The sequence below is a fragment of the Coregonus clupeaformis genome, chromosome 14 (genome assembly GCF_020615455.1).
Source record: "Coregonus clupeaformis isolate EN_2021a chromosome 14, ASM2061545v1, whole genome shotgun sequence".
Taxonomy (NCBI): domain Eukaryota; kingdom Metazoa; phylum Chordata; class Actinopteri; order Salmoniformes; family Salmonidae; genus Coregonus; species Coregonus clupeaformis.
Genome location: NC_059205.1, coordinates 19,851,020 through 19,923,108, shown reverse-complemented (window position 1 = coordinate 19,923,108; position 72,089 = coordinate 19,851,020). Strand labels below are relative to the sequence as shown.

Sequence of the window (72,089 nt, the reverse complement as noted above, 5' to 3'; positions counted from 1 at the left end):
GGAAATGTTGGACGGGCAATAAGGCATGGCTGAGTCAAATAGGAATCCTGACTTAATGAAGTGGTGATTAAAGAGCTCTGCCATGTGCTCCTTGTCAGTAACAACCACATCATCAACATTAAGGGACATGGGCATCTGTGAGGAGGAGGAGGGTTTGTCAAAGACTCCAGTCACCCAAGTCATAGACTGTTCTCTCTGCTACTGCAAGGCAAGCGGTACCGGAGCGCCAAGTCCTTAACAGCTTCTACCCCCAAGCCATAAGACTGCTGAACAATTAATCAAATGGCCACCCGGACTATTTACATTGTACCCCCGCACAGTACTCGGTACCGGTACCCCCTGTATATAGCCTTGTTATTGTTATGTATTCTTATTGTGTTACTTTTTATTTAATTTTTTACTTTTACAAATATTTTCTTAACTCTATTTCTTGAACTGCATTGTTGGTTAAGGGCTTGTAAGTAAGCATGTCACGTTACGGTCTACACCTGTTGTATTCGGCGCATGTGACAAATACAATTTTATTTCATTTTATTCTCAAGGTCTTTAACTGTTTTCCAGAACTTCTTGGGGTTAGACCCACAGAGAGAGAACTGCTCCTTAAAGTAACTAACTTTGGCTTTGGATAGCCTGAGTGCACTTATTTCTCATTTGCCTGAACGAGAGCCAGACAGCCTGAGTATGCGTGTGCCAAGCCTTTCGCCAAATGGAATTCTTGAGGTGGAGTAACTCTACCAGATCACGGTCGAACCAGGGGCTGATCCTGTTTTTAATTATAATTATCTTTATGGGAGCGTGTTTGTTAACAATACCACTGAAAATATCAAAAAAGAAGGTCCAAGCATCTTCGACAGAGGGGATCAAGCTGATTTTATATCAATTTACAGAGGCCAGCTCATGAAGTAAGGCTTGCTCATTAAAGTTTTTTAGCAAGCGTCTATGACAAATCAGGACAGGTCGTTTCATTGAGCAGCCATTACGAACATAGGCTGTAAAACAGTGATCACTAAGGTCATTACAGAAAACACCAGACTGATACAGTTGAAGTCTGAAGTTTACATACACCTTAGCCAAATACATTTAAACTCAGTTTCACAATTCCTGACATTTAATCCTAGTAAAAATTCCCTGTCTTAGGTCAGTTAGGATCACCACTTTATTTTCAGAATGTGAAATGTCAGAATAATAGTGGAGAGAATGATTTATTTCAGCTTTTATTTCTTTCATCACATTCCCAGTGGGTCAGAAGTTTACATACACTCAATTAGTATTTGGTAGCATTGCCTTTAAATTGTTTAACTTGGGTCAAATGTTTTGGGTAGCCTTCCACAAGCTTCCCACAATAAGTTTGGTGAATTTTGGCCCATTCCTCCTGACAGAGCTGGTGTAACTGAGTCAGGTTTGTAGGCCTCCTTGCTCGCACACGCTTTTTCAGTTCTGCCCACAAATTGTCTATAAACTTGAGGTCAGGGCTTTGTGATGGCCACTCTAATACCTTGACTTTGTTGTCCTTAAGACATTTTGCCACAACTTTGGAAGTATGCTTGTGGGTCATTGTCCATTTGGAAGACCCATTTGCGACCAAGCTTTAACTTCCTAACTGATGTCTTGAGATGTTGCTTCAATATATCCACATCATTTTCCTTCCTCATGATGCCATCTATTTTGTGAAGTGCACCAGCCCTCCTGCAGCAAAGCACCCCCACAGCATGATGCTGCCACCCCCATGCTTCACGGTTGGGATGGTGTTCTTCGGCTTGCAAGCCACACCCTTTTTCCTCCAAACATAACGATGGTCATTATGGGCAAACAGTTAAATTTTTGTTTCATCAGACCAGAGGACATTTCACCAAAAAGTACGATCTTTGTACCCATGTGCAGTTGCAAACCGTAGTCTGGCATTTTTATGGCGGTTTTGGAGCAGTGGCTTCTTCCTTGCAGAGCGGCCTTTCAGGTTTAAAAAAAAATTAAAATATTTCACCTTTATTTAACTAGGTAAGCCAGTTGAGAACAAGTTCTCATTTACAACTGCGACCTGGCCAAGATAAATCAAAGCAGTGCGATAAAAACAACAACAACACAGAGTTACATATGGAATAAACAAAACGTACAGTCGATATAGGACTTGTTTTACTGTGGATATAGATACTTTTGTACCTGTTTCCTCCAGCATCTTCACAAGGTCCTTTGCTGTTGTTCTGGGATTGATTTGCACTTTTTGCACCAAAGTACGTTCATCTCTAGGAGACAGAACGCGTCTCCTTACTGAGCGGTATGACGGCTGCGTGGTCCCTTGGTGTTTATACTTGCGTACTATTGTTTGTACAGATGAATGTGGTACCTTCAGGCATTTGGAAATTGCTCCCAAGGATGAACCAGACTTGTGGAGGTCTACAATTCTTTTTTCTGGGGTCTTGGCTGATTTCTTTTGATTTTCCCATGATGTCAAGCAAAGAGGCACTGAGTTTGAAGGTAGGCATTGAAATACATCCACAGGTACACCTCCAATTGACACAAATGATGTCAATTAGCCTATCAGAAGCTTCTAAAGCCATGACATCATTTTCTGGAATTTTCCAAGCTGTTTAAAGGCACAGTCAACTTAGTGTATGTAAACTTCTGACCCACTGGAATTGTGATACAGTGAATTATAAGTGAAATAATCTGTCTGTAAACAATTGTTGGAAGAATTACTTGTTTAATGGACAAAGTAGATGTCCTAACCGACTTGCCAAAACTATAGTTTATTAACAAGAAATTTGTTGAGAGGTTGAAAAACAAGCTTTAATGACTCCAACCTAAGTGTATGTAAACTTCCGACTTCAACTGTATGTTATGTAGGAAAAAACAAGTTGGTTAAAAACAAGTTGTAATCCAGTAGGCTTTGATTACATTTCCAATATCCTCAATTATTTGATGGTCCGGCCGCATTCTGTCCCCTAACAACACTCTTTTAACTTTTGGTCCAGTGAGAATGACATAAGAAAGTAGTCAAGACGACTAGCTTGATTGAGCCTCCGCCATGTACATCTCACTAGTTCAGGATGTTTAAGCCTCCATATATCCACTAGTTCCAGTATATCCATGACATTTGTAATTTCCTTAAGTGCATGAGGGTGATACTTTGTATTGTGATTTCCTTTACGGTCTATTGAGGAACTTAAAACCATATTATAATCTCCCACCATAATAATTGAGTCATGTAAGCTTGATAAATTATTAAATACATTTTCAAAGAAGCGTGGATCATCATTTCTTGGACCAAATAGATTAATGAGCCAAATCCTTGCGGATCTGTTTGAACGGATCTGCTTGAACATTCGGATAAAAATTATTGTTAATTAATATCATCACTCCTTTTGAGTTTCTTTGCCCATGGGAGAAATGTATTTAGCCCCCCAGTCCTTTTTCCATACAACTTCGTCTAAAGGTGTAGATTCAGTTTCCTGTAAACAATAAAAATGTATGCACACATGACTGTAAGTCGCTTTGGATAAAAGCATCTGCTAAATGGCATATTATTATTATTATTATTATTAACAATAAATATTATATTCCTTCTCTTTTAGCCAGGTAAAGACTGATCGTCTTTTCTTAGTATCTGCTAAGCCATTACAATTATAACTAGCTATGTGTATTTCACCACTTACCATAATGAGATACACGTTTTAATTATACTTAACATAATATATGTTTGTAAACTTACCATTAAGAAGTACCATGATCATTTAGTGTCCATATAGCTGTACCATGTTATTTGCACTGTTAAGTGTACTGTAGCTGCTATTAAGTAAACCTCTAATTGTCCTCCAATATTCCCCCCGCTAAAACCTCCCCTCATCCCAAGTTGGGTTGTCCATCCAGTGACTGTCTGACCATCCCTGTGCACATCATTTCGAACGCCCACGCCTCGGTTGTAGTGCGTCTAGTTATAAAAAAATAAATACTGAATATATACAGTACCAGTCACAAGTTTGGACACACCTACTCATTCAAGGGTTTTTCTTTATTTTTACTATTTTCTACATTGTAGAATAATAGTGAAGACATGAAAACTATGAAATAACACATATGGAATCATGTAGTTACCAAAAAAGTGTTAAACAAATCAAAATATATTTTATATTTTGATTCTTCAAAGTAGACACCCTTTGCCTTGATGACAGCTTTGCACACTCTTGGCATTCTCTCAACCAGCTTCATGAGGTAGTCACCTGGAATACATTTCAATTAACAGGTGTGACTTCTTAAAAGTTAATTTGCAGAATTTCTTTCCTTCTTAATGCGTTTGAGCCAATCAGTTGTGTTGTGACAAGGTAGGGGTGGTATACAGAAGATAGCCCTATTTGGTAAAAGACCAGGTCCATATTATGGCAAGAACAGCTCAAATAAGCAAAGAGAAACGACAGCCCATCATTACTTTAAGACATGAAGGTCAGTCAATCCAAAGTTTCCTCAAGTGCAGTCGCAAAAACCATCAAGCACTATAATGAAACTTGCTCTCATGAGGACCGCCATGGCTAAGGAAGACCCAGAGTTACCTCTGCTGCAGAGGATAAGTTCATTAGCGTTAACTGCACCTCAGATTGCAGCCCAAATTAAATTTTCACAGAGTTCAAGTAACAGACACATCTCAACATCAACTGTTCAGAGGAGACTATGTGAATCAGGCCTTCATGATTGAATTGCTACTAAAGGACACCAATAAGAGGAAGAGACTTGCTTGGGCCAAGAAACACAAGCAATGGACATTAGACTGGTGGAAATCTGTCCTTTGTTCTGATGAGTCCAAATTTGAGATTTCTGGTTCCAACCGCCGTGTCTTTGTGAGACGCAGAGTAGGTGAACGGATGATCTCCGCATGTGTGGTTCCCTCCATGAAGCATGGAGGAAGATGTGTGATGGTGTGGGGGTGCTTTGTTGGTGACACTGTCTGTGATTTATTTAGAATTCAAGGCACACTTAACCAGCATGGCTACCACAGCATTCTGCAGCGATACGCCATCCCATCTGGTTTGGGCTTAGTGGGACTATCATTTGTTTTTCAACAGGACAATGACCCAACACACCTCCAGGCTGTGTAAGGGCTATTTTACCAATAAGGAGAGTGATGGAGTGCTGCATCAGATGACCTGGCCTCCACAATCCCCCGACCTCAACCAAATTGAGATGGTTTGGGATGAGTCGGAACGCAGGAAAAGCAGTCAACAAGTGCTCAGCATATGTGGGAACTCCTTCAAGACTGTTGGAAAAGCATTCCAGGTGAAGCTGGTTGAGAGAATGCCAATAGTGTGCAAAGCTGTCATCAAGGCAAATGATGGCTATTTGAAAAATCTCAAATTTAAAATAAATGATTTGCTTAACACTTTTTTGGTTACTACATGATTCCATATGTGTTATTTCATAGTTTTGATGTATTCACTATTACTCTACAATGTAGAAAATAGTTTAAAAAAATAAAAAATAAAAATTGGAAATAACTTGAATGAGTAGGTGTTCTAAAACTTTTGACCGGTAGTGTAGGTGTTTCTCTTGTCCAGGTGGGTGTGGGAAATATGGAGTGTAATTGAGATTACGTCATCTGTGGTTCTGTTGGGGTAGTATGTGAATTGGAGTGGATCCAGGGTGTCTGGGATGATGGTGTTGATGTGAGCCATGACCAGCCTTTCAAAGCATTTCATGGCTACAGTTGTGAGTGCTATGGGTGAGTCATTTAGACAGGTTACCTTGGCGTTATTGGACACAGGGACTATGGTGGTCTGCTTGAAACATATAGGTATTACAGACTGGGTCAGGGAGAGGTTCAAAATGTCAGTGGACACTTGCCAGATAGTCAGCACATGCTCTGAGTATGCGTCATGATAATCCATCCGACCCTCTGGCAATGTGAATGTAAACCTGTTACACACATCGGCTACGGAGAGCGAGATCACACAGTCGTCCGGAGTAGCTGGTGCTCTAATTCATGGTTCAGTGTTGCTTGCCTCGAAGCGAGCATAGAAGGGATTTAGCTCATCTAGTAGGCTTGCGTCACTGGGCAGTTCACGGCTGGGTTTCCCTTTGTAATCCTTGATAGTTTGCAAGCCCTGCCACATCCGACGAGCGTCAGAGCCGGGGTAGTAGGATTCGATCTTAGTCCTGTATTGACGCTTGCCTGTTTGATGGCTCATCGGTCGTAGAGGGATTTCTTAAAAGCGTCCAAATTAGTATCCCGCTCCTTGAAAGTGGCAGATCTTGCCAGCCAGTTCAGCCGCCACCCGTACTCCAGCATGTCCGGTGGTCACCAGCACCACAGGAAGTTCTCCAGCCAGTGCCCTCGTAGGGTGACCACATGTCCCGGATTGTGCGGGACAGTCCTGTATTTCGGCCCATTGTCCCACCTCCAGCAACCAAACAATAATGTCTTGCATTGTATCAACAAATTCCAGGCCTCAAACCAGCAGTCGCCAGAGCTGCCCCCAGGCGTCCAACGCGCTCTAGCCAGCCAACTCGACACCAGTGATGTAGCCAGACCAGTGACTGCCAGAGCTCAGGCCTGCCTAGCAACAGCCACCAGAGCCCAAGCCATTCCAGCAGCCGGCCTAGCTCCTCACCGCACCCCAGCCGGTTCCACCATGAGCAGCACTCGAGCCTTGATGAGTGATTGCCAGTGCTTCAGCCTGACCAGCAACCAACAGAGCTCCAGGAAGCAGAGATGTCGCCAGAGCTGCAGCCCGACCAGCAACTGCCAGCACTCCAGCCTGCTCCACCTGTAGACTGCCAGCCAAACTTGCAGCTACCGGTGCCCGAGTCAGCACCACAACCTACACTAGCCATCGCCGGACATAACTCTGGTGCTGGTCCCTACACTGCCTGCTGCCCTTGCAGACCTGTTCAGCCGGGACATGATGCCCAAGCCGACTCTCCAACCAGAGTCCCACTCAGTGCCTTGGGTTCCAGCAGCAGATGCCAGACCCAGCACCAGCTCTGGGCCTGATGTCCGGCTCTGTCCTGGACCCACCGGCCGACCAGATTACAGTCCTGGTCCAGACATCCACTCCCGTCGACAGACCATCTCCATTGGCCGACCCAGCACCAGCCCTGGGTCCGATGTCTGTTCCTGTCCTTGGCTCATCAGCTGCATTCCTAGGTCCATCGCCTTCACCAGCTCCTGAGGATACATCACTGCTAAACCCACAACCAGCACTGGGTCTGATGTCCAGCCCTGCCCATACAACACTGCCTGATCCAGCACTGGACCAGATCTGGGCCTACCGCTGGCTCCGGATCTGGATGAACATCGAGCCCCCGTGGGAGAGCCACCACCTAACCAAAGCTCTCTCCCTGTTCCGGTCAAATAGGATGCCTCCATGGGATGGCCTCCTCCACCAGCCTGGACACCTCCGGCAGCACGGGCATGGACCGCCCTGAGTCCGGCTGGACAGCCCGGCCTCACAGTCACTGTGAGCACCTTGTCCTTCACTGCCTGCTCCATTCATGCCACGGAAGAAGTCCGATTGCACATTCTGATAATCAAAGCAACTAGATCACATGCATTTGACTGACTGGTCACATAGCTCACAGTGTATACTCTTAGAAAAAAAGGTGCTAAGTTGAACCATATAGGGTTCTTCGGTTTGTCCCAATAGGGGAACCCATTTTGGTGATAGGTAGAACCCTTTGCAGACGGTTCTACGTAGAACCCTTTATGCAGGGTTCTTCATAGAACCTCCTGTAAATGGTTCTACCTAGAACCCTCTATGCAGGGTTCTTAATGGAACCCCCTATAAATGGTTCTACCTAGAAACTCCTGGTTTACAGGCCACATCAGGCCTGCAAGTCACATTATGCTGGCTTGCAAAGTTATGTGTAATTCCTATTGGAATCCAGCCAGAGTGAGGAGATTCAACAATTTGAACTTTTAATCACTTGCAATCTACATTCAAAATGACTGCCAGGGTAGGGAAGATTGACTAATGGGACGACATAAGTCATCTCAACTAGAACAACTACAGTGCATTCGGAAAGTATTCAGACTCCTTGACTTTTTCCACATTTTGTTACGTTACAGCCTTATTCTAAAACATTTTTTTTATTTTTTTATAATCCTCATAAATCTACACACAATACCACATAATGACAAAGCGAAAAACAGTTTTTTTAGAAATGTTTGCAAATGTATTAGAAATAGAAAACAGAAATACCTTATTTACATAAGTATTCAGACCTTTTGCTATGAGACTCGAAATTGAGCTCAGGTGCATCCTGTTTCCATTGATCATCCTTGAGCTGTTTCTACAATTTGAGTCCACCTGTGGTAAATTAAATTGATTGGACATGATTTGGAAAGGCACACACCTGTCTATATAAGGTCCCACAGTTGACAGTGCATGTCAGAGCAAAAACCAAGCCATGAGGTCGAAGGAATTGTCCGTAGAGCTCCGAGACAGGATTGTGTCAAGGCACAGATCTGGGGAAGGGTACCAAAAGATTTCTGCAGCATTGAAGGTCCCCAAGAACACAGTGGCCTCCATCATTCTTAAGTGGAAGAAGTTTGGAACCACCAAGACTCTTCCTAGAGCTGGCCGCCCGGCCAAACTGAGCAATTGGGGTAGAAGGGCTTTGGTCAGGGAGGTGACCAAGAACCTGATGGTCACTCTGACAGAGCTCCGGAGTTCCTCTGTGGAGATGGGATAACCTTCCATAAGGACAACCATCTCTGCAGCTCTCCACTAATCAGGCCTTTATGGTAGAGTGGCCAGACGGAAGCCACTCCTCAGTAAAAGGCACATGACAGCCCGCTTGGATTTGCCAAAAGGCACCTAAAGACTCTCAGACCATGAGAAACAAGATTCTCTGGTCTGATGAAACCAAGATTGAACTCTTTGGCCTGAATGCCAAGCGTCACGTCTGGAGGAAACCTGGTACCATCCCTAAGGTGAAGTATGGTGGTGGCAGCATCATGCTGTGGGGATGTTTTTCAGTGGCAGAAACTGGGAGACTAGTCAGGATCAAGGGAAAGATGAAAGGAGCAAAGTACAGCGAGATCCTTGATGAAAACCTTCTCCAGAGCGCTCAGGACCTCAGACTGGGGCGAAGGTTCACCTTCCAACAGGACAACGACCCTAAGCACACAGCCAAGATAATGCAGGAGTGGCTTCGGGACAAATCTCTGAATGTCCTTGAGTGGCCCAGCCAGAGCCCAGACTTGAACCCAAGCAAACATCTCTGGAGAGACTTGAAAATAGCTGTGCAGCGACGCTCCCCATCCAACCTGACAGAGCTTGAGAAGATCTGCAGAGAGAAATGGGAGAAACTCCCCAAATACAAGTGTGCCAAACTTGTAGCGTCATATCCAAGAAGACTTGAGGCTGTAATCGCTGCCAAAGGTGCTTCAACAAAGTACTGAGTAAAGGGTCTGAATACTTAAGTAAATGTGATATTTCCGTTTTTTATTTGTAATAAATGTGCAAAAATGTCTAAAAACCTGTTTTTTGCTTTCTCATTATGGGGTATTGTGTGTAGATTGATGAGGGGAAAAAAAACAATTTAAAACATTTTAGAATAAGGCTGTAACATAACAAAATGTGAAAAAGTTAACGGATCTGAATACTTTCCGAATGCACTGTATCTCAGTAACGGGTGTTATTTATCTTTGTGTAGCATAAGGTTAATCAACCAATCAATGTACATGCAAAAACACAGATATTGAAACTATTATGAAAATCAACCTGCAATAGAGCATGCTGGGAAATATGATATTGATGGGCGTGGTTTTTAGTGTTTTACTCAACACAGCAACACAGAGTAAAAATGACACTCACACAACTCTAGTTATTAACAACAACACTATTGTTATTTTACACCACTGAGTGTTAAGTTAATTTAACTCCTGAATCAACACTAGAAATGTTACACTGAAAAATCAACACTAGGTAAAACTGGCCAATTTGAAAAATCAACACTAGGTACAACTGGCCAATTTGCTGTGTACCATACAGTACTCCATTCTATTATCCTACTCTCTGCTCTATGAAATCACAGTAAGTCGCTCTGGATAAGAGCGTCTGCTAAATGACTAAAATGTAAATGTAAAATGTAAAATACAAATTTCAAAGACAGAAATCATGGCAACGATATCAACTATGTCAGTACTGTATATGTGATTAAGGGAATACCAGATACATGCACAAATATTCCCATATTGGTACAGTTAAAAATATTCTCACACCTATCTTACTCAAACTCCTGATGTTACAGTTTAAACACTGAAGTAAACAATAACACACTATTTCAAATAGAGAAAAAAATATTACAATAAAAAAGCTTATTCAGATTCAGAAGGGTTCTATGCAGAACCCATCTTACCTTCCAAATAATCAATTTTGCCTTCCATACAATCGTCAAAGAGCCCTTTCTTCAAAAAACGGTTCTTCAGATAAAAACGGTTCTTAGTTTAACCTTATCCCTCCGCAAATAACCTTTTTCTTTACCCTTTTTTTTTCAGGTCTGTGAGAGCCATAAATCTTGCTTGTTTGTAGGTGACCAAATACTTATTTTCCACCATAATTTGCAAATAAATTCATTAAAAATCCTACAATGTGATTTTCTGGATAATTTTTTCTCATTTTGTCTGTCATAGTTGACGTGTACCTATGATGAAAATTACAGGCCTCTCTCATCTTTTTAAGTGGGAGAACTTGCACAATTGGTGGCTAACTAAATACTTTTTTTCCCCACTGTACAATACCGGTCAAAAATTTTAGAACACCTACTCATTCAAGGGTTTTTCTTTATTTTACTATTTTTGTAGGATAATAGTGAAGACATCAAAACTATGAAATAACACATATGGAATCATGTAGTAACCAAAAAAGTATTCAAATAGTCACCCTTTGCCTTGATGACAGCTTTGCACACACTTAGCATTCTCTCAACCAGCTTAACCTGGAATGCTTTTCCAACAGTCTTGAAGGAGTTCCCACATATGCTGAGCACTTGATGGCTGCTTTTCCTTCACTCTGCGGTCCGACATATCCCAAACCATCTCAATTTGGTTGAGGTCGGGGGATTGTGGAGGCCAGGTCATCTGATGCAGCACTCCATCACTCTCCTTCTTGGTAAAATAGCCCTTACACAGCCTGGAGGTGTGTTGGGTCATTGTCCTGTTGAAAAACAAATGATAGTCCCACTAAGCCCAAACCAAATGGGATGGCATATTGCTGCAGAATGCTGTGGTAGCCATGCTGGTTAAGTGTGCCTTGAATTCTAAATAAATCACAGACAGTGTCACCAGCAAAGCACCCCCACACCATAACACCTCCTCCTCCATGCTTAACGGTGGGAACCACACTTGCGGAGATCATCCGTTCACCCACACGTGTCTCACAAAGACACGGCGGTTGGAACCAAAAATCTCCAATTTGGACTCCAGACCAAAGGACAAATTTCAACCGGACTAATGTCCATTGCTCGTGTTTCTTGGCCCAAGCAGGTCTCTTCTTATTATTGGTGTCCTTTAGTAGTGGTTTCTTTGCAGCAATTCGACCATGAAGGCCTGATTCACACAGTATCCTCTGAACAGTTGATGTTGAGATGTGTCTGTTACTTGAACTCTGTGAAGCATTTATTTGGACTGCAATTTCTGAGGCTGGTAACTCTAATGAACTTATCCTCTGCAGCAGAGGTAACTCTGGGTCTTCCATTCCTGTGGCGGTCCTCATGACAGCCAGTTTCATCATAGCGCTTGATGGTTTTTGAGACTGCACTTGAAGAAACTTTGAAAGTTCTTGAAATGTTCCATATTGACTGACCTTCACGTCTTAAAATAATGGTGGACTGTCGTTTCTCTTTGCTTATTTGAGCTGTTGTTGCCATAATATGGACTTGGTCTTTAACCAAATAGGGCTATCTTCTGTATAACCCCCCTACCTTGTCACAACACAACTGATTGGCTCAAACGCATTAAGAAGGAAAGAAATTCCACAAATTAACTTTTAAGAATGCACACCTGTTAATTGAAATGCATTCCAGGTGACTACCTCATGAAGCTGGTTGAGAGAATGCTAAGTGTGTGCAAAGCTGTCATCAAGGCAAAGGGTGACTATTTGAATACTTTTTTGGTTACTACATGATTCCATATGTGTTATTTCATAGTTTTGATGTCTTCACTATTATTCTACAATGTAGAAAATAGTTTTAAAAAAAGAAGAAAAATCCTTGAATGAGTAGGTGTTCTAAAACCTTTGACCGGTAGTGTATGTGTAAACTTTAAATGTTATCTAATGTTAGTAGCTAGTAGCCTAGTCAAGGATACATCATCATGCAATATTGGCACTCTACACTTGAGACATACCAAGCGGAACAAATGTAAACCTTGAAATTGGAGGTTTAAAATATCCCTCCAAGTTGATCTATTTTAAGAAAAGCAATTGGTTGGTGAATATAAAGTCCAATATCTTTGATCGGCTGATGCAGAATTTGTTACAGGTAATAATCACTGTCAGCTGGTGAGGTTAGTAGGGCTAACGTGTGCCAGGTTATCTGATGGGACCAGCTACAATGCAGCGTTCTATCACGTGCAACTATGTCGACGATTGTAATTGGCTGATGCGCATTTTGAGACGGAGGTTCAGGTTAAACGTATGCTTATTCTAATGTTCGCAAGTAAAGACCCGCGCTGTTCACACGTCAGCCTGTCCATCACGTGTGCCCTTGTTTATTTTGGTGCCTAAGCAGCACCGTGGTCTTGTGAGAGGAAACATAGCCTGTGCTAGAGGTTACATTCAGCAATTTATTTTGAAGAAGAAACCCCTGTGTTCTGTGGGGACTGGGGTCTGTTTTGGATTGTACATTTGTGTGATGGGGGGGAGATTCATAGGGATCCTGTTTGTTGCTGTGTTGGCTGCCAGGAAGGTGGGTGAGGAGAGGAGAGGAGGGAGAGGGAAAGCGAGCACACACACACACACTGGTGGTAAACACTGGGTGACCTCTCTCTCTCCCTCCATCAGGCAGCCACTCAGCTAACACGTTGCCTTATTAGGGTTGTCTACTGGGAGTGGAGGGAGGCAGGTGGACTGGGGAGGGGCAAGGGTGAGGCAGAGTTAAACATGTAAACATTGCCGTCTAAGCCCACGCGGTGCAATTTAAGAGAGACAAATCATGTTGTCTTTATAAATGCAAAGCATTGACAATATCCAAAAAGACAGTGACAGTGTTATGTTCGGGGTGTGTGTGTGTGTGTCAGTGTCTGTGTGTTGCTACACTTTGGTTCTGCTTTTTTCAGGAACAGAGATTGCGTCTCAAATGGCACCCTATTCCCTATGTAGTGCACTACTTTTGACCAGGGCCCTATGGGGAATATACAGTATATAGTCTCTATACACTGAGTGTACAAAACATTAGGAGCACCTTCCTAATATTGAGTTGCACCCCCTTTTGCCCTCAGAACAGCCTCAATTCATCGGGCATGGACTCTACAAGGTGTCGAAAGCGTTCCACAGGGATGCTGGCCCATGTTGACTCCAATGCTTCCCACAGTGTCAATTTGGCTGGATGTCCTTTGGGTGTGGTGGACTATTCTTGATGCACGGGATACTGTTGAGCATTAAAAACCCAGCAGCGTTGCAGTTCTTGACACACTCAAACCTGTGCGCCTGGCACCCACTACCACCTACTACCAAAGGTAATTAAATATTTTGTCTTGCCCATTCACCCTCTGAATGGCACACGTACACAACCCATGTCTCAATTGCCTCAATCCTTCATTAACCTGTCTCCTCCCCTTCATCTAGCACTAACTAGCTTTCATCTGGGTTTACCTGGTCAGTCTATGTCATGGAAATGTTTTGTACACTCCCTTTATAGGGAATAGGGTGGCATTTTGGATACATCCCTACTGTTTGGTACTGCTGCCCATGTCTGCGTGTAAGTTATGGTATTAGTAGTCGACACCCCAGATTATAACTGCTTTGGAAACAGACAGTAGATATTGCCAAAGCAGTATATTGGTACAGCATTGCAGTAAATACAGTACAATGCAATGAGGATAATGAAATACAGTTAATTTCAGTAGTAATAATAACAGTACATATAGTCATGTATGCAGGTACAACACTATTGCTGTTGTATTGTGTAATGTTCGGTCGATACATTTAATTAAAGAAAAATAAGATTATAAAAAGAAAAAGAAAGAATGGCTAATAAATACACAAAATGTACATGGATGATGGTTACACTATGTATTACTTGTAAGTTACTGTAGATACAATGTAAATACTTCAGGGAATTAATGGTCATGGGATTTCCCTCAGGCTATGGCATATCTGGCAGTAATATTTGCGGTTTCTCTCTCACCCAGAATAATTCACAGTTTTAGGTCATTAGTAAATGCACAGAAGTTGGGAATTGATTTAGATATCTTTAAAACGATGATCTTATTTGGGAGTATTTCTCACAGTAGAGGAAAAAGTGCATCTCTGTCTCTACCTCCACTGTCATGCAGTAACCACATAGACGCTTCTCTTTGGGTAGCCATGTTTTTTTGTGTTTCTATAGCCAATTGCTGGTCCCTGAGCCTGTATTTGGTCAGGCTCTGTCTCTGTTTTGTATCTCTGTCAGAGTAGAGATATTCTGCCAATTTATATTATCTTTTGAGGGCCAAATAGCATTTTAGTTTATTCTATGTTTTTTTTTGTAAAATAGGAGGTTTTCATTTCTGCAACAATTTGATTGATTTCTCTGTGTGTTTGGATAATAGGGTTGTTTAGTGTTTTTAACAGCGGATTTAGGAGACTATTGTCAGGATTCAGCTCTTGGGTTTCCAGTGCTTTGAATTGTAAGGATGTTTTGGGGCTTAATTTCAAATGGTGCCAACATTTTTGTGTTGTTTTCTTTATATGGACAATTAAAGGTACATATAAAGAGTTCAATTAAAGGTACATATAAAGAGTTCCGCTCTGCATGCATTATTTGGTACTTTCTTTGGGATATTTAGGATATATCTGCAGAATTCTGTATGTAGATTTTCTATTGGGTGTTTCTCCTAATGCTTATAATCGTAATTACAGATTGGACCCCAAACCTCTCTTCCATACAGTGCAATTGGTAAAATTACACTATTTAATATTTTGCACCGGATTTGGATAGGAATATTGATTTTTGAGAATTTTATTTTTATGGAGTAAGATGCTTTACAGGCTTTTTCTTTTAGTGCATTCACTGCCAGACCAAATCCACCAGAGACACCGATTTTTTTGGTCCCAGGTAGTTGTACCATTGGGCATGTTCAACCATGGTATTTCCTCATTTGAATGAGTGTCTGCTGCTCTGATTCCTGGCCTTTTTCTGGAAAATCACGACTTTGGTTTTCTGAAGTTGATGTTGATTGCCCAGTTAATGCTGTATTCCCAAAGAATGTTAAGTTGTTCCTGTAGATCTTGCTCTGTTGGTGACAGTAGGACAAAGTAATCTGCGTAGAGCAGGAATCTGACCTCATCTTTGAGGGTCAGTCCAGAGGCTGCAGATCGGTCCAGCAACACTGCTAGTTCGTTGATGTAGACGTTGAACAGGGTTGGACTTAAACTGCACCCTTGACTCACCCCCGCCCTATTTTATTGTTCAGTTTAATACTACATGTGTTGTTCGAGTATATCGATTTTATGATGTCGTATACTTTGCCCCAATCGCCGCTATGGAGGGTTTTGTAATATACTGAACAAAAATATAAATGCAACATGTAAAGTGTTGGTCCCATGTTTCATGAGCTGTAATATAAGATCCCAGAATTTGTCCATACGCGCAAAAAGCTTAATCTCAAATGTTGTGCACAAATGTGTTTACATCCCTGTTAGTGAGCATTTCTCCTTTGCCAAGATAATCCATCCCCCTGACAGGTGTGGCATATCAAAAAGCTGATTAAACAGCATGATCATTACAAAGGTGCACCTTGTGCTGGGGACAATTAAAGGCCTCACTAAAATGTGCAGTTTTGTCACACAACACAATACCACAGATGTTTTGAGGAAGTGTGCAATTGGCATGCTGATTGCAGGAATGTCCACCAGAGCTGTTGCCAGAGAATGTAATGTTTGTTTCTCTACCATAAGCCGCCTCCAATGTCATTTTAGAGAATTTGGACGTACGTCCAACCGGCCTCACAACCGCAGAAAAAAGTGTAATTACGCCAGCCCAGGACCTCCACATCCGGCTTCTTCACCTGTGGGATCGTCTGTGGGGGTGCTGAAGCGTATTTCTGTCTGTAATAAAGCCCTTTTGTGGGGAAAATGAATTCTGTTTGGCAGGGCCTGGCTCCTCAGTGGGTGGGCCTGGCTCCCAAGTGGGAGGGCCTATGCCCTACCAGGCCCACCCTTGGCTGCGCCCTTGCCCAATCATGTGAAATCCATAGATTATGGCGGCCTAATTTATTTATACAGTAAAATCTTTGAAATTGATGCATGTTGCCTTTATATTTTTGTTCAGTATATAATCATATATATATATATATATATATATATATATATATATATATATATATATATATATATATATATATACACACTACCATTCAAAAGTTTGGGGTCACTTAGAAATGTCCTTGTTTTCCATGAAAACATACATGAAATGAGTTTGAATAGGAAATATAGCAAAATGCATAGGAAATGTAGTCATTGACAAGGTTAGAAATAATGATCTTTAAATGAAATAATAATTGTGTCCTTCAAACGTTGCTTTCGTCAAAGAATCCTCAATTTGCAGCAATTACAGCGTTGCAGACCTTTGGCGTTCTAGTTGTCAATTTGTTGAGGTAATCTAAAGAGATTGCACCCCATGCTTCCTGAAGCACCTCCCACAAGTTGGATTGGCTTGATGGGCACTTCTTACGTACCATACGGTCAAGCTGCTCCCACAACAGCTCAATAGGGTTGAGATCCGGTGACAGTGCTGGCCAATCCATTATAGACAGAATACCACCTGACTGCTTCTTCCCTAAATAGTTATTGCATAGTTTGGAGCTGTGCTTTGGGTCATTGTCCTGTTGTAGGAGGAAATTGGCTCCAATCAAGCGCCGTCCACAGGGTATGGCATGGCGTTGCAAAATGGAGTGATAGCCTTCCTTCTTCAAGATCCCTTTTACCCTATACAAAGCTCCCACTTTACCACCCCCAAAGAACCCTCAGACCATCACATTGCCTCCACCATGCTTGACAGATGGCATCAAGCACTCCTCCAGCATCTTTTCATTTGTTCTGCGTCTCACAAATGTTCTTCTTTGTGATCCGAACACCTCAAGCCTCGAATCGTCTGTCCATAACACTTTTACGGGGCCTCTCACTCCTCTTTCTATTCTGGTTAGAGACAGTTTGAGCTGTTCTGTGAAGGGAGTAGTACACAGCGTTGTACGAGATCTTCAGTTTCTTGGCAATTTCTCGCATGGAATAGCCTTCATTTCTCAGAACAAGAATAGACTGACGAGTTTCAGAAGAAAGTTCTTTGTTTCTGGCCATTTTGAGCCTGTAATCAAACCCACAATTGCTGATACTCCAGATACTCAACTAGTCTCAAGAAGGCCAGTTTTATTGCTTCTTTAATCAGCACAACAGTTTTCAGCTGTGCTAACATAATTGCAAAAGGGTTTTCTAATGATCAATTAGCCTTTTAAAATGATAAACTTGGATTAGCAAACACAACGTGCCACTAGAACACAGAACTGATGGTTGCTGATAATGGACCTCTGAACGCCTATGTAGATATTCCATTAAAAATCATGCGTTTCCAGCTACAATAGCCATTTACAACATTAACAATGTCTACACTGTATTTCTGATCAGTTTGTTGTTATTTTAATGGACAAGAAAATAGATTTTCTTTTGAAAACAAGGACATTTCTAAGTGACCCCAAACATTTGAATTGTAATATATATATATATATATATATATAATAATCATGCCTTGTGGAATCAAAAGCATTCTTAAAATCAACAAAACATGTAAATACTTTTCCGCTGCTTTTCTGATGAGTAAGCTGGTTTACTAGTGTGTGTAATTTGTGTATGTGGTCTGTTGTTCTGTGTTTGGGTAGAACACTAATACATTTTTTGCTGAGAGCGTTATGTTGTGTGAGAAAGGTCTGTATTCAGTCATTGAGAATACAGTAGAATAGTTTCCTCATGTTACAGGTGATACATATTCCTCTATAGTTATTAGGGTCTAATTTGTCACCTTTTTTATATATGGGGGTTATTACCCCCTTGTTCCAAATATCAGGGAAGCAGCCTCTCTCCAAAACCAGGTTGAATAAGTATTAATTTGTCATCCTGCAGCTCAGGAGTACTATGTTGAAGCATTTCATTCCTGATGCTGTCAGGGCGCATGCCTTCCAGGTTTAAGGCTTTGTATTGTCTTCGAATGTTCAGCCTGTGTAATTTGGTATTGGTAGTCAATTGGGTTCTGGTTATTTTTAATTGTGTGTTCTAGGGAGCTTTTTCTTGCACATTTTAAAGTAAGGTCTTCTGATGGTAATATTCCATAGAGACTTTCAAAATGATCTTTCCAAATGTTGCCATTTTGAATGGCTAGGTCATTTCTCTGTTTTCCATTTAGACCATTCCATTTCTCCCAGAACTGGTTTTATCAATGGAATCTTCAATCTCTTTCAGAGTGTTCCCAAAATGCTTCTGTTTCTTACATCTTAGGTTTTGTTTGTATTCTTTCAATGTGTCACAATATTGTTGCCAAACATCCCTATCCTGTGGTTGGTGATGTTATCTACTTGATAAAGATCTAAATTTTTTCCTTATGAGATTACATTCCACATCAAAGCATTTCTCTTTTTGAGGTTTCCATAAATATGCAAGATAGATATAATGTAATTTATTCACAGCCAAATGTATTTCACTAACTCCTTTCCATTTTTGTTCACTACCTGGTCAGAGCTATTTCTATTACTACTGATGGAAATCAGGTATAAGGAGGGATGTCCAAATATACAGTGTGTCTATTACCCGTTTCTACACATTCAGGTTCAGAACCTGTTCTAGCATTAAAATCCCCCCACAAAAGTACATTTCCCTCAGCTTGAAACTGGTTGGTCTCTCTTTGGAGATTATCATAAAACTGATCATCATAGTAAGATGAATCTGAGGGAGAAGCATACACCACACCTATATATAAATCATTGTCACTAAGGATTTTGCCTTTGTTGAGTTTTTACCAAATATGGGTTTTACCCTTTTTCATTTGGCTCAGTGAAAGGTCCTGGTTATACCATATGATCATTCCTCCCGAGACCCTGCCCTGTTTTATGTTTTTATGTTTTCAAAATGGAAGTGGAATTTCTCTATAGCCTGAAGGACATTGAGTATCACCACTTCACCATTTTTCTAGAAGTATTATTATGTCTTGACCTTTGGTGTTGTCAAGACCTAAGGTAGAGGACTACAAGCCCTGGATATTCCAATAACTTATAGTTAATGATCTCATTTCATATAAGTATATACATCTAATTATATATAATTTGGTTAGAGTAAAGTACATAGGAAATTAATACACAAGCAAATATAGAACAGGAAAATTAAAACGTGTGTGTGTGAGAAAAACAAAAACATAATAAATACAAGTGTGTATTAATAATAATAATAATAAAAGGTTATCTCTCCCTCCCTGCTCTCTTTGCCTCTCTCTCTCCCTGCTCTCTCTCCCTGCTCTATCTGCCTCTCTCTCTGCCTCTCTCTCTGCCTCTCTCTCTGCCTCTCTCTCTCTCTCTCTCTCTCTCTCTCTCTCTCTCTCTCTCTCTCTCTCTCTCTCTCTCTCTCTCTCTCTCTCTCTCTCTCTCTCTCTCTCACACCATCTCTTTCCCTCCATACTCTCTCTGCCTCTCTCTCTGCCCCTTCTCTCTTCTGCTTTCCCTATAGTCTTACTCAATTTGTGATGACTTAGACAAGTGGTATTTCTCTCTCTCTCTCTCTCTCTCTCTCTCTCTCTCTCTCTCTCTCTCTCTCTCTCTCTCTCTCTCTCGCGCTCTCTCTCTCACACACTATCTCTTTCCCTCCATGCTCTCTCTGCCTCTCTCTCTCTTCCCCTTCTCTCTTCTGCTTTCCCTATAGTCTTACTCAATTTGTGATGACTTAGACAAGTGGTATTTCTTGCCCATTATTGGACATTGTGTCTGAACTATTTCACTATTGTGCTGCACTATTGAAACCTGTCCAGGTTTCTAACAAGTCTATGCCAGTGTGTGTGTGCATGTGTGAGTGGGTGTGGTTGTCTGTGTGTGTGTGCGCTTGCATCTCTTTCCTGCTCCACTCCTCAGTCCTCCTGGCACCGTCCTCCAATCCATTTTCATCGTTTTTATCATCAGGGCTAATTTCTGTCTGTAATCTGATTAGGGGCTCTGTGCAGCTTTAGCACCCTGCCTGCCTGCAGCCTCTCTCTCTCTCTCTCTCTCTCTCTCTCTCTCTGTCTCTCTCTCTGTCTCTCCCTCTATTTGCGCTGAGCTCCCTGGCTGAGCTCACTCACTCACTCACTCACACACACACACACACACAGAGAGTCTGTTTGTCTTTCAGGTTGCTGGCCTGAGCTGGGGATCCACTCAGTGTGGTCAGGCCTTAATGCTATTTGCCTCGATGTTTGTCTGTGTAGTACCTCACTGTCACAGTCTGTCAGTCTGTCTGCATCACTGCTGCTGTGACTGTCTGTGAACAACGCTAGCTGCGGGACAACCCGAGCCTGTCAGCAGCGTATGTTCTGTCCGTCTTCAGCCTCCCTACAAACATGTTCCGGAACCCATGGATCACTAATTATCTGTGCCATGTCAAATACGGTGTCGGTGGGCAAGGTAAGGGCAAGGAGGAGGAGGGGACTCTGGAGTGTGTGTGTGTGTGTATGTGTATGTGGTAGGCTTTGACTTAGTAGTTAGCACTTATTGTCCATTCATAGTAAAGAACTGTCCTTGTGTTGTGCAGTGAGTGAGAGATTCCAAGGACATGAGTTACTTTGATTCGGTGCATGCTCTGTTAGGGACTCGACTGGCTTTGACTGTGTGTGTGCATGCGTGTGTGCATGTGTGGGTATGTGTGTGTGTGTGCGTGCATGGGTATGTGTGTGTGTGTGTGTGTATGTATGTGCGTGTGTGTGTGCGCACGCGCGTGCGTGTGTGTGTGTGTGCAAGGGCTGCTACAGCTGCAGTAGCCCCATTGAATAATGAATCAAGTATCCATTTGTCCATGTGGACTGAAGAAGTGTACCTGTTGCTGTTTCTTTGTTACTTTCTTCTCATCTGATAAAAACTTCCCAAGTAGTCAACAGGTGCTTTATCCTTGGTACATCATTACTGTATTGCTGCAAACCATTATACCCCCCTCATCCATGCACTTCAGGCTTGTATGTATCAAGCGTCTCAGAGTAGGAGTGCTGATCCATTTAGATTTATGCTAGGATCTGTTAGGTCTTTTAGATTATAATGAATGGAGAGGGGGGACCTGATCGTAGATCAGCACTCCTACTCTGAGACCCTTTATGAATACGTGGCCCTGATATCAGACTATGAAGGCTGATAGAGAGGGTGGTTTCCATGACTTTAACTGAGGATGGACACATTCTCTCAAGTCTATTCGCTCCTGTGATGCCCGCCTGCCTTGAGACGAGACGAGGGGCAGTTTGTTTAACAGGGTCTATTTTTCAGCTTGTCCTTTCCTCTGTGTATTAATAGAAAACCCCTTTCTTCACTGAGCTCACTTTTGAAAGTCAGTCTCCTAAGCTCGTCTTTGGCATGTCCTTTTCGCTCGGCTGCCCACGAACCAACTGGACATTGTCATGGGTGGGCGACTGACCTGTCTCTGATTAAGATGACCTGATTGACACATTCACTCTCAGGCCACCACCCATGACAACACCAGGGGACACTATTTGGCATGACAGCCTTTTGGTGGCCTGTCATGCCAAATAGTGTCCCCCTGCCAAAAAGTGTCCCCCCTCGCGTCACATTGGGATTCGATAAGCCATTAGTGTCCGTTGCTATATCAATGGTGTGATGACCTAATGTGTTGAATTTTGGAGATCATTACAGCCTAAATGACGTTCTTTTCATCCCCACTATGTAAACAAAGCTGATTTCCACTACAATTTCGTTGTTTAAAGAAGTTTTGTTTATCTCATGAGATGAAAACAGTACTTCAAACTAGAGGAGCCTTGTCCCGTAACATGACCTGCCTCCTATACTGGGGAGAAACTTTACAACAGGGTCATGTTTCTGCCTGCCTGGGGTAGAGGGAGGGTCAACCATGCTATGGGCTATCTACCTACCCAGAACTGGATGAGAGCTGTTTTCCCATTTTACCTTTGGGATGACAGTGGAAGTTGATAAAAATGCTTCTTCATGGACCTTGGTTGGAGAGCAAGGTAGCAGCAGTGTTATTAGATATTTCATTGAAAAAGCAGTTGTTTCGCTCTCATTTTCCAATGGTTATTGATTGATATTGAAGGAGTGAATGCCTTATTTAGGCTGGAGTCTAGAGTTAGTCACTGTAGCAGGCATGTGCTGGTTATCTACAATGTGTAATTCCATCATGTTTCCATTTAGATTATGATGATGACATAATATGCTTTTTGTCAGATTGCAGTGGAAGATTGAGTCATTGTAAAACATGGTGGAGTCCTGTTTTGGTCCACTATGACACATTCTTGATATGTCTTTGTAATATTTATGTAATCAGTCCTTTTTTATCAGGTAATTCATTTGGAGAGTTTCACCACGCTGTTTCACCACACTGTGTGACAGGAACAATCAAACCAATTAACTTACACAGAATTATTTTTCTTACATATTTTCTCTCTCTGTTTCTCCAGGCTTTGGAACTGAGGCTCCAGTCAAACTCTGCACTTCAACCTCATTGCCAACAGAAGCTCTAAGGTGGGGGAAGTCATTTTGTGTGCAGTTCTCGCGTGTCATATTCTAACATATACAGTAGACCCATTTCACAGTCGTGTTGTGGCACGCACAATTATGCGTCAGAAAGAGTATTTTTTATCAAAGAAAGTGATTGAGCCAACATTAAACTTCAGATGTAAGTCAACAAATGTAAGATAATTTGATTAGGTTGTTATTGCAAACATTACATATTGTAATCCTGAAGAACATGCAATCGGCCCCATGTTGTTATACAGTTGAAGTCGGAAGTTTACATACACCTTAGCCAAATACATTTAAACTTAGTTTTTCACAATTCCTGACATTTAATCCTAGTAAAAATTCCCTGTCTTAGTTCAGTTAGGATCACCACTTTATTTTAAGAATGTGAAATGTCAGAATAATAGTAGAGAGAATTATTTATTTCAGCTTTTAATTCTTTCATCACATTCCCAGTGGGTCAGAAGTTTACATACACTCAATTAGTATTTGGTAGCATTGCCTTTAAATTGTTTAACTTGGGTCAAACGTTTCGGGTAGCCTTCCACAAGCTTCCCACAATAAGTTGGGTGAATTTTTGCCCATTCCTCCTGACAGAGCTTGTGTAACTGAGTCAGGTTTGTAGGCCTCCTTGTTCGCACACGCTTTTTCAGTTCTGCCCACACCTTTTCTATAGGATTGAGGTCAGGGCTTTGTGATGGCCACTCCAATACCTTGACTTTGTTGTCCTTAAGCCATTTTGCCACAACTTTGGAAGTATGCTTGGGGTCATTGTCCATTTCGAAGACCCATTTGCGACCAAGCTTTAACTTCCTGACTGATGTCTTGAGATGTTGCTTCAATATATCCACATAATTTTCCTTCCTCATGATGCCATCTATTTTGTGAAGTGCACCAGTCCCTCCTGCTGCAAAGCACCCCCACAGCATGAGGCTGCCACACCCGTGCTTCAAAGTTGGGATGGTGTTCTTCGGCTTGCAAGGCACCCCCTTTTTCCTCCGAACATAACGATGGTCATTATGGCCAAACAGTTCTATTTTTGTTTCATCAGACCAGAGGACATTTCTCCAAAAAGTATGATCTTTGTCCCCATGTGCAGTTGCAAACCGTAGTCTGGCTTTTTTATGGAGGTTTTGGAACAGTGCTTCTTCCTTGCTGAGCAGCCTTTCAGGTTTCGTTTTACTGTGGATATAGATACTTTTGTACCTGTGTCCTCCAGCATCTTCACAAGGTCCTTTGCTGTTGTTCTGGTATTGATTTGCACTTTTCGCACCAAAGTACGTTAATCTCTAGGAGACAGAACGCATCTCCTTCCTGAGCGGTATGACGGCTGCGCGGTCCCATGGTGTTTATACTTACGTACTATTGTTTGTACAGATGAACGTGGTACCTTCAGGTGTTTGGAAATTGCTCCCAAGGATGAACCAGAATTGTGGAGGTCTACAAATTTTTTTCTGAGGTCTTGGCTGATTTCTTTTGATTTTCCCATGATGTCCAGCAAAGAGGCACTGAGTTTGAAGGTACACCTTGAAATACATCCACAGGTACACCTCCAATTGACTCAAATGATGTCAATTAGCCTATCAGAAGCTTCTAAAGCCATGACATCATTTTCTGGAATTTTTCAAGCTGTTTAAAGGCACAGTCAACTTAATGTATGCAAACTTCTGACCCACTGGAATTGTGATACAATCAATTATAAGTGAAATAATCTGTCTGTAAACAATTGTTGGAAAAATTACTTGTGTCATGCATAAAGTAGATGTCCTAACCGACTTGCCAAAACTATAGTTTGTTAACAAGACATTTGTGGAGTGGTTGAAAAATAAGTTTTAATGACTCCAACCTAAGTGTATGTAAACTTCCGACTTCAACTGTATCTCATACATCATCAAGATAGGGATAGTTAAGGATAAGGGTAGGTTCTTCAGACTGGTTTAAGACTCATCTTGCCCAGTAAGCATTAAAAGCTGGACATGCTTGGAGCAGCTTATCCTAAGATGCTTTGTTCAAATGGCAGAACAGAAGAACTGTAATACCTCCATTAGGATTGCTTTGTCTCCCCTATTCACTAGTCCCTACCTTCCTATCCTGATGGAATTAGTGTACTTCTGTAACTGACAGCTCCTTTGCTGTATCCATTCAATGCTAGTCTATGTCAAGATTCTCCACCCTTTTCCCAAAGTGTGCACTTGCAAACTTCCTGAAATGGATTTAATAATGTTAAACATTCTTTCTAACCAATGCTCACACCAATCTAATGTTATTAAATATATCATACTAAAGCAGTCGAACGTAGCATATCATACTAAAGCAGTCGAACGTAATATATCATACTTACGCAGTCGAACATAATATATCATACTAAACGGGTCAAAGCAAACTGTCAAGACGTAGGATACTATACGTCCTACAATTCCTATTATATTGTACGACCGCTATTACATTGGTAGGCAAATGTAATGTAACGCAACGTAAAGTAACATATCATAATAAATGGAATGGCACAGATTTTAGTAAAATATAATACGTTTTGCTCTGAGGCCAGGTTGGGGTGGAGAATCAGAGATACTATAAGTAGAGATACTATCATTCATTTAATTTGTGAATTATAGGATTTCTATGGTCATGTGGTCATTCAGTAATGTTTCATAGAGTTGTACTGTTTCACATCGGACCATTGTGAGATCTTTTGTTTGACAAGTAAGAGGGTCAGAATGTTCCATTGTGACAGCAGAGATGTTTAGAAGATACTTGCCTGGCTTTGTGTCCTTTTGATTGCTCTGGATAAAGCCACTAGGACATGATCCTGACAGTTTCCTGGAGGTGTGCCATGTTAGGGTTAGGGGTTAACCTAGTTCTTAGCTAGATCCCTCTTCCCTCACGGAAGTGGAAGCACAGTACAAAATTACCTAAACTGACCCTGGGGACTGACAGTATGTTTATCCCTTTAAAGGCAGTGAATACAGTAATAGTAGTAGACACAACTGTGCCTTCACAATCTTAAAATGGTTTATTAGAATCACCAACTTAGTGGCCTTGTGGTTAGAGTGTCAGCTCTGAGATTTGGAGGTTCGATCCCAGTTCGAGTCATACCAAAGACTCAAAAAATGGAACCCTATGCTTGGCACTCAGTGTTAAGGAGATGGATTGGGGGCCTGCGATAGACTAGTGTGCTGTCCAGGGGGTGTGCTTGTACATCAAGCTACAGAAACATGAGATATTATAATTTCTTTAGCCATTTGATGTCCATATGTCCAATATGTGAGATGATATATCCAGTATGAATTTGTTGGCACCTCACTGAAGACTGGTATACAACTTATATACAGTACATCTTGAATAGCAAGTCTCATGATAAGATGCTAGATTCATTTGAACTCTTTTACTTTCAGCTTTCAGAACGACTTTTCCTTCAGGGACAAGACCGAGCTGGTCAAGAGTGCTACTGATATCGATGCCAATCTTCTGGCAGTACTACCCAAGGGTGAGCTGCTTCCCAAACACAGACTGCGTCCCAAATGGCACCCTATTCTCTATACAGGGGATTTGGGACGCACACCTAGTTATTGCGATAGGAATAATGAACTGACTAACAAACAGATTGCTGTCGTGCCATGTTTTGTAATTTTTTATATATATTTTTTCCCAGTTTCAGAATTAAAGAAACATTTTGAAAGCGTTGTCTCGAGTGGTTTGGAAATGAACAGGTATGTTTGCATATGTCGAAATCATAACCCTTGACAACCCTCCCTCTGTCCCTCCTTTCCATACATCCTTCATTTCTCATCAACTCTCGTAGTTACCTCAGACCGTTTCATGTTGATACTGTGTAGGGCTGCAAAATTCCGGTAACTTTCCCAACATTCCCAGGTTTTCCTTGAAAATCCTGGTTTGAGAATTCCGGATGTCTTGCTTATTTCATTCTAATTCTGGGAATGTTCCAACTGGGATTTTTGGAAAACCTGGAATTTTGTAACCCTCTTTCCTGAGGAATGTGGTTGTTTTTCATGATTATGTTATATTTTTCTGGTGTATTTCCTATGCTCCTATGCTGCCTTGATTGTGTAATTGTCATGTAACTGTTGAGATATGATAATACAGTCATCTCTATACCCCCCCCGTCTGTCTCTGCCTGGTATGAAGCAGGAAGGAAAGGATATCCAGGCGTCTGGAGGGTATAGAGAGTGAGGTTCCTCTTGCCCTGATACCTAGCTGTGCCGGCCTGGTGGCCAACCGTATGCTGGAGGAGGACCCGCCACGATACACCCGGGTCTCAGACCCCTGTGAGCCAACCATGGGTACGCATACTGACCACAGAAGGCAATGTAAGCCCTGTATGAAACATATACTGTAGACTTGGCTTACTGTACTTGTATGCTAGTGAGGGGGAATGCATATGACACCTAGACCCTTATTCAGAGCATGGGTTGTTAGGTTCTGATTATATTTGGATGGAGAAAGGTTATATTTGGGAGAGAGGCATGGTAGGCCTGCCTGTATGTTTAACTGTGTGTCTGGGTTTCTCCTGGTTCCACAGTGAGACCATGCCATGTTTGAGACATTGTTGTGTTCATATGATTTAGGCTACGTCCCAAATGGCACCCTGTTCCTTATATAGTAGTGCCTATGCGGGTCTGGTCAAAATGTGTGTGCTATAAAGGGAATTGGGTTCCATTTGGGACACATCCTTACTGTGTGCTTATCTCCCTCCTGGTTCCACAGTGAGTCGTTACAGCAGAGAGCAGATGGAGGTCCCACAGATGCCGGTGTCCTCCCCAGACAGACAGTCTAGGGCCCGGGGAAGACCGGGGGACCATCCTGGTCCGGCCGCCCACCCCCATGCAGAGCCTGCCCTATCCCCTTCCGGTGGCCCAGTGGATCCAGCCAGCCTCAGTTCCAAGGCAGAGCGGATCGCCCGCTACAAAGCCGAGCGCCGGCGCCAGCTCTCCGAGCGTTACGGCATCCTCTTGGATCAGGAGATAGACATGGACTACAGTCCTCGCTACTTGTGCTCACGTAGAGAGTCTGATGCCTCGGATAGAGGGGCCCCAGCAGTCACAGAGCGTAGGAGAGACAGAGATAGAGAAAGACTAGAGGTGGAGGAGGAGGAGGAGGAGGGCGGGAGAGTTCCCGCAGAACTCCCTACAGCTCTGGAGTGGGCAGGGTCTACATGCAGGCTCACCCTGCTGAGCCTACTCCTGGACACGCTCCTGCCCCAGGTCATGGTCCAGCCCATGCAGGCCTTACCCATACTCAAGCCCCTCCGCCCACCTGGGAGAGGGCCGGCACCTTCTCAGAGCAGGAGAGGATGATGAACCTGGAGAACCACCGGCGGGCCCAGGAGAGGACGATGACAGGGGGCCTCAGAGGAGCCAGCAACAGGCCCCAGGATCATGCCCATGACCCCTCCATCCAGCAGCTCAGCCATCCTCCATCCAGGGCCTCCTCCAGAGAATCCTACAGCGTGGCGGCCATCCCCAGCTCCCCTCGTACGGCCCGCCGGGCCTCCCTGCCCTCTACACGCTACGGAATCTCCCCCGGGGACCTGTTCATCGAGCAGCAGGCTCAGGCCATCCTCGGCAGACAGGGGTGAGTTCAGATCAGCTTTGCTGTCATAATGCACTCTGTCTCCAATTAGTTTGATCTCTGTACTCAGGTTGCTTTTAGTATGAAATAGTTTCAAACGTAGTTTATGCACATCCAATGACTTGCAGGTGCTGGGTACAAAAAAAACTAATGTAAAGATAGATATTGGCACACTGATGAATGTTCCCACTATCTCTGGGGTGGGCGGAGGGGCTTGGGTAGGGTTATAGCCATTATAATGTTTTATTTCTGTATCAAAACAGGTTGCTTTCAGTAGTAACTGACCACTTTAAGGAGTAGTTGCTGTATTTTGCTGCCCTTGTGCTGTTGTTGGTAACAGTGTTTTTAGTGGTGCCAGTGGGGGTTGTATCCAGACTGTGGACTGTTCTGGTTTCATAGAGGAGGTACTCTGCCTGCCTGGGTATCTCATCAGGGGCCGCAGAGGGGGCAGAGTGGCTACATGGTGGGTTTGTGTGGGGGTAAGGGGGCCATCTATGATGGGGGATTTGTTAAGTTGGTTGGGTTTCACAGCTTGCCCTGTAAGGGCAGGCCCATAGAGTTAGATAGAGTGCTCATCTTTGCCCCTGAAAACAGGCTTTGTGCCAAGTGTGCCCTCTATCTAACTCTATGGCTAGACCTGAGGCCAGACCAGAGACGGTAGAGAACGCGAGACATCTCACTGGCTAATTTTTTTTTGGCAGGTCAGGTGAGGCGAGCGGGGAGGTGACAATAAGTAGACCAGAGTCAGCTGTTAGTGGTCCTCTGTAGCTCAGCTGGTAGAGCACGGCGCTTGTAACGCCAAGGTAGTGGGTTCGATCCCGGGACCACCCATACACAAAAAAAATGTATGCACGCATGACTGTAAGTCGCTTTGGATAAAAGTGTCTGCTAAATGGCATATTATTATTGTTATTATTTGGCAGTTTCCCATTGAAAAAAAATCCTGTCTGTGTAAGTGGGCGTTCCCTCTCTCGCATGAACATGCCAGAGATTATGGAGCGAACCGTGAGCTCACGCAGGAAAGCATGCTCACGTGAGAGAGGGAACCTTGAACATTTTTTCCAATGGTAAACTACCTGAATAAGACATCTTCATTTATCCGCAATTTTTGGCCAGACCAGACCAGAGAGAGAGAGAGAGAGAGAGAGAGGACAGGGTCCAGATGTCTTCTTATAGCATTGATTAATATTGATATTTCCGACATAGTGCACTACTTTTGGGCCCTGGTCAAAAGTAGTGCACTATATAGGGAATATGGTGCAATTTGGGACAAACCACAGTATTATAGTCCTAATGGCCCAGCACCATTCTAAGCTATGTCGTCATCTTCACCACATTGCTCCTGTAGCCTGGCAGTGTTGTCTCAGAGCGACTGGTCTCTCCAGACAGACTCAGAAGGTGATGCTGCTGCCACTCAGTTTGTCATCAGTTGGCCCTCCAGGTACAGTGGTAGGAACATACTGTAGGGGCAGACCTGAGTTCAAATACTTTTTGTAAATCTTTCAAATACTTTTAGCATTTGCTTTAGCCTGCAGGTGGGCAGGGTTTGTCCTTTTGAGATTTGATTATATGTTCTATTGCAACAGGCAAGCTCACTCAAGCACAGATTTGAAATGATGTCTAATAGTATTTGAACCCAGGTCTGTGTACCATATGGGTGTGTCTGTAGACCCCAAAACATCTACCTAACACATCCTCCCAACAGATAGACAATCTATATAATTTATATTATAATATATCCCATATAAAATATTACTATATAATCATAGTAATCATTCCCCTTTGTCATCTCCAAGTTAACTGGTGTTTTTTAGTTCTCAGTGTGAGGTTTGGATTGCAGTTCTTTAACTCTCCTTCCCAACCCCCTAATTTTTTAATCAACGTTTTGGACTTCTCATCCATTTTAATTATCCTTAAAACTTCTAAGCCTCCTCATCGGGGAATCGGATGGAAACCTGAATGCACACAAGTAGTAGAAGTGAATGCTTTGGTAACTTCTAAGAATGTTATCTCTCAAATGTCATCAAAACTGCTCATCAGGGAATCAGATGGAAACCTGGATGCACACAAGTTATAGAAGTGAATGCTTTGGTCATACGTTAGTTATTGGTCAGATATGTAGTATACAGTAGCAGGGCCCTGTTTCCCAAAACCCTCCTAGTGCTACAATCATCGTACAGTAAGAACCAAAATTATTTTCCAATCGTTTCATTCTGAACAGAACCATATTTTTTTTGTTCCGTTCCACTGTTCCGACCAGCAAAATATAGTTCTGAACCAGTTCGAACCCAAAAAAGTACCACTTCATATCATTCCTTTTTTGTTAATATTTATTTTAAAATGTATTTATTTTATTATTATTTTTAGTAAACAAAATAGGGGGATATATCAGCTTTAATATTGCTGATAGATTGTGGCTTCTGTCAATGTAATTGTCTGCATAATTTCCAATCCCCCATATATACACTACCAGTCAAAAGTTTGGACACACCTACTCATTCAAGGGTTTTTCTTTATTTTTTACCATTTTTTACTTTGTAGAATAATAGTGAAGAAATCAAAACTACGAAATAACACATATGGAATCATGTAGTAACCAAAAAAGTGTTAAACATATCAAAATAGATTTTATATTTTATATTCTTCAAATAGCCACCCTTTGCATTGATGACAGCTTTGCACACTCTTGGCATTCTCTCAACCAGCTTCATGAGGTAATCACCTGGAATGCATTTCAATTAACAGGTGTGCCTTCTTAAAAGTTAATTTGTGGAATTTCTTTCCTTTGTAATGTGTTTGAGCCAATCAGTTGTTTTGTGACAAGGTAGGGGGGTGGGGTATACAGAAGATAGCCCTATTTGGTTAAAGACCAAGTCCATATTATGGCAACAACAGCTCAAATAAGCAAAAAGAATCATTATTTTAAGACATGAAGGTCAGTCAACACAGAACATTTCAAGAACTTTGAAAGTTTCTTCAAGTGCAGTCTCAAAAACCATCAAGCGCTATGATGAAACTGTCTCTCATGAGGACCACCACAGGAATGGAAGACCCAGAGTTACCTCTGCTGCAGAGGATAAGTTCATTAGAGTTACCAGCCTCAGAAATTGCAGCCCAAATATATGCTTCACAGAGTTCAAGTCACAGACACATCTCAACATCAACTGTTTAAAGGGGACTGTGTGAATCAGGCCTTCATGGTCGAATTGCTGCAAAGAAACCACTACTAAAGGACACCAATAAGAAGAAGAGACCTGCTTGGGCCAAGAAACAAGAGCAATGGACATTAGACCGGTGGAAATGTGTCCTTTAATCTGGAGTCCAAATTGGAGATTTTGTGTTCCAAGCACCGTGTCTTTCTGAGACGCAGTGTGGGTGAACGGATGATCTCCGCATGTGTAGTTCCCACCGTAAAGCATGGAGTAGGAGGTCTTATTGTGTGGGGGTGCTTTGCTGGTGACACTGTCAGTGATTTAGAATTCAAGGCACACTTAACCGCCATGGCTACCACAGCATTCTGCAGCGATACGCCATCCCATCTGGTTTGGGCTTAGTGGGACTATCATTTGTTTTTCAACAGGACAATGACCCAACACACCTCCAGGCTGTGTAAGGGCTATTTTACCAAGAAGGAGAGTGATGGAGTGCTGCATCAGATGACCTGGCCTCCACAATCCCCCGACCTCAACCAAATTGAGATGGTTTGGGATGAGTTGGACAGCAGAGTGAAAGAAAAGCACCCAACAAGTGCTCAGCATATGTGGGAACTCCTTCAAGACTGTTGGAAAAGCATTCCAGGTGAAGCTGGTTGAGCGAATGCCAAGAGTGTACAAAGCTGTCATCAAGGCAAAGGGTAGCTATTTGAAGAATATCAAATATAAAATCTATTTTGATATGTTTAACACTTTTTTGGTTACTACATGATTCCATATGTGTTATTTCATAGTTTTGATGTCTTCACTATTATTCTACAATGTAGAAAATAGTAAAATAAAGAAAAACCCTTGAATGAGTAGGTGTGTCCAAACTTTTGACTGGTACTGTATATATTTGTAAAATATATTTTCCTTCTTTATTATTTTATATCATTTCTTTCTGTTCCTTTTTAAAACTGTATAGGAAAGTCATTAAGAGCAAATTGTATTTTGCCATTACAGCATTGTTAAATCATAATGAAAGACAAACACACACTGTGCTGCCAGTCACAGTGTAGGGCACAAGATGCAACTGAAACTTTGAGGGTGAGAGAGCGAGAAAGGATGGAGGAAGCTTGCCTTGAAGCGCTGGGCATCTTGCTATGACATGCATTATCTCAATTATGGCCTATTGTATAGATAATAGAAGAAAAATGAACAATCACCTTGATTTAGCACCACAGTTTCTTTATGAAAATATTTAGCGAACTCCATGACAGTAGCTAAATCAAGGGGCTATAGCAGCACACAAGTAGACTACAAATGCATGCTGGGTCGGGCATGCCCTGAGCTCGTGAAGTCAGTGCTACTGGAGCGCTACTGGAGCAAAATTGGAGCGGGTGAGAAGGTCAACGCTCCAGCCTTTGGGAATCTTGCTCCACACTACAGTCAAATTGGGCACGCTCCACTCCTCTTTCCACTCCAATTCCGCTCCAGCTCCGCTCCGCTCACATACACTGTAGCCTACACACACCCACTGGCAAATATTTCCAGCTGGCAGGCAGATGCTGGAATAGGTTTCTGAGTGACAGAGTGAGAGCTTTGTATAGATGCTTTGTTGCGATTTTTGTAGAAAGAAAAAAAATGCTGGAATGTTAAATAACGTTATTCGCCGGTTCCCATGCTTTTAAAATAATGGTTCTTTTCCGGAACAGTATAGATCAATTTCGTTTTTTGGTTTGGGTTCTGTCCCTCAAATATATATATATATATATGTATATATATATATTTTTTTTTTTCGGTTTTCGTTTCTGTTCCCTGAACCTGTACCAACCCTTGGTAAGAACCCTCAGGGGAATTCTCTGTATGTACTCTGTTGTACATATATATGTACGTATATTCAGATTTTAATGACAGGGTGACACAGTTCAAGCAGACTCTACCTGTGTCCCAAATAGCACCCTTTTCCCTATATAGTGCACTGCTTTTGACAAGGGCCAATGGGGCTCGGGTTCTATTTGGGACACATACTATGTGTGTCCTGAGTTTGATAGGCAGAGGAGTTGGGCTGTATGAGAGTGAGTACTGAGTACTGTAGGTGTTGGGGTGTGAACATTAGTCAGATGCTCGGTCTAACTCAGCCTGTGTGGCTGTGTCCACTGAGTCAGCAAAAGCCAGCTGAGTGAGTCTGTCTGCACTCATATAGGCTGCTGACTCACTGAGACACAGTCAGAACTGTGAAATTACCTGATTGTGTAAATCTGAAAACAAACCATGTTATGCCTTGTAGAATGTGTTCATTATTCATGTTGACAAGAGTCAGCTGGATATCTGGGAATTGTGAATTGCTGCTAATGGCATTTCAGCCAATCAGATTGCACATTTCTCCTACCCCGTTTTCTAGGATAAATCATGTTTTATTTAGGATTACAATAAGTGCCTTTTTAACTTTCTGTCTAGGCATGTAGGCTACACAGTGGATATCACTAGCGTGACTAGAGTGTTCTGTAGGCTTGACCGGCCTTAAGACCTTGTGCTGAGGAAAGTGTTAGCTAGGCTAGTGGGGTATATTTTTGGAGCTGAGTTTGGCCCAGATACTCCGCATGGCTGGCCAGCTGAAGGCAGTGCTGTAGTGTGAGAGGTGCTGGGCCCATGGCCAGCCTTACTTTGAGGAGTATGGACAGGTGAGTGTGGGTCTACCAAGCATAGCCCGCTGAGGCCCTGCACCAAGCCGGTAGAAACCTGTCTGGGTTGTGTCCCAAATGGTACCCTATTCCCTAGATACAGTAATGCACACATTTTGACCAGAGCCCTATGAGCCCTGGACTATATAGGGAATAGGGTGCCATTTCAGACACAGAACTGGAGTGGATTGTAAAGCTTGACGGTTCCCTTGTATTTATTAGCAGAACGTTGCTATCTGGGTCATTTCATAGCCTCTCTGTTTGACGGACACAGCACTTCATTTACAAAGAGGTTCTAGCTATGTTTCAGCTTTCCAACAGGTATATAAGTGGCAACCACTCCAACCAACATAGGATCTGCAGTGCAGCCTGTGTGGCCTAGCCTGATCCCAGATCTGTTTGTGCTTTTGCCAACTCCATTGCTGTCATTCTCAAACCCAACATGAGTGACAAGGAGTTGGCATGCTAGCACCAACATATTTGCACTCAGGCTATGTGTGATCTTGTCTGCCTAGTAACACTAAGTTAAGTGTTAGATCACAAAGGAGATGTGCTGTTGTCTCCATGGAGCGTGTATACTATTTAAACACCAGCCATGCCATGTCAAATGAAGCGGCAGCCCATCAATTAGGGGTGGCTTAGTGGTGTACAAGGAGATTAGCGTTGTTGCATCCCAAATGGCACCCTGTTACTTATTTGGTGTATTACTTTTGACCAGAGCACTGCCATTTGGGACGCAATCTAACGTGACCTTTAGCTGCTAAGAGCAAGGGGTCATAGATAAAAATAGCTTAGGCTCGCTCACATTTTGGCACAGAGAAATTTGAGTCAGCTATAGACGATATAGCAAACATGGAACATACATTTACATTTTAGTTATTTAGCAGACACTTTTGTATAGAGCGACTTACAGGAGCAATTAGGGTTAAGTGCCTTGCTCAAGGGCACATCAACAGATGTTTCATGTACTCAGCTCAGGGATTCGAACCAGCGACCTTAACCGCTAGGCTACCTGCCGCCCAAGCATGATGTCCCTATTTGAACTTGTAACCATTCTGTCAGTCAGATGGGGTGGTGTTTCTTCATACATACATTTTTTAATTATAAATAAAAGCATGTGCTGCAGTCTTTATATATCCCTGTTTGTTGTCCCTAGATTAATGGCATTCTTTAATTAATAATCACTTGACTTGACATTTATAGTTGACTTGGTGTGCATTCCATATTGCATCCCAAATGGCACCCTATTCCCTAAATAGTGTACTACTTTTGACCAAGGCACTATAAAACAAATAGGGTGTCATTTTGGACGCAGTTTTATTGACACATATTTCAAATCACTATGTCATCAATTTGACAAGGGCACTGTGGTAGTTTATTTGGGTGTCTCATTGATTGTCTTTAAATTGAAAATGAGTGCTATGGTTCGTTAATCGGTTCTTCCCCTTTTAAGAATCAGAGTAAGAGAGAGAATATCGAAAGACGAGAGCGGCGCCCAAAGGGCCCCTGCAGAGCGGGGTCCAGCTCCAGAGCCCCCAGTGAAGAGACACCGTGATCGTGCTCACACCACCACAGCTCACTACATGCCCCAACGTGGCCACAGCTCTGACCCTACCACCTACCAAAGGACTGCCCCCTCCTCTCAGCCCTCCCAACCTGCCTACGCCCACATCCCATACCCCCACGTCTCAGCACCACACACCCACACATCAGGCCCTGCCATGGGCCACCAGGGTACCCATCAGGGGAGCCACCAGGGGACCCCCATGGAACCTCAGCCTTACCTAGCAATGCCGGCCCCTGTGGCCACCAAGCTCCCTGGAGCCCCTGTGCTGGAGGTGGAGACCCCAAGGAGGAGGGTGAGCGCTGACCACATCTACACGACCCACAGGGAGACCCACAGGGAGGGCAGGCAGGCGCTGAGAGAGGAGGTCCACACCGAGGGGCTGCTGAAGAGCCGGAAAGCCGTGCTGCCCTCAGAGATCCGCCGCAGGGAGAAGAGCGTGGATGACCCCCAGAGAGGGGAGCCCCACCGGGGTCCAGTCAGCCGCCAGGACGACTCCACCACCTCAACCGCCATGGAGTATGAGAGCTATGGGTCCGGGGGGAGGAGAACCAGTCGGGCGGACTCGGAGGAGTGGGAGACTAGGCCCAGGGACCAGCAGCAGCAGCACTGTTCCAGCCACAGCCAGGACACAAAGGAGACAGGTCCAGCCATGCCCATGGAGACCTCCCACTCCCAGCCCAGCCAGCAGCAACAGGCTCCTGAGCCTCTCCACCAGCACCAGAAACTCCAGCAGCATCCGCAGCCCCAGAGTCAGCAGGACCTCCAGGGTCAACACGGCCTGCAGGACCAGCAGCAGGGTGACTCGGCGGTCTACCTACAGAGGGGTGCCTCCCTCTCTCAGGCCAGACACAGGAGCATGGAGCCAGCCGGGCAGGCCGGGCCCCCCAAGCCCAAGGTCCGCACGCGCTCCATGTCCGACATCGGCGTTAGCCAGCGCTCGGCTGCCTATAGGAGCATGGAGAGGGCAGCTCCCAGCAGAGAGGCTACCATGGCAGCCCACCTGGCCAGGGAGGGAGGGGTGGCAGTGGGGGTACTGGCCAATGGGGAGGTGGGGGCCTTGGATACCAGGGTCTCTGTGGCCCAGCTCCGACACTCATATCTGGAGAACGCCAACAGGAAGCCGGAGCTGTAGGTGGAACAGCATGTTTACTGACTCTTTAATCAGTTTGCTTTGCTTTGGTCATTTGCCTAACACTAATGTAGACTCTCATCCTAATATGAGACTTGAGATGTTTGAGCTTGTGTGTTTTTTGAGTGCAGTATATTGCATAATCAAACATGATATCAAGAGATCTTCCAAGCCTGTATTGGGGGATAACTTATTATTTGTTTAGCCAGCTGCTTGGACATATTCTGTTATTATTAGCCTGTTGGGCAAACTTGAGTGGTTTGTTGCTGCATGTTGTGTGTGGGTTCAGACACAATTGGGTTTGTGACAGAATCCCTAATTTTGGAGACAGTTAATTTTTGCGGTGTGATCGTCTTGTGCGTGACTTTACCACCTCTAACCTGGATGTCTGGATTGCTGTGGAAGAAAACTGACCTTGCCGTTCGTTCTCTCACTATTATCCCCCTTTTCTGTTGCCGTCATCGCTCTCTCCATCCCAACACACGACCTTACAAAGGGAGCCAACTAAAGTAGAGCTTACTGCAATGGAAGTAGATCCGGCTGCTGGGACCGCTGACCGGGAGCGTGGCACAGCACGGAGGCCACGGCGCTACATCACCCCTGGAGACATCCGCAAGTCCTCTGAGAGATTTAGGACGCAACCCATAACCTCTGCAGAGCGTCTGGAGTCTGATAGGTGAGAGGTTTAGGACTCAGCCCATAACCTCTGCATAGCGGCTGGAGTCTGATAGGTATTGAAGGCCCTGAGGGACAAGTCTCTCTGAAAAGGTAAACAGAATACATTTGCTAAGATCACCAGTGAGTGTACTGTGGACAGTGGCTTTTCTTTTTTTCTCCTGGAGTTTGTGGGATACATGGTGCAGACCATGGGGATTTTATGCTGTCTCAATACTTGGAAAATAATTTTGTCTGTTGTGCCGTATAACAAAATACCATTCTTGAGTCTATTTTGATCAATGTCTTGTTTGTTTTCTCCCTCAGGTCTCGTCTGAGTCCAACCGAGCTACAGAACCCAGAAGGCAAGTATCAGTGGAGATTATTTAGTTACCAACACCACTCTTAATTAAATAACTATTAATTAGCCAGAATGCTCACCATCTGACGGCATCAAACCATTTCATTAATTCCATTCCAGCCATTACCATGAGCCGTCTCCCGTCACTATCCTCCACTGCACCTGCACTCCTCAGTGGGTATACCTTAGTATTGTGGATGTGTTGTGGACTGACAATGGTTTACCCTTCCCTTTTGCAGCTGACGAAGAGAAGCTTGATGAGAGAGCTAAGATGAGTGTGGCTGCTAAGAGGTCACTCTTTAGGGTACAGTATCTGCCTTGTGTGAATTTGTTTACATTTAGGGCCGGTTTCCAGGACACAGATTAAGCCTAGTCCTGAACTAAAAATATGTTTCAATGGACATTCTCCATTGAGCATACTTTTCAGTCCAGGACTAAGCTTAATCTATGTTGGGGAAACTGGCGCATATAGTATATTCCCATGGTTTGATGCATGTTGTTGATGAGCAGAGATTTACTATAAGTATGTTTCTCTTCGTTCCCCTCCACAGGAGCTAGAGAGGACAACAGATAGCGTCCCCAAACCGCGGTCCCGTAACCCTGCCGTGGAGAGGCGCCTGAGACGAGTCCAGGACCGTGCGCGCACACAGCCTATCACCAATGAGGAAGTGGACATCGCTCACACGTATGTCTGTCACTCTCCGATCATTACTAAGCGCTGCCTTGGCGTCATTTTGTTCACAACGGAAGGGTAAAAAAAGTACAACATTTGGTCAATATAAAGCTATTCATTCCAATTTCTCTTCTTGTGATGTTCTTGTTTGACTCGCTTCCCCTGTCTACTGCTTTGTTTCTCTGATTCTCTTGTCTGCTGCTTTGTGACTCCACTCTCTCTCTCTCTCTCTCTCTCTCTCTCTCTCTCTCTCTCTCTCTCTCTCTCTCTCTCTCTCTCTCTCTCTCTCTCTCTCTCTCTCTCTCTCTCTCTCTCTCTCTCTCTCTCTCTCTCTCTCTCTCTCTCTCTCTCTCTCTCTCTCTCTCTCTCTCTCTGTGACTCCTTTCCCTATGTGACTCCCTTGTCTGTCCCTGTCTATGTGGGACACTTTTCTGGACATATAAAGTGTCCCTGCTATGTCCTCACAATTGGTGACGGTCCACACCACAGTAGCACGCATCCCCAGCCCCACTGTAGTCAACACCACCATGACCAGGTACAGGTACAGGAACAGGTGTGTGTCTATATTGGCTTGTGTGGCAATGCATGGATATTAAGTTATTATTGATTAATTAATAGTTTTGCACAATTGCAGTACATTTCTGAAATCCTAGTTAGATGATTCCGGATGTCCTTCTTATTCCCTCTGATTCAAGGAATCTTGAATCTTCTGGAAAACCTGGGAATTTTGGGAAAGTTACCATCATTTTGCAACTGTATTAATTCATTTGTAGTCGTTGTCTAAAGCTACAGGTGGAATTAGGCAGGCAGACATCTGCTCTACAGTGCCCTCTGCTGGTTATAGTGTTCATAGTGCTCACTCACGTGCTGCCTGCTAGTTTCCCCGGAATAGCTGTGTGAAGTTGAACCTTATAGGGGGAAGAAACTTGTTTTAACACAATAGATTCTTTAGTACCTTTCAACTCCACAAGTATTAGGGGAGAATGGGGTAAGTTGAGCCATATTTTACATTCAGCATCACTACATCCAGGGAAATATAGTATTCTTTCTAACAAAGAACTCTACATATATTTCAGGATTTTGTGTATCCCTGGAAATAATCAGAATGAATGTAAACATATATATATTATATATATATAATTTTTAAAAGAAGTGATCTCTTGGCACAACTTATGGAGTAAACTGAGCATAGGGACAGGGTAAGTTGAGCCGCCTTGGGGTAAGTGGGTGATGGTGCTGGTAGGTCAAAGTTTTCATGGAATGGGGGTTTGGTGTATTGTATATCTTAAATAATATGTATGCCTATATTCAGATATAGATTTCTCTGTTCAATATCGTTTACACTTCCAGTTGAATGGGACATGGATGCTGTTTCGATGTGACAATTTGTAGGCAAATTCTCTGCATTTGAGGCTACTAAGCTCCTACAACTGGTCCGCAAGATTCTTGATATGTTTAGCAAGCTCAGACTCCATGTCATCTTTCGCATATGTACATGTTTGTTTTCTTTTTTGTCATTGTAACTCTTCAGTGTCATTCAGTCTATTTTTCCATCCATAACTTCCTTGGCTGTTATGGATGACACTTCTCAGTAGTTGGTATTCAGACTTACCGAATGCAGGTGCGTAATGGGTTTTGCAGGAATGGCTCCCTTGGGCACACTAAATAAATGTAATTAAACTGCTGAAAACACTCCCACTTGATAGCTAACAGATTTTCTCGTGGAGTTTTCATTCAATAGGGTTTTCAGTACATTTATCGAAAGCCATCCCTTTAAATATGGTGTACCTTTGATGTAAAAAAAATCTCGACAGACTCACTAGAATATAATGTTTATCGAGAGACAGGTTCAGAATAGGGATCAATGAAAGAAAGCCATATAAATACCCGCATATTCGTCTCCTTTTCAGCACCAATTGGTAGATTAAAAAAAAAAATCTGATCTTTTCGATTGTTTAGGGTTAGGGAAGTATTTATGAATCATACATAAACAGGCTTGGAGAGCCTTTACACACAAAATGTATTAGCCAATCAAAAATACAGTGGTTTCATTCATCCTGAAAGGTCCAGATGTCGTGAACCATGCTCCAGGCTCCAGGTTTAAACTGCTATGATTCAAATAAACTACATGTCCCAGATTATTGCACAACTTGTAATACTTTATCCTAATATGATCCACTATTTCTAGCGACCATCAGGAACAACCACACAGACGTGACAGTGGAAAGAAAGGTAAACTAACGATGTAATGGAATGATGCAAATTGTAGGCTACAAATTGAAGGAAACTAACAGTCACTGCACCAAAGTGACAGTTATTACGTATGCGGGTATTACTGACGGTGGCTACCAATAGTGGCTAATATTTAATATGAGAGAAATTGTTAAAAAGAACTGAAAAGTCCGGGCAGACTTGAAAAGAGGCAAAAATACCTGTCAAGTTGACATGCTTTTCCGTTTGCTGAAATATGACTGGTTTCACATTTGCCTCCAGCGATCATAAGGTAAAATAGTCCTAAAACAATTGTCATTTATATTTACAATCCACTTATCCAAACGGATTAGTCATTTACCTAGGTCTTATCAATAGCTCTTATCAATTTATAAATTACAATGCAAGGAGATTATTCTATCGGAAAAAAGAAAGTCCACTTGGATCTGACATGTTGCTTGACTTTATTCATTGTTTCCTCAGTTGTGGTAGAATTATGAAGGAATTAAGTAAAGGACAAAATATGGCATATCTGTAGACACACCTCCATTTCTGTGATCTCCACCCCAAACGAATTTTGGCTGACAGATGCATTTGCCCATATTTAAGTTCAAGGTCAGAATACATGTAGAGAGAAGGGTGCATAAAAAGGGAATTAAGTTTAATTTACGCACACGTAACTCGGATCTGAATTCCCCTTATTATGCATAAAACTGACAAAATGTAGTCATCATTTGTATGGAGTATGGTGGCCATTGGCTCATCTTACCCCATGGCCTTTGGCTCAATTTACCCTAAGGCAAACATTTTGACTGTATTAGCCCACACAGTTACTATAATGCACTTTCATGCTAGGTTTAGGACCTTATATTGTAGTTTATAGAGACCCCAAATCTTACAACTATCTACTTTGGTTTCGATACAAGCATTATGAAACCTATAACACAAATAATTCATTTGACTTTATGAAATTACGTTTTTTGGACAAAAATAAAAACGTTTTCCGTGTGGTTTCTTCCTTCACAGACTCCATGAAATGAGGTTGTCACTAGTTAACATGGTCACAAAGTCATAAACCCTGCCTGTTTCTACAATTTGTCCTCTTAAAATCTGATTTGAAACCTAACCCTAACCTTAAGTATAACCTTAACCACATTGCTAACCTTATGCATAACGCTAACTTTAAATTAAGACCAAAAAGCACATTATTGTTTTCATGACTTTTAAATCTAACTATAGCCAATTTTGACTTTGTGTTTGGGTTATCTAGTGGAAACCATGAAATGATGACCTCTTCCTAAATATTTGGTCACATGATTCATTTTGTGTATGGTTTCCTAGAATGAAAGGGTGGCTCAACTAACCCACACTCCCCTACTGCTTTCAGTATTGTTTGTACTCTTTAAGGGATAGTTCACCTAAATTACAAAATGGCATATTCGGATTCCTTGTAAACAGTCCGTGGAACAAGATAACACAGCAATCCATGCTGTCTTTGGTTTTGTTTATATTTTTGGTTTTGTTCACCTAGCCACTGTCTCCAGATGTAATATTGTAATGCGGGTGAACTATCCCTTTATGTTCCTATGTTGAAATGTGTCACACATCTTCTAACGCTGTGACTGAGGGAGAAAAGGTCAAAGGTAAAGCCAGTTAAAGCTTCAGGTTCACGTGTGGGGCGAGCGTGTAGCACCCGGTTTGTTTACCAACTGAGGTTAAACTTAACATGCTGACAGAACCAACCATCCATATCCTCTACTACAGATGGCTGACAGCATGAGCAGCATGATTATCTCAGTGCAGCCTACACACTTCTACTTAGAACTCCTGTTGCCACCCCATGGCTGCATCCTGATTCTCCACAAGTATGCACTTGCCAATGATTACTACCCTTTTCCACCATCCTAAGTGCTGCACGCTCAACCAATCCTTTTAAATCCATGACAGGGAGTGTACAATTGCACTCTTTGAGAGAAGGGTAGAGAAGCGGGATGCAGCGTTTCGATATCATGTTCTGATCAGGAATTGTAATGATTTACCTTGATGCTATTCACAGGATACTGTACATGCTTTATGAAGATGAATAGTTAGTTTGATCATAAGCATCACCAGGGCTTAAGCATTATTGTGTTCATGTGGTTGAGTTCAATGCAAACTTCAGATTTTTCTGACTATTAACATTGTAGTTTTGCTACTTAACATAATGTGTTTTGATTACCTAACTGATCATCTAGCATGTTGACATGTTCTTGCTAGATATTGTCCTTAAATTGTACAGTATGGTACATTATAATACAGTGTTACATATGGCCCTACAGCTGTTAACCCATAGAAGCACAATCTGCACTCATCCCCTGTGTGTGTGTGTGTGTGTTTGTGTGTGCTTCCTACTCCCAGCCTGCAGGAGGCATCGCAGCATGGCTCTATGGTGCGGAGTATGGGGGAGCAGGACAAGAAGAAAGAAAGGGAGAGGGAGGCCCAGCCTGAGGAGAAAATGGAGGGCCTGGGTCCAGATGAGCCTGACCTCTCCACTCTCAGGTACAGACAGAGAATGTGCTCAACTCTTATCCTCTTATGTAAACAAATGAAAGGGTGTTTGGAAGCAAAAATGTATCACATCGAAAAAGTTGCAATTGGAGCTTGTTTTTTTTCTTCTCTTTGAACTCATGGCAACATGTCTTAAATGTTACAACTTGATTTTAGATAGGTCCACACCCTGAAATAAGTCTATGGGCCAGGAAAAACTGTAATCCATGTTTCTTTAAACAACCACTAAAAACTTCAGCTAACTTTACCCACCACTAGCTAACATTCAATGGAAGTGATGGGGATATAGACCCTAGTGACAGACCACACACTGACATACAGTACATTACCTCTCCCCTCACAGCCTTGCAGAGAAGATGGCCCTGTTCAACCAGCTGTCCCAGCAGCCCTCCAAGCCTGCTGCAGAGGGGGCCGGGACCTCCAGGGGTGACACCCGCCAGCGCAGGGCCAACACCCGCTTCCAGACCCAGCCTATTACCCAGGGAGAGGTGGATCAGGTATAGAGTCCTGCCCCTCTCTCAACCCAGATAGACAATGGACATGTTTCACTGATCCACCCTTGCACATGCACACTCCCTGTCATGGATTTTAAAGCATAGGATTGATGTAAGCAGTGGCTGGAGGGAGGTTCCACCATTGTTCAATCCATGCGAGATAGTGTACAAGTGCACACCTCGGGAGAACGGTGCAGAATCAGGACCAAAAAATGAGGGGCTTCCTCTCTCTTGCTCTTCAAAAATGTAGCCTCTAGGTGTCAAGCCTTACAATGAGGGCCAGTTTCCCTGACCTAAATTAAGCCTAGTCCTGGACTAAAACCCCACCAATGGAGATTCTCCATATTTTTGGAAACTGTTCCTGAGAGTATGTTGTTATACACAAACTAGTTTATCTTTGCCCTGATACAACTACAGGTTGATCATTCTGTATAAACACTGAAGAACTTACACAATCACACAATTAGTAAGTGATCCAAGCAGCATAATATTGAACTGAAACATTAACGTGAACTAGTATATAACGACCCTGTAAGTGAAGTAATGCTGTGTCCATACAGGAGATAGATCCTATGGTTACCTCTCTTCCTCCTCCTCCGTTGACTAACAGAGAACAAGTAAGAGCCTGCCTAGCAACCTGCCTAAACATTGCTGCTGACTGGTAGTGTTCTACTCATAGCATTCTAAAGGCTCGTAGCGTTCTAAAAGCTTGTATGCGTTCATATGGCGAGCCATGATATCCATTAACAATACGGCTTGGTGTTATGACAATGTTAATATAGATGTTGAAATGCTCAGCCCTCATAGAGTACATGATTTTCATTCATGCATTCACTTTGGAAATATGACATAACCCCAAAGTGTGTCATTCATATAGGAATGAAGAACTACCGTATATCATGACAGTGATGTAGCTCAGTTGGTAGAGCATGGCGTTTGCAACGCCAGGGTTGTAGGTTCGATTCCCACGGGGGGCCAGCATGAAAAATTTAAAAAAGAATAATGTATGCACTCACTAACTGTAAGTCGCTCTGGATAAGAGCGTCTGCTAAAATGTAAATGTAAATTACATTATGCTGCTACATTGTGCTTGCTTACAGAAAACTTTGGCATGAGAGCACAGTAGTGTTTAGTGAATACAACGATATTCTGCCTCAAGATGCTTTAATATCATATTAGCAAGAGAGTTCTGCTCTTCTAAAATGCTTATCCAATGGCTGAATAAGTATGCATTTAGACATTAGTAATAATATTTATAGGAATGTATTAGACTCAGATGCATGCAAGATTGGTTCTTGTGCAAAGGCTGTCTTGTCTTGAGTGTACTGTAAATTGAATAAATACAAATTTGGCTGGAATATTATAGGTTTAATTATTAATGTTGATTAAGTCAAAGATTGTAGGGAAGTTGTGTTGTGCACAGGTTAATGCATACTGCTTGGTTCTAAAGTTGCACTGAAGGTGAAGGTAATTAACAATGGTAAAGGGTAAGTGCTCACTTTCAGGTGAACATCACAGAAGAGAATCACTCCTAAAAAGCAGGATGAATTATAATGCATAACATTTTAACGCTATGATTATGCATTGCTAAAGAAAATGACCTCTTACAATACTTTCCATTGAGAAGAATATATGCTTCATTGGTAATTTATTATGAATGGGGTAAATGGGATATGGTCAGAGGCAATGACTTGTGAATTGTGATATTATTTGTGTTTTTTTCTGAATTACCTCATGGCCCAGGCCTGCCTTGTCTAAAGCATGTTTTGTTTAGAATTGGCGATGGTCCATGTTTGTTTTTTTATGACCAAATGTGAAGAGCTGCTCTACACGGATTCATTTCTATCTGCATCTGTTCTGACTGCATGTTGTCCTTTCCCCCCTCCCTTTATTCCTCCATCCCTCTATCCCTCCATCTCCCCCTCCATTCATTCATCCCTCCCTCCTTCCATTCGGTCATTCCTCCCTCCATCCCTCCTCTCGCTTCCTGCAGCTGCAGAATGGAGGAGGAGGGGTCAAGCTGGAGCCGCTGTCTGCCTCTTTGGTCCGCTCCGTGGCAGCTGTCACCTCCCAGGTCTCAGTCGCCGAGGTAACCACGGCGACTTCCAGCGACAGCAACATCCACCTTGGGAAATCTATGGCCGTCCCCTACAACCCCCCCACCACCACCCAGGAGAGGGGAGGGGTGAGGTGTGTGTGTGTTTCCTCATATTATGACATTTGAAAATGGTGTCAAATAAAATACATGAAACCATGTATTGTTGCTTAATTGAAGTCTGTCTGTCTGTCTGTCTGTCTGTCTGTCTGTCTGTCTGTCTGTCTGTCTGTCTGTCTGTCTGTCTGTCTGTCTGTCTGTCTGTCTGTCTCTCTCTCTCTCTCTCTCTCTCTCTCTCTCTCTCTCTCTCTCTCTCTCTCTCTCTCTCTCTCTCTCTCTCTCTCTCTCTCTCTCTCTCTCTCTCTCTCTCCCCCCTCCCCTCTCTCTCAGGTACTTCAGCCTGACCAAGGGCGGAGACTCCTCCAGTTTCCCTGAACCAGATCTGTACTCCCCAGGCCCTCCCCTTTCAGAGCAGCAACAGCAGCAGCAGGCTCACAGCAGAAGTGCCAGAGAGAGAGGAGGAGACAGAGGCGGAGCTCCTGGAGCCGGTCGCTCCTTCACTGGCAACAGAGAGAGAGAGGAGGAGGAGGATGTGTGGGGAGGAGGGGCCAGCAGAGAGGAGAGGGAGAGCCATGGTAGTAGTGGTGCTGGAGGCAGCAGCAGTAAGGGAAGGCTCCACTCCCCCGACAGGGACAGCAGACAGCAGAGCTATCAGCCCCCAGCCCCAGAGCCCCAGCCATGGCACGCCAACAGTAGCCAGCGGGAGTCCATCGACCCTCCCTCTTTGAGGCACGGGAGGGGTGAGTTGCTGGTGGAGCCCAGCCAGCACAGAGACAGAGAGCGAGACAGAGAGAAATACGGCAGTAGCAGCAGCATCTCCCTGGAGAAGAAAGAGCACGGGAGCTACCTGGGAGAGACACACAGCTCAGAGAGACACACAGAGCTGCAACACACAGCAGACAGAGAGAGCACACGGAGCAGCAGGAGCAGGGAACTCCTCTCAGGTAGGAAACACAGACCATTGTATGCCTCCCAAATGGCACCCTATTCCCTACGTTGTACACCACTTTTGACCAGGGCTGAACAAACATGCATGTAGATTAGAGGAATATTTATATGCATTCATTATACGGACGGTAGATGCACTCAAGAGGGTTTTTCTATTCCATGCACTATAAAAAGGGCATATGGTGTCATTTGGGATGCACACAAGAGATAGCGAGGACAAGGGAAATATCTTATTGTCTCATGGATCATGCAGCATGTTAATTGCATGCCTCTTTCCATTGGCTACACACTGCCTTCATCGGCGGTTTGATTTGTCTTAACGCCTAATGCTTCTGTGTTCATCACATCACAGACACTATCTGACAGACAGGAAGACTAGAGACACGGCTTCAGCTGAATCTAATTAGCATATTTGTACATACATTTGCCCCCGTGGCTCCCTTTGTCTGCAAATGTAGGACCACTCTTACTGACAGGCTGCTTGTAATTGTGATTCCAAATGGAAATCAAGTATGATTGTGGATATGTTTTTGTGGATGACATGGATGGATGTCAGTGTTGTAGGCTGTGGTTTACGCATTGGTGTTGTGCTCTGTAGGGTAGACAGACAGTGTAAACAGGCTGACCCATCCGTCTGTGTGTCTGGATGACTGTCAGCATACATCGTGTCCAGAGGATGTGGGGTCGTCTTTTATCAAAGCATGCCAGAGAGAACACTCGTAGATAACAATGGAAAGGAACCCTAAAATGAACGAGTGAATGGAGAACAATTGTCCGTGCTTGAATGAGCGGAGCAAGGTAGAGGGCAGGAAGAAGGACACAATGGGAGCCTTGTATGTTCCGTCTGCAGCTCTAGTCTTCTATTTACACTTATCCTGCAGGGAGGGAGGGAGAGAGAGAGAGAGAGAGAGAGAGAGAGAGAGAGAGAGGGGGGGGGAGCAAGAGCGAGAGAGAGAGAGGGAGAGAGAGAGAGAGAGAGAGAGAGAGAGAGAGAGAGGGGGGAGCAAGAGCGAGAGAGAGAGAGGGAGAGAAAGAGAGTAAGGAGCGAGAGAGAGAGAGAGAGAGGGGGGAGCAAGAGCGAGAGAGAGAGAGGGAGAGAGAGAGAGAGAGAGAGAGAGAGAGGGGGGGGGGAAAGAGCGAGAGAGAGAGAGGGAGAGAGAGAGAGAGAGAGAGAGAGAGAGAAGGGAGAGAGAGAGAGAGAGAGAGAGAGAGAGAGAGAGAGAGAGAGCAAGAGCGAGAGAGAGAGATCCTCTATGCAGACAGACCACTGGACACCGGCTGAGCATTAGAGATCATGTGAACTGAACACTGATCATGGCAGTCGTGAAGGGTGTATGCAATGCATACGTGTGTGTGTGTGTGCATACGCGGTGTGCATGTGTGCTATGGGGGGCTGCTATTGGGGTCTGCTTCTCCCCGTGTGTGAGTATTGATTACACTGTGGATATATTACAATGCATTTTCTGTGTGTGTGTGTGCATGTGTGCGTGTATGTTGCTGTCTATATGTCTACAGACACCGAGCACACCAGTGTGTCATTGAGAACTGTGACAACAGCGGCAGCGTCTAGGAGTGTCTCTCACACCTCCAGTACACAACAGCAACAGCAGCAGATCCAGTCTTTGAACCAGCCTCCCCAGACACTGCCCAAGCTCCACACCCAGTCTACCCCACAAACCCAGCCCCAGGAAAACTCCCAACCTCCCCAGCCCCAGCACTTCACCCAGGCACCTCCAGCCCAATCCCAGCCCAAGCACCAGGAAAGGGAGAGGAGCTTCACCCAGCCACTACCCAAGCCTTACTCTCAGCTAACACCTCAGACTCAACCCAAACCCCAGTCCTTATCCCAGCCTCCTCCTCCCCAGACCGCCCCCCAGACCCTGCCCAAGCCCACGTCCTTCCCTCAGCCGCTGGTCAAGTCTCAGTCCCTACCTCTGGACTACAGTGACGACTTCACAGGACACGGTGTCTCCGACCTCCTCTCCCCCACTGAAACAGAACTCTCAGAGATGTCCGCCAAACAGATGTCCATCAAAGAAAGGTTAGTCTGTGCTGGGTGATTGGGTAACAATGGCAACTCTAGTTCAAATGGGGGTGGTTACATGGGAGGATGTTGTACTGTACATACACTACCGGTCAAAAGTTTTAGAACATCTACTCATTCAAGGGTTTATCTTTATTTTTACTATTTTCTACATTGTAGAATAATAGTGAAGACATCAAAACTATGAAATAACACATATGGAATCATGACAGCTTTGCACACTCATGGCATTCTCTCAACCAGCTTCATGAGGTAGTCACCTGGAATGCATTTCAATTAACAGGTGTGCCTTCTTAAAAGTTAATTTGTGGAATTTCTTTCCTTCTTAATGCGTTTGAGCCAATCAGTTGTGTTGTGACAAGGTAGGGGGGTATACAGAAGATAGCCCTATTTGGTAAAAGACCAAGTCCATATTGTGGCAAGAACAGCTCAAATAAGCAAAGAGAAACGACATTCCATCATTACTTTAAGACATGAAGGTCAGTCAATCCGGAACATTAAGAACTTTGAAAGTTTCTTCAAGTGCAGTCTCAAAAACCATCAAGCGCTATGATGAAACTGGCTCTCATGAGGACCGCCACAGGAATGGAAGACCCAGAGTTACCTCTAATGCAGAATATAAGTTCATTAGAGTTACCAGCCTCAGAAATTGAAGCCCAAATAAATGCTTCACAGAGTTGAAGTAACAGACACATCTCAACATCAACTGTTCAGAGGAGACTGTGTGAATCAGGCCTTCATGGTCGAATTGCTGCGAAGAAACCACTACTGACACCAATAAGAAGAAGAGACCTGCTTGGGCCAAGAAACACGAGCAATGGACATTAGACCGGTAGAAATGTGTCCTTTGGTCTGGAGTCCAAATTGGAGATTTTTGGTTCCAACCGCTGTGTCTTTGTGAGACATGATTCCATATGTGTTATTTCATAGTTTTGATGTCTTCACTATTATTCTACAATGTAGAAAATAGTAAAAATAAAGAAAAACCCTTGAATGAGTAGGTGTTCTAAAACTTTTGACCGGTAGAGTAGGTTTACAGAAATCCTGGTTGTAGGATTGCGAATGTCCTGCCTATTCCCTTCTGATGCCGGAAATCTTCCAACCATAATTTTAGAATTTTGGGAAAGTTACAGGAATTTTGCAACCTGAGTAGTAATTGTCTGAATGGGTTCTATGTTGTGCAAGATGTAGGCATCATTCAGGTGACATAGCGGCTTGCCAAAGATTTCACCTTGATTCACGTTGTTGTCTCTGTAAAAAACGTGATGATGTAAAGAATATGAGACCAAATGAGGCCAAATGGTACCCTTTTCTCTAGATAGTGCACTACTTTCATAAGGCTCTGGTGAAAAGTAGGACACTATGTAGGGAATAGGGTGCCATTTGGGGCACACACAGAATCCCCCTGTGTCCTTGTTTCTGCCTCTCTTTGAGGTGAAAGTGATTTATTTCTGGCCACTGTGCATTTTCCCTATTTGTTCCTGGAGAGAGGAGAGACAGGAGAAGGAGAGCAGGCTGCAGTCTGTAGACATCTTTAGTCTTTGTCCCAAATGGCAGCATATCCCCTTTATAGTGCACTACTTTTGACCTGACTGCATCCCAAATCCCACTCTAACCCCTGACTCCATCCAATTGGCGAAAGATTTTCATGCGAATATTCTAAAATCCGCATAAAGAAAATATGTACATTTTCCCACCAGTGGTGTGTTTCCACCAAACGGACTTGTTTCAGATAAAAGTCAATGCATGAAGATGTAGTGCATGCAAAATGTACTTTTTAGCTTAAGTTTACATGCACCGATGTGTTTATGTGTCCTGTCTCTGTCAGGCTGGCCCTGCTGAAGAAGAGTGGTGAGGAGGTTAACGTCTCTTTCTCTCTCTCTTTCTTTCATTCCCTCTCTCCCTCTCTCTCCCAGGCTGGCCCTGTTGAAGAAGAGTGGTGAAGAGGACTGGAGGAACAGGATCAATAAGAAGCAGGAGGTGGTAAAGGTGGCTGTGACTGAGAGACACTCCACAGTACAAGGACAGGGATGGGAGGCAGAGCAGACCTACAAGAAGAAGGTGAGACTACACACAGCTGGACCTCCAAATTGAATCTTGAAAGAGAAGCCCCATTGTGGGCTCAAAAAGATACAAACAAACAAACACACTATGTGGAGATTCACTGTACTGCACTATAACTACAACAGTACAACAATACAACAAGCAGCATCACCACACCTCACAAAATGACTATTGAGATCATATGATAATGCATGAAACATGTTTCAACAACCTAGACTTTGTCATGCTGTACCATCATTACTCAACCCATTACCCATACAGTACTAAATGATTACAGTAAGGTGGATTTAGATGCATTTGCATTCACAAAAAAACGTTTTTGTGTTCATTGTTTTTGTTATACTAAGTTAAAGATGCACTCTCAAACTTTTTGTTAATTTCAGCCAGTAGTTTTGAAAGTGATGCTCACCTTCCAAAAGTGGTCCCTGTTTTTTGTGTACTACGTCATCCAATTGTGCACTACGTCATCAATTTTGTGATATGCTAGAAGTTTGTTGTGCTTACGATCCCAGAGCACATCTTTAAGTAGTCTCATTATGGCACTCTTCCTGGTTGCCATTTTAAAGGGGCCTCTCGTGTTCTTTATGTGAGGGTGCCTTTCATTTCCCCCTTGCCATTCATCAGCCCCATCTGCTCCAGTGTGAGATCAGCTCAGCTCAGTGGGCTGATGCCCCCTTGTGTCCCAAATGCCCCCCTGTTCCCTATAGTGCCCTTCTTTTGACCATAGTTTGACCATTACCCTATGGGCCCTGATCAAAAGAAGTGCACTATACAGGGAATAAGGTGCCATTTGGGACCAGTGCCTGGGGCAACACAGCCCTGCATGGAACATATGGGCCAGTCTCCCTGTGGAATTAGCAATCTGGGGCCTTTGGAGAAATCCCTTTTCTACTTTACACTGGGACAAGATCAAGTCAAAATTGCACACTCTGATTGAAGATGGAGTTTCACTTAAACTAGTGCTAATGCCACCAAGATCTCATTTGACAATATGGTTACAGAATGGCATGTGATTATATGTATAGTTTAATGTACTTTTTACTGTACAGTATTACATTGAATTAATGAATTAGTCTACGTTATGCTACTTCACAAAAATTCTGGTTTAACTGAGCATATTCAGTTCAGATTATATCTAAAACAGAGACACTGACTTCTTGGAATAATTTAATCGCCCCTCCTTTCTGTTAATGATGCACCCCATTGTGCTGTAATCTGGGTCAAATCCTGTCTGTTTGTGTACTTAATACTTCATGTTAAATCCTCCCGTTGATCACACTTCTTCTAAGCCTCATGTTACAGTAGCAACAGTAATGGGTTGGGGCTAGGGTTGGAATTACTGGCCAGTTGGGTTAGTAGACTACAATTTCTACTAGCCCAGGTGACGTTCTACTAGCCAAGGTTCCAAAATATATGCCACGCGATATTTGATAGGTCAACATTTCTGGCGTGTTTGGCACATTTTCTACTAGCCTAGCACTAGCCTTCTCCCTTTGAACATGCTATGTGTTTCCCCTGTGTTGTGTTTCCCCTGTCTTCAGGAGGAAGGGATGGTTATTGATGAGTTCGCTGCTGTCACTGTGTCTGACCAGCTGTGGGTAAGGCCTGACGACGGTGCTGTGCCCCAGTGCCAACGGTGGTCCACTGAGCTCTGTGTGTGACCTGCTGCTTCTTTCAGTCTCTTCTGTTCTGTTCTGTTGTTCACTGCTGTTCAGTGTTGCAGTGGTCTGATGAGGGTTGCAAAATATCGGTAACTTTCCCAAAATTCCCAGGTTTTCCATAAATCCCGGCTGAAGAATTCCCTGATTTTCCTACTTATTCCCTCCTTGGAAAACCTGGGAATTTTGGGCAAATTACCAGAAATGTGCTACCCTAGTTGTTCACTGCTCTTCAGTGTTGCTGTGGTCTGATGCTATCCTCCCTCTTGTGGTTTGTGGCTGTGTTATGGGATGCTGGTAATGGACTTAGCTTTAGAATGAACTCCTTGCACTTTTGCTTGATTTGAAGTCAATATAGCTACGCTATAGTGTTCAGAGATAAGATGCTATGCGTTTGTTGCTACGATGCTGCCAGTCACTGCTTGTTTTTCTCCTCAAAATGTTTGCTTTTTGAACTGCACTCTGCATAGTAGTGATGGAGAAAGACTTGATTCAACAAAATAAATGAATATTTATTACATAAGTCAGTAGTGACAGAACAAAATGGCCTCTCTCTCTTCATGACTGTATCACAGATTGTCACTGAGACATTCGTCACTGGCTTGTCTAGACCAGGGTTTCACAAATTTGGTTCTGGGATCCCCCCTGGGTGCATGTTTAGTTTTTTGCCCTAGCACTACACAGCTGATTCAAATAATCATCGTGGTCCTCTGTAGCTCAGCTGGTAGCGCACGGCGCTTGTAACGCCAAGGTAGTGGGTTCGATCCCCGGGACCACCCATACACAAAAAAATAATGTATGCACGCACGACTGTAAGTCGCTTTGGATAAAAGTGTCTGCTAAATGGCATATTATATTATTATTATTATTATGATGAGTTGATTATTTGAATCAGCTGTGTAGTGCTAGGGCAAAAACCAAAACGTGCACCCAGGCAGTGTCCCCAGGACCGAGTTTGGGAAACCCTGTATCATGTGCTGTGTGATGGGTATTGGGTACAGCAGCTGCAATGTGCATTGCTAGTTACCGATTAATTTGTATTCAAGCACCTCTGTATATGTTCATGATTAAACACTTAACACTTGCATGCCAGTGGTGGCTGGTGGGACTTTAAATTGGAGGACAGACTCATAGTAATGGATGGAACGTAATATATGGAATGGTATCAAACATCAAAGACATGGTTTCCATGAGTTGGATACTGTTCCATTTTTTCCATTCCAGCCATTGCTATGAGCCGTCCTCCCCTCACCAGCCTCCACTGTTGCATGTCTTTGCATTTCATGTGAAGTGTATGGATGTGGGGCTCAGTTGATGGTCCTCTGGAGATGTTGTCTCTCTTTAAAGGGGAAAAGACATTGTGAACCAGCTAAAGGTTTGACTGGGGAACCCCGGCTCAGTCTGCTTCAGCCCTGGAAACACCATCATGACTTCAGACTTGATTTATCCAAAATAATCTCTGTGAGTTGTCCCTCAGTGGCTCTCAGTATCTCGCTCTGGGTCTCTTTGTCACAACTTGTTGTGTATGATTTCTGGTTTGTAATGGTATGGTTTGGTAACTCTCCTTCCTTTGCATCCCTTTCTCTAGTAGGGTTGGGGCGCCATCCAGTTTTTCATACCTTCAAAATACCCCGGTATATGGTATGATCATATACCTGGCTGCCCAACCCTATTCTCTAGCATCCCTCTGTATATGTCTGCCTTTCTTTCCTATCCCTCCCTATTTCCTCCCTCCACATCTTCTCCTCTTATCCACGTATCCAATCACCTCTGTCCTTAGGAGCCTGTCTATTCCTCCACATATTTTCCTCCCATCTCCCTTGGCCATAAGTGCCAAGTTATTGACCCTCATAGTCAGGTAAGAACACGCAGCTGACCTTTCCATGTTTCACTGTTTTGCCTGTACTGGAAGCTTGGGCTGAGTCTCAAATTGCACCCTATTTCTTATATAGTGCACTACTTTTGACCAGGGCACATAGGGCTCTGGTCATCTATCCCGTATTTAGGGAACTACTTTTGACCAGAATCCTATAGGGATTAGGGTGTCATTTAAGACTCGCACGGTGGTCTTCCATTATCCCTTCATGCATGTCACTGAAAGGTTTGGTGATTATGCATCTGTCTTTTCCCTGTCCACTAAAATCAAATTTAGCTACGTTAATGAGTGTGCACACGATTTGAACACCTCCCCCTATTTCTACTTATCCTACTGTACTCTGTCTCTTTGTTTGTGTGTATGAGTAGTATTACATTTCTATGGGATTGTTCTACAAAGACAAAGCTACTGTACTGTGTTGCTTTCATTTCCAAGATTTTGGGGTTTTGTCCTCATATAATCAGAGCAGTTGTGGCTGGTGTCACTTTAAATCGGAGGATGGACTCATTGTAATGGCTGGAACGGAATCATTGGAATGGCATGGTTTTTATGTGTTTGATACAGTTCCATTCCAGCCTAATGGCTATGAGCCGTCCTCCCTTCACCAGCCACCACTGATTTCCAAGTTGTTGTTTTTTTGTTCTCTTATGATCAGAGTGATACAGTGACCTTCAGTGGTTTAGTCGAGGGTAAACACATGTAAACACTGTTTACGCAAATTTTTTATTTTGCGTGAGCATTTACCCACCTTTTGCTGAAGAAATGCATTAAAAAGATAGGGAGCGTTACTTTAGTCACCGCGAACGGTGATCAGTGTTTACCCACCTATTTATTAACCAATGCATCACTGGTGACCTTACTGTACAGCATTTAACCCTATATGAAACCGTGTACTTACCAGTAGGTAACAGTATGTGACTGTGTGTTACAGTATGTGTAACAGTATACTGTATGTAACAGTGTGTAACTGTGTGTGTTCAGAGGATGGGAGAGGAGATGGAGAACCAGGCTCAGATGTCCATAGAGGAGAGGAAGCAGATGATCTCAACACGGGAGGAGTCCTGGGTGTCTAAAGGCAAGGGGGTGGCCAACGACTCTACCCAGTACACTGTGGCTGCACGCATGGTCAAGAAAGGTTAGTAAACAGTGGCTGCACGCATAGTCAAGAAAGGTTAGTACCCCGTGGCTGCACGCATTGTCAAGAAAGGTTAGTACCCCGTGGCTGCACGCATAGTCAAGAAAGGTTAGTACACCGTGGCTACAAGAAAGGTCAGAGCACGGTACACTCATGGTCAACTTAAGCCGTCCGCATGCTTCCCAGCCAAAACTGTTTGGAACAGTTTGTGCATAAATTATGACAACATTTTGTGAAGTTTTTACTTGTTTTGACCATTGGCAAGGGTTTCTTCGGCTGTTCGTGCACACAACATTTTTTCTCGAGGCAAGCCGAAGTTCGTAAGCCAAAGTCTACACCCATTTGTCGGTGATTGGGCAACAGTAGGGATTCTTCAATTAAGTGTAGGTTGTCATTCAACGATAGATAGACGACTTGTTTTTGTGAGAAAAAAAATCTCTTGAGAAATGTTGCACCAAACATCCTAGTTAGATGTAAAACCAAAGAATGTGGAAGCCTTTACAGTCCACTGGAGACTCATGAGGCTACCCAACTACATGAAAACAATTACAATAATAATATCAAAATACTATTTATTTCACAAGGGGCAATTAATAGGCAGGATTGCAGATATATAACCACCATACATAACAAACAACATATGGCATGATCACAACTACACACCAATAGATATTAAAGGAGACGTTTTTTTTTTCACAACCAAATCTCTATTTTTTATATAAATGGCATGTTATAGAAGGGTCCAGACACCTTTTTTTGAGATTTCACTTGTTTTTGAGAAACAGCCAATCACTTCCTCATCCTCGTTGTGCGGTATGGGGCCCCTGAAAAAACATGATCAAAGGCTCCAAAAATATTACTTTTAGAAACGGCAAATCTTTCAGTATAGTGATGCAGGTCTTCAGATGTTGTACACATGAAATTGTGTCATTCCTAACTTTATCTGCAAGGTTATATTCCATTTTGTTGAGACTTGAGTGATACCTCTCTGTCCCTTCTACAGGTAACTGCCAAAATAAAGAAAACACTTGAGTAAATGTGGGATATAAAGTATATAGAAAGCAGGTGCTTCCACACAGGAAGTTCCAGACACTTGTAGAATCTATGTCAAGGCGCATTGAAGCTGTTCTGGTGGCTCGTGGTGGCCCAAAGCCCTATTAAGACACTTTATGTTGGTGTTTCCTTTATTTTGGCAGTTACATGTAGCAGCAGGCTACACAGAGAATGGAACAGCTGGATAGGGGAAACGGCTCGAGTCGCACAAAAGGAATATAACGTTGTGGATAAAGTTCAGAATGACACAGTTTCATGTGTACAACATCTAAAGACCTGCATCACTATGCTGAGAGCTTTGCCATTTATAAAAAAAAGTATAGAGTGTTTTTGGAGCCTTTGTTCAAGTTTTTTCAGGACCCCAAACTGCACAACAAGGATGAGAAAGTGATTCGCTGTTTGGGGTAAGTTTATAAAAAACAAGTGAAATCACAAGAAGGGTTTCTGGACCCTTCTATATATAACGTTTCATCTACATAAGAAAATGGAGATTTGGTTGTAAAAAAGGAAACTTCTCCTGATGTGTAATGATAAAAGGTCTAGCCAGAGGTTCCTAGAGGATAGTATGATTTTCTCTCCTCTCAGTGTGGTTGTGTTTGCAGGTCTGGCAGCCTCCTCCTCAGTCATCAGCCCCATCCTGTCTCCTGTCTCCACCAAACTCAAGAGCAACGTGCCTACCATCAAACCGCAGGAGGGTCAGTCATACACGTACTGAAAGATGCAATGTAGGGTTGCAAAATTCCAACCGAGATTTGGGGAACATTACCAGAATTTTTCAACCCTAATCACAATTATTTTAAAATATACAATCACAACATGACCATACTATATCTGTCAGGAATATTTTTAACTCTGTTGTCTGATTTTGTGTTTTATCCACCAGAAATCGAAGCCAGACCAGAGATGAACTTGGAGTCGGATAAAAAGCTGGATAAATTGGAGACATTTTTGGGACATCTGAACAGTAAAGGTTGGTGCTAATAGTTTTTCAGTTGCCTCTACCCACGCCATGAAAGGCTTTTCAGTGGCGTAGCTGGCTAAAGATGTTAAAGAGTGTTGTGAGACAGAAGATCAAATATCGAATACCAGTGTGGGCTTGTGAGGAAGGAAGCTATTCTGTTAATCAAGCAGCGTGACGTCTGTTACAGTAGTCATTTACAGTAGTGATTGGACCTTTACTGTGTTTCTATCAGTGGCAGGTCTTCAGGAGACCACCCTGACAGTGACAGAGAGGGAGCAGATGGGCCGCTCTGGTTTGGACAAGGCTTACTTTTCTGTGTTTCCCCTAGTGGCAGGTCTTCAGGAGACCACCCTGACAGTGACAGAGAAGGCTGTGAAGGAGGTGATGAGGATGGATGATGAGATCTTCTCCAAGTTCTACCGTCACGTGGCTGACTTCCCACGCATGCCCAGCAGAATCGAGATCGACGAGGACTTTGACGCCATCTTCGGCACTCAGGTGCCCAAGTAAGCAAATGATTTAACCAACTAATGATGTCTTTGCTCTAGGGTTGCAAAATTCTGATAACTTTCCCAAACATTTTCCAGAAATCCTGGATGGAATATTCCTGGAATAAGGAGGAAATCTGGAAGCTGGAAAACTTGGGAATTTTCAGAGTTACAGGATTTCTGCAACCCTACTTTGGTCGGAGCAGACATGTGATATTGGGTGTAGCTACATTGTATCTTTCACTACATCTACATGCCCTCTCTCCCCCCTTCCTGTCCCTTTCTCCCTCGCCCCCTCTCTTCCGCCCCTCTGTCCCTCCCTATACAGGTTGACCTCAGCCATAGCGCAGCACAAACGAGCAGTGAGACCATCTAGGAATGTCCAGTCGTCTAAGAACCCGCTGAAGATGCTGGCGGCCAGGGAGGACATCAGACACGAGTACACTGAGCAGAGACTCAACATCGGCCTCATAGAGAGCAAGAGGATCAAGGATGAGAAGAGTGAGCGCGTGCGTGTGTGTGTGTGTGTGTGCGTACGCGTGTGTGCACGTGCGCGCAAGCCAGAGTGAGTGTGTGTGTGTGCGTGCGCGTGTTTAGTCCTCACACATAATGTCTAGCCCTCACACACTCCTCGTCCTGTGAGTTTTAGTGAATAAGACTTCGGAGTACTCGGATGCAGCCCTGGCTGGACTGGCAAGTAAGGAGAACTTCAGCAATGTGAGTCTGAGGAGCGTCAACATCTCAGAGCAGATGTCCAACAACAGCGCTGTGCCGTACAAGAACCTCATGCTGATGCAGGTCAAAGGTGAGACGCCTACTGCATTACTGAGCTTTATTCATTAGTGCACATCTTTTCAAAACATAGATACCTCCCTGTTTCTGTTTTATTCACTTTCATACCTAATGAATATGACCTAGATGTGTCTGTAGTATCTTTTCTATACATTTTGAGGCATATAGCTAGCTACTCATCGCACCCACCTTTAAGGTCTTGAAACGTCTGACAAACTTTGGTTTTGAGGTGAGCTGAATCAATTCAAGACCAGCATTTATTTTGACATTGACCAACGTCAATGTCATAGCAAAATATGAACAGGACAGAGAATATTCCACAGCCAGGTTGTTCCTGAATGAGGACAGGTGAGGACAGGTAAAGAGGACAAATCAAGTTATTTCTGGAGAACTCTGCGTCATTGAAGTAGGATGTTGCACCCAAATGACATCCTATTCCCTTCATAGTTCACTTCTTTTGACCAGGGCCTATATGGCTCTGCTCAAAATTAGTGCACTTTTAGGGAATAGGGTGCCATTTGAGATGCAGACTGAGTTTTTTTCTCTGACATGGTTAACTCAGGAGTGATTGTCCATCAGAGTCTGGTATGCAGGCAGGGCGGACCTGTGCTGTCCTTTAATCTCTCTCTGTGTGTGTGTGTGTGTCTGCTAGAGAGCGCACAATATTAGGGCCAGTCATGCAGAGGGGAAAGATAGAGAGAGGGTCATGTTGGGATAGTTAAAACATGTGGTTGACACATATACGCAGAGGCACACATACACACACACACACACACACACACACACACAAACACTCACACCAAATGCAGAATATGATTTCCGGTGCAGATGTGACCGTGTCCACCTTCTAGACTAAAATAATCAAGCCAAGAATAGCAGAGTTGCTCGGATCATGACAGACAACAACATAAGTTACGTCATAGTATAACAAAAATGTATTGTATCCTGAGCCTCAGGTTGCGTTCAAAATGGCACCCTATTCCCTATATACTGTAGTGCACTACTTTTGATCAGAGCCCTATGGGCCCCTATTCACTTGAGGCTTTTGTCAGGGAATATGGTACCATGTAGTGCACTACTGTATATTGGGAATAGGGTGCCATTTCAGACACAACCTCACCCTCTCTCTTATCTACCCAGGCCGCCGTCACATCCAGACCAGACTAGTGGAGCCCAGAGCCTCGACCCTGAACAGTGGCGACTGCTTCCTCCTGGTTACTCCTCAACACTGCTTTGTCTGGATGGGAGAGTTCGCGAATGTCATCGAGAAAGCCAAAGTGAGTCCCTGTCTATTGACTGTGTGTGTGTGTGTGTGTGTGTATGTCTGTGTCTGTGTGTGTGTGTGTGTCCTTGTCTCTCCGACTGTGTCAGTGTGGAATAATAACTTTCAGGATTAAGGAAATGTCTTGTGTGTTAATCCCTGTCCTCTGGGGTTGGGTTAGTTGTAATTTGTGATTAAAAGCTGGGGGTTATTTTAGGGGGCAGGCAGATGTTTAATAAGGCCTTTTGGATGGGATTTTTAAGGAAGTGACTCCTTATGTTACTTTAACATGTCTCCCACACAGACAACAGCTGGTGATGGGTTGTCGTGTTTTTCTGTTGAAGTAGACATATTTTCTGTGATAATGGTTATCCTATGGGCCCTGGTCAAAAGTAATGCAGTTTATAGGGAATAGGGCCACAGACACACTGTTCATTTGTGCTGTTCTCTCATTGTAGCAGAGAGAGCTGTGCCATCTGTTTCTACAGCAGCTCCCATTCCCCATGGAAAGTGTCCTGTTTTTGTATAGTACACAGTTTCAAACACACAGTGACTTTAGCTTGATTCCCCCAGGATACATTGTTTTTCTCAACCCTTATATTTACTATACTAGCTACAGTATTTTTAACTTGTATCAAATCGGGTGTCATTAGGCAGACATCGAACTACAGTACGCCCACAGTTAGAGCATGGAGACCCTTGATCTCTCAAGATGAACGCTGACTCGTCATTATAACATAAAACACTACTAAAACAAGCAGGCTCTGACATTGGCCTTTGCAAGTCAATCTAATGCTGACCTTAGCCCCTTACAAGGCTGACAGTACTTGTATTGTACTCTATATACGGTATTGACATGGACAGTGTATGTATTTTAGGTAGTGACATTTTCTGCTGTTGTATCTCTCTCGTACTGTAGGCTTCTGAGCTGGCATTGTTTATCCAGACTAAGAAGGATCTGGGCTGCAGAGCGAGCCAGATCCACACCATCGAGGAAGGGGTCAACCCCCAGAGCCCTGCAGCCACAGAGTTCTGGAAGATCCTGAGAGGACAGCAGACCTACCAGTGTAAGCAACAGCACCAGAGGCCATGTCTGTGTCGCAATTCTCCACCTCCTTGCACACTTCCTGTCATTGATCCGAAAGCATTGGTGGAATCACTGGCTGGAGGGAGTTTCCACCGTTGTTAAATCATGACGGGAAGTGTGCAAGTGCACACTTTGGGAAAGAGTGGAGAATTGGGACTAAGTTAATTTAGCTACAGGTCATCAGAAGCCTTTATCTTGATATCGTATGTGTTTGTGTGTGTGTCTTCCTACAGCTGCCGGGCCACCGGAGGAGGATGAGCTGTTTGAGAGTGCCATCGTGGAGACTAACTGTATCTTCCGTCTGCTGGATGACAAGCTCGTTCCTGATGATGACCAGTGGGGGAAGGTTCCTCGCAGCACACTACTGGAGTCCAAAGAGGTACGTGACTGGACTCATCAAGTAAGGCATGTGATATATCAGAAATTGTGTAATGGAATTATTGTCAACCTAAAATATTGTCATATAATTATAAATACAGTTTATACAGGTTTTATACAAAAGTTCTGTATAAATAGCCTCTAAAAACCCTTAAATGAGTAGGTGTTCTAAAACTTTTGACCGGTAGTGTACATGTCAACAGACATGGCTCAATTTGAGTTTTCTTGGGAAGCGGTGAGTGCTATTGTAAGATACAATATCAGTACTTGATGCATTTACAACTTGTCTAAGTCCTATCATCAACTGATTTCAGCCAGTGTGTGGCTGTGGATTGACTGAATTGTTTGAATTAATGGAATCATTCCTCTAAAACTGACTGGCTAGCTAGATAGCAAACATACAGTGCAGATACATTCTTCAACTTCATTATTTTACACAATATCTTATCACAGCACTGGCAAACCATGGTTGACCAACTCCCTGACCAAAATGGCTGACCTTTATCCCATCATAAGAAGGTTCATATCCATGCTAGTATTCTAATTCCTAATTCTATGGTCCTAACCATAGAGATCCTATTAAATTAATTCCCAATTATATGGTCCTAACTCTCTAAATATATGACTCTGATTTCCATATGTTGGATGTAGTTTGATACCTTTCCATTAATTCCATTCCAGCCATTAAAATGAGCCCGTCATCCTATAGCTCCTCCCACTAGCCTCCTCTGCTATCAATAAACTTCATATTATTGCAACCAAATGTTTACCGGAATGGCCATCATTGTGCCATAGCTGTTGCTCTGTGCCCATTCTGATGCCACACTGTTGTTGTTGTGCCCCACTGCAGGTGTTGGTGTTTGACTTTGGCAGTGAGGTGTATGTGTGGCACGGTAAGGAGGTGACTCTGGCCCAGAGGAAAGTAGCCTTCCAGCTGGCTAAACACCTGTGGAACGGAACCTTTGACTACACCTGCTGTGATATCAACCCTCTGGACCCTGGAGGATGCAATAAACTCATACCCAGGCAGGCAACCAACACACACACACACACAGACAAACACGCACGCACAGACACACAAAATCTCCACCACTTACTCAAATCATAACCTCAGGGACTGTTTGTCCTAGATTTATTTGTGTATAGGCCTTGTGCTAAAGCCTGTGCTCTCACTCTCTTGTTCTCTGTGTGTGTGTGTGTGTCTACAGGAAGGGCCAGGGCCGTCCTGACTGGGCCATATTCGGTAGGCTGACAGAGCACAATGAGACTACCCTGTTCAAAGAGAAGTTCCTGGACTGGGCAGACATTAAGAAACCACAACCAAAGAACACCAATGAGCAAGTCAGTGAGCAGAAAGTATGTGTTCTCTCTCTCTCTCTCTCTCTCTCTCTCTCTCTCTCTCTCTCTCTCTCTCTCTCTCTCTCTCTCTCTCTCTCTCTCTCTCTCTCTCTCTCTCTCTCTCTCTCTCTCTCTCTCTCTCTCTCTCTCTCTCTCTCTCTCTCTCTCAGACCCCATGACCCAAGAGTTTTCTGAATGTCTCTCTCTCTACACCCCTCCCCCCTCTCTATCTCCCTCTCTCTTTCTCTCTCAGGAGACGCCGGGGTGGGAGTGCAGGCCGTATGATGCAGCATTGATGCTGCCTATACTCCAGACAGCAGTCAGCACTGTGCTGGATGGGTTGAATGTGGGCCGAGGCCATGGCTCTATAGAAGGAGAGGACAGGATGAGGACTCTAGAGATCAGCACGGTGTCTGTGGATGTCTGGCACATCCTGGAATTTGACTACAGGTCAGTTTCCCCCTTGAATGAATGAATTTGATTTGACATATTTGAAATTACGTATAGATCTGCCTCAGCCATTAGAGTACAACAATACATACATTAAAATTATCTAGGATTAAAAGCACAATAAAGTCTACCACAATTTCCATTGTGGTCCTTACTATTTAAAGTGCTGTGAACATTGGAAAAACGCTTTATAAATATTGGAATATTCTTCTTATTCCAGCCGGCTGCCCAAGCAGAGTATAGGCCAGTTCCATGAAGGAGATGCGTATGTTGTGAAGTGGAAGTACATGGTGAGCGCAGCAGTTGGGAGGAGGCAGAACCCGGAGCAGAGGAGTGCAGGCCCTGGCAAAGAAAAGTGCTCCTACTTCTTCTGGCAGGGACGGAACTCCACCGTGAGCGAGAAAGGAACGTCAGCACTGATGACAGTGGAGCTGGATGAGGAGAGAGGGGCACAGGTACTGTCAACCCTAAATACTAAGGCTGCATCTCAAATGGCACCCTATTCCCTATATAGTGCACTCATTTTAAACTAAGCCCCCATACCAGACCAGAGTGCCAGAGTGCACCATATAGAAAATACACTTTTGTAGTGCACTATATAGGGAACAGGGTGTCATTTTAGATGCAGTCTAAATCCATGCTTACATGGATCTACTGTCACTGATCTGAGAGCAGCCCATGATACATATGACCTGTGTCAGCGTTGTCCCTGTGTCTCTCTCCCAACAGGTCCAGGTACAGCAGGGGAAGGAGCTCCCTTGTTTCCTCCAGTGTTTCAACGGGGGGATGATCATACACTGTGGGAAGAGAGAGGAGGAAGAGGAGAACACACAGAGTAGGGATCTATCCTGGTTAGCAGTATGATGTCATAGCCCTCAGAAGGGTTGGTTAAGCAGTTAGATGCAGCTCTACAGTATTATTAGGAGTGCTGTTGTGTGACTAGAGATACAAAATTCCAGTAACTTTCCCCAAATTCCCAGAAATCCTGGTTGGAAAGTTACAGGAATTGTGCAACCATATGTGTGAATGTGTGCCGTGTTAGAGGGGCTTCTGTCTGTGTACCTGTGTGTCTGTGATCAGGAGAAGTAGTACCAGTGTATATGTATCATACTGACCGCGCGTGTCCGTCTGCTACCAGCTGATTGTCTGTACTGTGTGAGAGGGGAGGTCTCCTGACTATGTTATTACAATGTATTCCAGCTGAATGGCGTCTGTACTGCGTGCGAGGGGATGTCCCTGTAGAGGGCCACCTCCTGGAGGTAGTGTGTCACTGCGGCAGCCTGCGCTCCAGGAGCTCCATGATCCTCCTGAATGTCAACAAGGCCCTCATCTACCTGTGGCACGGCTGCAAGGCCCAGCAACACACACGCCTGGTGGGCCTCACCGCCGCACAGAGGATCAAAGAACAGTGAGTCTCAAATGGCACCATATTGCCAAAATAGTGCACTACTTCTGACCAGGGCCCATTAGCTTTCCTGATAATTTACTATGCCAAGTAGTTGACCAGGAAAAACTCTTGTCCCTAGTCATGAAATGTATAATGAAATGTGTAATATGGGACGTCTGTGTCCCAAATGGCACCCTATGCCCTATATAGTGCACTACATTTGACCTGGGCCCCATAGGGCACTATATGGGGAATAGGGTGCCATTTGGTACACAACCTGTATATTGTATGTGGAGGATTTGAACCATGTGTTGTCTGTTAGATGTCCGTTGGAGGCGGGGCTCCATAGCAGCAGTAAGGTGACAATCACCGAGTGTGACGAGGGATCAGAGCCCACGGGATTCTGGGATGTTGTCGGAAAGAAAGACAGGAAGGCCTACGACTGTATGTTGCAAGGTACAGTATAGTACTGTTGCGCACACACACACACACACACACAATTGCAGTGAAATGACTCATTAAAGCATAAACAGATTGTTAGTGTGCTTGCTTCAAAAGAGCACTCTAGTTATTCATCATACTTCTGACTTAATATTATTATTATTTCTTTGTTTTAGATCCGGGTAAATTTAACTTCACCCCTCGGCTGTTCCATCTGAGCAGTTCTTCAGGGGAGTTTGTAGCCACAGAGTTCTTCCACCCCTCCAGAGCTCCAGACCTGGTCAGCTCTCTGCCCTTCCTACAGGAGGATCTGTACCAAGCCTCCCAGCCTGGTGAGTCCTACAATAAAATACAGTACAACACAAGGCAATGCAATGCAGTGCAACACAACACAACACAACACAGATACTGTATATCAGTATTGGAAGGGGATTAGGTCTGCTTAAGGTTGATTTACCTGCAAGCAAATGTCAGAGCTTGTTTGTTTGATTGTTTCCACCAGTAGTACCGTAAAGTTAGGTCCACATTCATCTTGAGGAATCAACTGTCCCCCTGCTCTCACTGTGGGCTTACTATTGGAAATAGCTGATCTAAAATTACTTTATCTTCCTGTCCTCTTCCTGTAGCGTTGTTCCTGGTGGATAACTTCCATGAGGTGTACCTGTGGCAGGGCTGGTGGCCCCAGGACAGTGAGAGCCCCGGCTCCGCCAGGATACGATGGGACATGGACAGGAAGTGTGCCATGGAAACGGTGCTGCAGTACTGCAAAGGTAGAATGTGATGATGTCATCTGTTTGACATCAGTGTGATATTACAATTTAAATATGATGTCATCTCTGACCTCTTGTATCTCTTGGTTAAAGTTTAAAAGGTGCATATATGGTGTTTATCTTTTCAAGACCATTTAGTTTCATGTGGTCCTATGTAGCTCAATTGGTAGAGCATGGCGCTTGTAACGCCAGGGTAGTGGGTTGGATCCCCGGGACCACCCATATGTAAAAATGTATGCACGCATGACTGTAAGTCGCTTTGGATAAAAGCGTCTGCTAAATGGCATTTTATTGTACTGTTAACGTGCAAAGCTTTTCACTAAGGGCATGTATCTCTAGTTAGGATTTGTTACTGAAGTGCATCCTATTCCCTAAATAGTGCCCTAGTTGACATCCCCAGGGCTATGGTCAAAATGAGTAGACTATATAGGGAATAGGGTGCCATTAGGGCCGCATCCTAAATGGGTTGACTTCCTCCTGCAGAGAAGAATGAGAAGAAGCCTCAGAAGTCGTATCTGATCCATGCTGGTCTGGAGCCTCTCACATTTACCAACATGTTTCCCAGCTGGGAGCACAGAGAGGACATCGCAGAGATCACTGAGAGGGTGGGTTATTCGGCACACACATACACACTCTGACCATACAGCTCCCACATACACACACACTCTGACCATACAGCTCCCACATACACACACACTCTGACCATACAGCCCATACACACACACACACACACACATGTGCAGTGCTCTTATGTCCTCTGTCTTGGAACCATAACAGTATCTGTGTGTGTGTCAGGAGGCGGAGGTGTGTAACCAGATCATCTTGGTGGAGGATGTGCTGGCCAGGCTGTGCCAGAACACCTATCCCCTGGCTGAGCTGCTGGCACGCCCACTTCCTGAGGGCGTCGACCCACTCCGCCTGGAGATCTACCTATCAGACCAGGACTTTGAGGTGAGTTCAAGTTCAATGTTTTTATTTATCTAACGGCAAACCCTCTCTGAAATAGTTGATAATGACAGATTAAAGGAGTCCAGCTGCAGTTTATATTAAATACACAATGTGGTGAGAACACCCCCCTAACCATTCAGCTCTAACACACTCTGTGAGAAAAGGATACCTTGATTTAAGATTGAATGGGCTGGTTTCCCAGACAAAGGTTAGGCCTAGTGCTAGACTAAAAAGCGAATCTCAATTGAGAAAGCTTTTTAGTCCAGGACTAGGCTAAATCTTTGTCTGGGAAATCGGCACATTATGTTTCTAAATATTGCTTTGTTGAAATCAATGCATTGTTGTCAGCTTCATCTCTGATGTGTTTTGGACATGCAGGAGACATACAGTATGTCCATGTTATACATGAACCAGAGTGTGTTGCGGCAGGTAGCTTAGTGGTTAAGAACGTTGTGCCAGTAACCGAAAGGTCACTGGTTCTAATCCCCGAGCCGACTAAGTGAAAAATCTGTCGATGTGCCCTTGAGCAAGGCACTTAACCCTAATTGCTCCTGTAAGTCGCTCTGGATAAGAGCGTCTGCTAAATGATATAAAAAATAGTGTGTGTGTGTGTGTGGTCCCCTCTGTGTGTGATGGATGAAAAGGTCAAAGGGATTTCCACAGATAAGAAGCTCAACGCAGAACATGTGAGAAGCAGCACCTTGCTTCCTGACTGCAGCTTTGAATAAGAGCTGTATCTGTCACACTGTGTCCTGTACATGAACTGATAGTGACAGCGGGTGCGTCCCAAATAGCCCCCTATTCCCTTTATAGTGCACTACTTTTGACATGAGCCCTGGCCAAAAGTAGTGCACTATATAGGGAATAGGATACCATTTGCGATAGAGAGAGAGACAGACTGGCCCAGTCAGGTCACCCTCCATTTCACACATTACCTCTAATCTGGGTGCACTCCTCTACTCTCCCACCATTCAACAAGAGAGAGACCCTCTCCATGTGTGTTTATCTCTATTTGCAGAATTCAACACACACACGAACACACACTGAAGGAGGACAGAGTGGGTCCAGCGTCGGAGCTCACTCTGTGTACTCAGGAAATGAGTTCTCGCTCTCCTTGGGCGTCAACTCCCCTCCTCAAATAGTGTGACCATGGTTACAATGAGGATAGAGGGCCAGAGAGATGTTTGGTCTTTGGTCTGTAGCATGCCAATGGCAGAGATACCAGGGGCTGTATGTATCAAGCATTTCAGAGTGGTGATCTAGGATCAGTTTAGCCTTTTAGATCACAATGAATAAGATTACATGGACAGGGATCCTAGATCAGCACTCCTACTCTGAGATGATTGATACCTACTGATGTAATTTATGTGATTACTTTCAGCTCCCTATTAATGTCTAATAACACTGTAATAAACTCTGAGTCCAGGCTAACTTCTCCTCTCACCTTTCAGGCTGGGTTCTAGGGGATTCAGGTAAGGTGAGTTATTTATGATGCAGACTATGATAAATGAGCACTGGTGATTTTACTTGTCTTCAAGCACACAGCATCTTCACTCACTGTAATAACCTCTGACCACGCTGGTTCACTCTTCTTCTCCCTCTTCCTCTGGGCTGTAATGCTTGCCTTCTCCACCTGCACCCCTCCACTCCACCTGTCTTTTCTTTCTTTCTCCACAGCAAGGTGGAGCACAGTGGATCACTTCACGTTTTTGTAGCATGGGCTCAGGCGGTTTACTACAGTATTAGAAAAAAGGGTTCCAAAAGGGTTCTTCGGTTGTCCCCATAGGAGAACCCTTTTTGGTTCCAGGTAGAACTATTTTGGATTCCAGCTAGAACCCTCTGTGGAAAGGGTTTTACATGGAACCCAAAAGGGATCTACCTGGAACTAAAAAGGGATCTACCTAGAACCAAAAAGGGTTTTCCTGTGGGGACAGCCGAATAACTGTTTTAAGTTCTAATAGATCCTTTCTAAGAGTGTACTTCTGTGTAAAATGTATTTGGCTTTGCACTTTGGTGAGACCAGAGCATGATAATCAATGATGGTTCACTATTTGATGTTACATTGTTTTGAATTCAATGTGACTATATATTGACCACCCTTGGTGACCTATTGAGTCTCTTCCTCTCTTCACTCTGGCAGTGTAGTAATTGGAGCTATTTCTTTCCCCCATGCAGAAAGCATTGGACATGAAGAGAGAGGAGTACGAAGGATTACCAGGGTGGAAGCAAGTGAACTTAAAGAAAGCTAAAGGACTGTTTTAGTGTAAAGTTAACCTGATGATGGTTGTGGAGAGAAAAATTAATTCAGCAACTCTTGGACGACAGTGGAAGTTTATAAAAATGCTTCTTTATTGTTAAAACGAATGCGTTTCGGCTCCTAGCCTTCATCAGGTTGGTTGTGGAGAGAGGACACAGAGACTGTTGACATGATGGAGGGCACCAGGCTGTGTCCCCCAGAACTTCCTTCCCAGCGATGTGACTGAACCCCAGTAGTGGCTGGTGACACTTTAAATCAGTGGATGGTCTCATATTTTCAGTTGAATGGAATCAATGGAAAGGTATCCAACTCATGGTTTCCAAGAGTTTGATACAATTCCATTCACTCCCTTCCAGCCATTATTATGAGCCATCCACCCCTCACCAGTTTCCTCTGCTGAACACACTCTCAGGGACAGCTTCTCTGAGTGGGTCACAGGGGGAAAAAAATGAAAGGAGGCTGGGGTGGAGGATCTGCTGAGGTGTGCTAGCCTCATGTAGCATCGTGTTTTTACCTTTCAGTTATGTAACTATGTAGGAAAATGACAATTCTGCTAAGCACATTGTATACGAGTGGCTTTATCAGGTACTGTACAAAGCAGGACCTGCACTCTCTCTCTCTCTGCTTCATACTGTACTACTGTGTATGTATGTACTGTAAGACAAGTCTCCACTTATTATGACACCGCTCATGCCATATGAAGTGAAGAGGAAATTCAGCAACTCTTCGAGGACAGTGGAAGTTGATAAAAAGGCTTATTTATTGTTAAAATAAACCAACGCGTTTAAAATTGGTCCGTAGCCTTCATCAGGGTTTAACAGATAGAAGAATTAAGGAGGCCAGCGTTTCATGCCATGGACATTTGAATGACATACACACTGATGTGGTCTCTGGGTGTGATGTTTTAAATGTTGTGTGTGTTTGTGAAGTATTTAGAAGAATTTGTATTTATGTAAAAAATAAAAAATAATAAAAAATATTGTAGGAGGACAATGTATTGAACTTGAAAGTATTGTGTAATATGTCAGTAGGAGTGTTTTTTTTTTGTATGCACCTTTTTGTTTCGCGTTCTCAAATATGGTATTTGCCAGGGGCTGTCATAATGACATCTAAGCTTTACAGGTACCTGAGAAATGACAAACGGTTGTATTTTTAAAGGCATGGAATTCTTCGTGAAAAAAACTTGATGAATTTTGAATGTATAGTGCCTTGCTTTTGTGTACAGTTTATATACAGAAATTCTAGTCTGCATTTCGAAGACTTTCTTTGTGATAAAATAAATGGTAAATAAACAACAATGAAAATCCCAAAATCCAAATAGATGTTAGTTTGTATTAATTTGAGTGAATCTCAGTTGTATTTTCTTGAATACTCACATTCTCCCTCCTCATCTCTTTTTCCAAATCTCATTGGAGAAGAAGATCTGTGGTTCCTCCCCTCTGACCTTATCCTCCAATGTGTTTTGAGAAAGAGATGAGGAGAGGATGCAAGGAATCTAGGGGAGATTGGGAAAAAGTCTGTCCTCTCCTCGACTCCTCGACCTCCTCTCCGTGACCCGGAAACCGATGTGGTCGAGGAGGGTGTCAATTTGTTAGTAGGTGAACCGAGGAGTATGTTTCCCTCCTCGATTACTTAGTTCAGCAGAGGATGCACAAGAGTATCCTACCAGGACCTAGCGCGGAAGTGTTTTAAAATCTGCCACATCCCCTCTCAAAGGAGAAAAGCATGCATACATTTAAAAACAATATGCTACTTATCTTTTTATCTATAAAATGTATTGCACAACTAGCTAACACATTACACATTTATTTTGGGATTCCACCCCTGTAAACATAATTTGCCTGATGACATGCAAGAGTCTAATTTCATTTGTTTCCACGTTGCCTCTCCTCGCCGCCTCTCCTCGATTACCTTTGACCTTTTTCAAAAGGAGGCGGAGAGGACGGAGGAGAGAGGCGATAGGAGACGAGCAAACCAATTGAGATTCTCCCTAGGAAATACAATTGAGATTCACTCTAAAACTTGCTTGACTTTGTAGCGGTTTGTCTTATGCCCAGCAGATGGTGCTCTTTGTCCTCAGACTGTTCAGGCCAAACATCCCTTAAAGCCCCCATGCAGTCTTTCTTATTTTTAAATCATCACTGTATGTCTAATAAATCCCTGTGTGTGTTTATTTTATGAAAATGACTACAAATATATATTTTTATCATTTATTTCCCTGAGCCTCCTTTAGCCATTGAAATGCACAGTCTGATCGTGTGGGCGTGTTGATAGAAATTGTAATATATTTACATACACAGCCCTGATTGGCGAATAAGATAATCTACACTCTAGAGTACCCCTTCAAAGTAGGAGGATACATGTGCAAATAAAAGATGACTGGTCAGAATAAACAGATCAGATTGTGATGTCATGCTATGGGCCAAAAACTCAATCACACCTGAACTTCCAGGTGTTTTTATTTTTTCACTTTTTTTCAAAGCTCTTACACTAAAAGGCCATTATCATAAATTTTACAATTTCAGAGTGTTATTTCATCCTCATAGTGTGGAAATATGTTTTTTTTTCTAAACAGGAAATCAAGTTTTTGACTGCACTGCCCTTTTAAGTTCTGAACCATTTCCAGTTCTCCTGTGTGGCATGTAAACATTTGCCAAGCATATGTACAAT

General features: G+C 43.5%; 1 protein-coding gene and 1 long non-coding RNA gene across 2 annotated transcripts in view; both read left to right on the top strand.

Moving 5' to 3' along the window:
• The window catches only part of LOC123492353, a 37,080-nt gene extending 10,781 nt beyond the window's left edge, over nt 1-26,299 (top strand). Inside the window, exons 2-3 of the long non-coding RNA XR_006661725.1 lie at nt 22,825-22,888; nt 26,281-26,299. This is a non-coding gene — a long non-coding RNA (uncharacterized LOC123492353). The remainder of the gene's footprint in view (nt 1-22,824; nt 22,889-26,280) is intronic.
• Nucleotides 26,300-27,978: 1,679 nt separating this feature from the next.
• LOC121581292 (supervillin) lies at nt 27,979-71,808 on the top strand. Its single transcript, XM_041896812.2, has 35 exons — nt 27,979-28,477; nt 37,970-38,007; nt 38,243-38,307; nt 38,555-38,688; nt 39,122-39,211; nt 43,285-43,425; nt 43,778-43,931; nt 44,489-44,545; nt 45,922-46,118; nt 46,414-47,027; nt 48,547-49,072; nt 50,992-51,136; nt 52,681-52,737; nt 54,578-54,655; nt 55,655-55,808; nt 57,464-57,556; nt 57,745-57,831; nt 58,151-58,328; nt 58,639-58,811; nt 58,960-59,115; nt 60,243-60,379; nt 61,283-61,430; nt 61,684-61,829; nt 62,679-62,854; nt 63,037-63,184; nt 63,420-63,616; nt 63,837-64,071; nt 64,346-64,451; nt 64,817-65,024; nt 65,326-65,459; nt 65,621-65,776; nt 66,071-66,214; nt 66,698-66,819; nt 67,010-67,165; nt 69,338-71,808. Exons 1-35 carry the CDS (start codon nt 28,059-28,061, stop codon nt 69,422-69,424), a joined length of 5,856 nt encoding a protein of 1,951 aa, XP_041752746.2. The 5' UTR covers nt 27,979-28,058; the 3' UTR covers nt 69,425-71,808.
• The last annotated feature ends 281 nt before the right edge of the window (nt 71,809-72,089 follow it).

What these genes read in the sequence shown, in the direction of transcription:
- LOC121581292 (XM_041896812.2), top strand. Translation starts at nt 28,059, where the DNA reads ATGCAGGCTCACCCTGCTGAGCCTACTCCTGGACACGCTCCTGCCCCA. An exon ending in CAGGAGAGGGGAGGGGTGAG is followed by an intron (nt 46,119 to 46,413) that starts GTGTGTGTGTGT and finishes CCTCTCTCTCAG; the next exon opens with GTACTTCAGCCTGACCAAGG. An exon ending in GCACAGAGGATCAAAGAACA is followed by an intron (nt 65,025 to 65,325) that starts GTGAGTCTCAAA and finishes GTTGTCTGTTAG; the next exon opens with ATGTCCGTTGGAGGCGGGGC.